This window comes from Telmatherina bonti, assembly GCF_933228915.1.
Source record: "Telmatherina bonti genome assembly, chromosome: 21".
NCBI lineage: Eukaryota > Metazoa > Chordata > Actinopteri > Atheriniformes > Telmatherinidae > Telmatherina > Telmatherina bonti.
Window position 1 is genome coordinate 6,422,850 of NC_136630.1, and position 62,998 is coordinate 6,485,847.

The 62,998-nt window shown below is 39.8% G+C and overlaps 5 protein-coding genes across 6 annotated transcripts; 3 read left to right on the forward strand and 2 right to left on the reverse strand.

The window, feature by feature from the left end:
- Positions 1 to 5,691: 5,691 nt before the first annotated feature.
- Positions 5,692 to 8,271, reverse strand: g6pc1a.2 (glucose-6-phosphatase catalytic subunit 1a, tandem duplicate 2; the record flags this gene model as incomplete). The annotated part of the gene is made up of 5 exons (XM_079261171.1): positions 5,692 to 6,194; positions 6,284 to 6,399; positions 6,745 to 6,865; positions 7,843 to 7,952; positions 8,039 to 8,271. 5 exons carry the CDS (start codon positions 8,269 to 8,271, stop codon positions 5,692 to 5,694), a joined length of 1,083 nt encoding a protein of 360 aa, XP_079117297.1.
- A 988-nt stretch (positions 8,272 to 9,259) lies between these two features.
- On the forward strand, positions 9,260 to 11,938 carry g6pc1a.1 (glucose-6-phosphatase catalytic subunit 1a, tandem duplicate 1; the record flags this gene model as incomplete). The annotated part of the gene is made up of 5 exons (XM_079261172.1): positions 9,260 to 9,480; positions 9,561 to 9,670; positions 10,960 to 11,065; positions 11,155 to 11,270; positions 11,433 to 11,938. Exons 1-5 carry the CDS (start codon positions 9,263 to 9,265, stop codon positions 11,936 to 11,938), a joined length of 1,056 nt encoding a protein of 351 aa, XP_079117298.1. The 5' UTR covers positions 9,260 to 9,262.
- Positions 11,939 to 18,831: 6,893 nt separating this feature from the next.
- On the reverse strand, positions 18,832 to 26,637 carry psme3 (proteasome activator subunit 3). 2 transcript variants are annotated; one of them, XM_079260508.1, is made up of 10 exons: positions 26,502 to 26,637; positions 25,043 to 25,075; positions 24,891 to 24,953; positions 24,488 to 24,592; positions 24,346 to 24,391; positions 24,141 to 24,259; positions 23,785 to 23,921; positions 23,632 to 23,686; positions 19,962 to 20,048; positions 18,832 to 19,879 (listed from the first exon to the last, which is right to left on the reverse strand). In XM_079260508.1, exons 1-10 carry the CDS (start codon positions 26,541 to 26,543, stop codon positions 19,799 to 19,801), a joined length of 768 nt encoding a protein of 255 aa, XP_079116634.1. In that variant the 5' UTR covers positions 26,544 to 26,637; the 3' UTR covers positions 18,832 to 19,798. The 2 variants fall into 2 exon arrangements, with proteins under 2 accessions (XP_079116634.1, XP_079116633.1); XM_079260507.1 differs by having other exon boundaries at positions 24,346 to 24,394.
- Positions 26,638 to 31,812: 5,175 nt separating this feature from the next.
- Positions 31,813 to 48,530, forward strand: nbr1a (NBR1 autophagy cargo receptor a). Its single transcript, XM_079261363.1, has 22 exons — positions 31,813 to 31,994; positions 32,343 to 32,405; positions 32,643 to 32,661; positions 33,689 to 33,711; positions 33,924 to 34,106; positions 34,271 to 34,348; positions 34,438 to 34,661; positions 35,600 to 35,719; positions 35,999 to 36,298; positions 36,670 to 36,829; positions 37,205 to 37,453; positions 40,157 to 40,276; positions 40,576 to 40,651; positions 40,741 to 40,848; positions 40,949 to 41,125; positions 41,213 to 41,371; positions 41,464 to 41,606; positions 43,001 to 43,428; positions 43,503 to 43,588; positions 43,929 to 44,016; positions 45,758 to 45,857; positions 47,054 to 48,530. The coding sequence occupies exons 1-22, from the start codon at positions 31,893 to 31,895 to the stop codon at positions 47,240 to 47,242; spliced, it is 3,195 nt and encodes a 1,064-aa protein (XP_079117489.1). The 5' UTR covers positions 31,813 to 31,892; the 3' UTR covers positions 47,243 to 48,530.
- Positions 48,531 to 51,476: 2,946 nt separating this feature from the next.
- tmem106a (transmembrane protein 106A) lies at positions 51,477 to 60,526 on the forward strand (the record flags this gene model as incomplete). The annotated part of the gene is made up of 7 exons (XM_079261353.1): positions 51,477 to 51,585; positions 51,788 to 51,851; positions 51,962 to 52,115; positions 59,218 to 59,358; positions 59,446 to 59,489; positions 59,572 to 59,625; positions 60,399 to 60,526. The coding sequence occupies 7 exons, from the start codon at positions 51,477 to 51,479 to the stop codon at positions 60,505 to 60,507; spliced, it is 675 nt and encodes a 224-aa protein (XP_079117479.1). The 3' UTR covers positions 60,508 to 60,526.
- Positions 60,527 to 62,998: the final 2,472 nt, after the last annotated feature.

The window sequence follows — 62,998 nt, forward strand, 5'->3', positions numbered from 1 at the left end:
GTGCCAAAAAGTGAAAATAGAGACAGCTTTGCCCTTTAGGGGTCAAAAGCAGAGATCTGGGACACAAATGTTTTTCATAGCTGACTACAAATATTGAATGTTCAGCTTGCACCACTGACTGTGTGTTCTGCAGGCGTGCAGACACGTGACGTGTGGATCTGTCATCCCTGCAAGCCGGCTAAAGGCCACGGCTCTGCTGCACAGTTAATTATTCATAATGCATTGGAATGGAGCCTTTATCTTCAGAGGACGTTACACAACAACAGAACGGAACATGAGGTTTTGTGGAGAGGGGTCAGTTATGTGTTTCTGATGATGTAAATGTACTTCACTTCTTCGTTGGTACACGATGAGCACGATGAGGTTTTACGAGTGTCTGCAATAATGTCCACCAGTTATGTCCTCACTGGGGTAAAGGTGTCTCTTTTGAAAATAAATAATAATGAATAATAATAAAAAATAAAATAAATAATAATTATGTCCTCTCAAAATCCAGTTTGATTATGTTATCGTGTTTACGGACATTGCTAGTCTTGAAATACCTTTGAAGCAGTGTTTTGTTCAGCAGTTTAAAGCAAATACAGCTTATTTTGTTTAATTAATCTCAGTAAAAACATTTTAAACACATCAAAATAATGCAATATCATCAATGAATTTCAGTTTTATAAACAATAAGCTTCCTAAGCAGAAGGACTTTGTGTGCCGTTTTCATTTATTCTTCACAAATTACCAATAAACTTATTTTTATGCATCTTAACAAATCTTAATCTTACAAGTAGCCCTTTTGTATGAATTCAAAAGTGTTCAAATAGACCTTTATTTGCAGAAATGTACTCATTTGCAATTTTCAAGCAGAGGTCTGCAAAAAACTGTTCAAAGGGCGAATCAACTTTGCAGCAAACATTTCCACAAACTGATCTCCCAGAAGGACTTACTGAACAAAACATCATTGTTTTTATCAGTCTGCAGCTAAGGAGTCAAATAATTTAAACAAAACTAGGATTTTTTTCATATTAACAAACTCAATCCAATGAAGCATTTATCTTTTTGTAATTGTTTTGTTGCATTAAAACCCGGAAAAGGACATGTCATTATTCAGCTTAGTGTAGTTCATGCCACAAAACATCAAGAAAAATGTTTAAAAATGAATTGAGAATAAATCCACAAAGAAGTGTGAGAATATGAAGCCAAACTGAGCTCTGGTGTGACTAATTACCTTCACCAGTGTCATAATTGACTCATTGACTACACCTGCCTGCGATCACATAAGCTCTCTACATATAGACCACCAGGCAACGCCAACGAGCCCTAGAGACGGGTGGCGGGGAGGGAAATGCTGAGGATGTGCAGGAGAGGGGCTCGGTTCAAAACTATGAACCGCAGTCAATTTACTCAAGTATTAAGAAGTAAAATAAATGTGACACCAGTATAAACATACAAACAAACACAACTCCCAGACCAGGCAAGATGTTCATCTTAATTATAGAGAAAACCAAAGTAACCTTGAAGCAGCTTCAAAGTTGCACAGCTGCACTGGAAGCATCTGCCCAAAGCTCCACTTCCAGAAGATGTTTCTCAAGGAGTGACTGGAAAAGCCGTCGGTTAAATGATTAAACTGGGAAGAATCTTCTTGGTGACTCCTCAGGTGTAAATAAGAGGACTTTCTGGTCCAGTGAGAGTCAAACGAAACCTTCTGCTTATTAAGGAAATAAAACATGATACAAGCTCAATACCTTTAAGATAACTCTCCCAAGAGTGAAGCACGGTGGTGGCAACATCATGATGTGTGAATGCTTTTCATCAGCAGATCCTTGGAAACTTTAAAAAAAAAAAAAAAATCTTGTTGTGGAAAAAAGTCTGTAAAATGATGGAGTCTGGTTCCGAAGTGAAAAACAAGGAACAGAGTATCACAAATTGCAATTTGGAGAGAGCCGCTGACAAGTCTGAGCTAGCAGAAATCTGAAGAGGCTCTGAATGCAGCTAGACTGAACCATCTTTTAAGGACTCGCATAAAGGACGTCAATTGCACATCATAAATATATGCTAGTCTAAATAGAAGACCATGTTGTTGCTTCTTGGAGTCCAGCTCGACCACTAAAAGTGGTGGAAGAGGGCGATACCAACCAGATCCCAGATGTATGCGCTAGACTAGCATCAATGTTCATCCTGACCTCTTCAGCACAGCATGAGTCATAATGAATATATACTAAAGACTATGAAATATGAGTATCTAGAGCTAAAATATGAAAAAAGTCTTTGGTTTTCCAGAGAACTAAGACAGATTTAGCTTTTTAAAATGACAGGAAGCAGCCAAAGCTGCTCTCCTGTGGTTTAATCCAACAATTCACAGCTCTGCTTCTGACAATTTGATGGCAAATTGGTGTTTGTTCCTGGAGCGTCCTGAGGCTGAGAAGTTGCACTTCATACTTTGTTGCCAGAGCATCACATTACTTTTGTGTTTCACTTTGCAACACGACTGGATACCAACATACTGGCCATTTTACTGGGCAAGTGTGAAAATCTGCCAGAGTTCAATAGCAGAGCTTAAGGAGGAATGTTTAAATGTTTTCCAATGAACTCCGTACAACTGAGGATCTCTGATGACTGCAAGACCGATTTTAATGAGCTGGAGCAGCTTCAAATCTCAGTAAAAAAAAAAAAAAAAAAACACAGGCAGAAAATATTTCCCCTCAGTCCGGTTTTCCATCATATCTTTTTCTAACACTTGACATCTTTGTGGAGTTAGTCTTACGATCGAAATCCCCCCAAAATATGAACTACCAAGATGGATCAATACATTCCCAGTGCAATGTAAGGGATGGACTAATTGATTTAAACATCAATCTGTTGGGTCCAAAGTTGCTTCGCTGAACAGCTTTCAGTGGTTATTTTTCTTATAAACTAATGACAGTGAGCTTCTGGGCAAAGACTAAACGCGGCACTATCAGTTCCACCAGAAATCCCATAATTAAACAAAAGTGAAAGAATCTGGGAGGAGAAACTGCACACGGCACAACAAAAGGGTGATCAGGTTTGATTTGAGGTCCAGAGACAAGGACTATGTGTAACATATCATCTTGTCTCCTATGTTACTATGTGTAACATAGTCCTTGTCTAAACTGGAGAAACGATCGACTGAAAATACATTGTTATTTTTAAGTATAAACATATGCGACATATAAATACATACAACATGTATGTCGAAAGAAACTCAGAAAAATCCTGATTTTCCATTATACAAGTATCCATCCATCCTTCCATCTTCTCCCGCTTATCCGGGGTCGGGTCGCGGGGGCAGCAGCCTAAGCAGGGAAGCCCAAACTTTCTTCTCCCAGCCACATTTGCCAACTCTGCGGGGGGGATCCCGAGGCGTTCCCAGGCCAGCCGAGAGATGTAATCCCTCCAGCGTGTCCTGGGTCTTCCCCGGGGTCTCCTCCCAGAGGGACGTGCCTGGAACGCCTCACCAGGGAGGTCCAGGAGGCATCCTGACCAGATGCCCGAGCCACCTCAACTGGCTCCTTTTGATACGGAGGAGCAGCGGCTCTACTCTGAGCCCCTCCCGGATGACCGAGCTCCTCACCCTATCTCTAAGGGAGAGCCCGGCCACCCTGCAGAGGAAACCCATTTCAGCCGCCTGTATACGAGATCTCCTTCTTTCGATCATGACCCACAGCTCATGACCATAGGTGAGGGTAGGAACGTAGATCAACTGGTAAATCGAGAGCTTCACCTTCTGGCTCAGCTCCTTCTTCACCACGACAGACCGGCAGAGAGTCCGCATTACTGCAGATGCTGCACTGATCTGTCTGTTGATTCTTCCCTCACTCGTGAACAAGACCCTGAGATATTTAAACTCCTCCACTTGAGGCAGGACCTGACTCCCGACCCGGAGAGGGCAATCCACCCTATTCCGGCTTACGTTCAAGATTAATCTAAATTTTATTTATTTATAAAGCAGTTTTCATTAAACAAAGCAACACAAAGGACATTCAGATACCCCTAAAAAAAAATGGCTCGACTAGAAGGCACTGTAAGGAATAGTGTGAACATTTGGACACAACCAAACAGAATGCAAGCATCCACACCTCCTCTCTATTCAATCCAAACAATCGCTCTAACCCCTATTTTCTAAAACATATGAAACATAACAAAGATTATTAAAGCCGCAAGCCTGCCCCCGTACCCCTCCCCCCATATTGATGTGTTAAGGAACGAACAAACATGAATGCTGTCAGTTTTGGTGCAGATCCCATGTATTTCTGTGGAGTTATGAGTATGTTTCCTGGCGAGAAACCTTTTTTCCCTGGGTTTCCACGGTAACGCGGTTTCTCCTAATCAGAAAGATTTTAATATTGTTTGGTCCCCAACTTGTCACGAATCTTCCTGCTGAATTTGGACTCAATCGCATGAATCCTTTCAGACTAGTTTGTTCAAATATGATGTGCATAAAGTGGAAAAAAAAAATTGTGAGAAAAAAATTGGCGTAAACTCCAAAATGAAGGACGCCCTGTTACCATGACAACAGGTGTTTCACTGAGTGCCAAATTTTTGTCCTACGTCAAAGTAGACTTTGCTGACCAAATTCATTTCATGGGTGTCAGGTCATGGGTGGATTTGTGTGTGTGTGTGTGTGTGTGTGTGTGTGTGTTTAGGGGCGCTGTGGAGCCATTGTTGCATTGGAGTGTATGCGGACCATTGTGTATCGCTACATCCGACGGGCTTGAGGTGTGTGCCAAGTTTAACAACTTTTTATGGGGTTTAAGGGGGTTAAATTTGAGCGAGTTGTGCTTATGAGCCGGATAAGAATAAACATTTGGAAAAAAAATAAACATCTGGCTTGATGCTGCTGTGCTCACCCATGACCACGCAGGCGCCACTGCAGGAACCACCCAATCACAGCAGGTCCCCACCACAGCCGTAGGCCTGCAGTGCAGGACCCTCCTTTTCATGTGTTAAAAGAAACTTCTGTGAACTGATTGATGCCAATAAACTTTAAATATTGCATTGTGTATGTCAGTGTATTAAGTTTCTGCAGTAGCATTTTTAATGTGTTAAAAGTGTCAAATTTCAGGGAAACAGGAAACTGAATAATGGCGCCCACCCTTTACTCAAAAATCTGTTCCTTTACATATCCTGCACTTTTATGAAAGTATTCTTCTCATGAAGTTGCTGATGCCGTTCATGCTGTGCATCATCAGTTTACTGTATGAACTGTTGAATGTAACATTAGTTACTCGATAATCCATCAGTAAAAGCAACACGATGGGGGTAAAAGTTCATTCTTGACTAAATGTAACTGAATGGATAAATTGTACCTTGTTAAAATAAGAAGGCAAACTGATGCATTTTCCAGTTTTTTTTTATTAAAAAATATTCCAAACATTTTTCAAAAATATGTTTTCTAGCATTTTTAAAAATACATTATCACAACGTATCACGGATGTGGACCAAACACTCACTGCTTAATCTTTTTTTCCCCAGGACTCTGAAACAATGTATTTTTCTGTAAGTGCCACTGAACATCCTGGACGTATTTCCACTAAATGTCACACAGTTTATTATCCAAAAAGCATAAAATAGTATCAGGAGGTTGTGTGACTGCAAAGAGCACCAGAATAAAGTTTTATTATTAACATTGAGAAAAGTCTCTGCACTTTCAATTCTTTCAGTCTTTAAAATAAGATTTTCTCCTCAGATTCCTTTTTTGTTCTGTTGGCTCAGAGCTCTGTTCACACAGTAGGGGATGATGCTGACGGTGACCAGAGGCACGGTGGCGCTCTTACAGAAGGACAGCAGGTAGAAGAGGGCGGCGGTGTGCGTTGGAGGCTTGAAGGAGTCGAACAGGTGCAGAAGGAGCAGAGAGCTGATGATGCAGCCCACTTTGACCATTGTGCGGCTGCTTCTTTTGGTCTCTGTGTATAGAGGAGAGTGTAGACCCAGACCCAGGCCAAACAGGGTGCCCATGTTGCGCAGAAGGCTGGCGAAGGGGGTGGTGTCCAGGTGGACCCACTCCGCCCTGATGCACCACTTTTGGGCTTTCTCCAGGGTCCACAGCAGGTCCACACCCATCGCTTTGAGAAGGAGGTAGAAGCCAACAGCGAAGGTGGTCAGGAAGAGGGTTGTGTAGAAGTATTTCCTCATGCTGGCGTTGTAGATCCACTGGGTTCTGTTGAAGGCCTCAGCCACAATCATACCTGGAAATATCAGAAAGCTGATGAGCGTTTCACCTTCCCAAAGCAGGCTCGATGCTCAAACATCTGAAACTGAAAGTTTTCCTACAGACCTGTGATAACACCAGCAACGACCTGATGGGGGAAATGAGCTGCAATGAAGACCCTGGAGAGACAAACACACACCTGGACGCCCCAAAATAATGTCCACAGAAGAGCCTTCAGGTACCTGCAGAAACAAGTTTTAACAACTAAATCATCTGATTTCTTCTTTGAATACATTAAGTACTACGTAACGCTCCAGATGTAAGTCAGTCATCCATCGGAACCATTTAATCCAGTATAACCATTAACACGCTTGCTATCAGGAATACTGTAGGAGTTTATTGAACATCAAAACAACCCATGCAGCACCCCCCCTCTGCAACAAATAGCTGTCACAAGTCAATGATCAACTACAGTACAGAACAGATAGTGTGTCCCAGATGATAAGCTCCAGATAGAGGACGGCGTAAACAACGCCGGGAGAGACAAAGTCATGATAAACCTACAAAACGGTTTTTCTCTCACTCACCAGTCTTTGCTTGAAGACTTTTTGAGGCCATGTTTCTTCTTGCTGGTCATGATGGTGAGGATGGAAGTCACCAGGGTGTAGTAGACACCTGCAGCTCCCATAGCATGGCCGGAAGGGCTTCCTGGATAAAAGAGAGAATAGAGAGATCAGACTACGGTTTCTCCAAGTCTAAAACATGCTAAATAAAACATCTCAAAATGAGGAGTTCAGGTTGCAGGTTTGATTGATTGGCATTGTAATTTTCATCCAACTCTGCAATTTTAAAACTGTTTAATATTCAACGAAAAGTGAAGAAGTTATCAGAAATGTTCTGAATCAAATGTATGCGCTAACAAACATTTAATATAATCTATCCAAACTATATAGAGACAGTCCGAGGAGCATGATGTAATAAGATGTATGAGATGCTGTATAATCCTCACAGAAACACGAAATGATGCATATGTCTAAAAAATGACAAAGGGATGCAAAGTTTTCAAAAAGGGACCTTTGACCTTATTAATGATGCCCAAAATACCCATGAAAATGTACAAATTTATCCAAATGAGATGCAAAGGGACCACAGACATTAATCTGAGCACATAGATTACATGCACAATTACCAGTCAAAAAGGTGAAGAAAAATGATAAAACATCTTTTTTTTAAAAAAACAGCAACTGAAGTGTTTTATTGCCTTATTAAGACACTAAATTCAACAAAACAGCACCGAAGAATCTAAACCCTGGTTGCATTTCATTAAAGGGCCTGATTTCCTTCATTTCAGACCATAACTAGAATGTTTTTCACATGAGTTTTTATTTGCACTGATGGCATCATGACTGGAAATCACATCTGCCTGAAATCAGGGTTAGAACCATAAAAAAACACCTGATTCACTTAATGCCAATGACTTTGTTTGGCAGGTTGATTTGCAACTTAATTTCCTAAATAAATAAAACAAAGTAAATGACAAATTAAGTTATGATCCTGATCCAAAATCTAAACCTCCACTGTGTAAACTGCGTGAAGTGACATCACAGCTGAGGCTTTGCAGTATCTCAGGACTGAGCGGACAGCAGTAAGAGCTGTGGCTTGGCATGTGTAGTAGCATCTCTCACCTGGCCCAGTCTCACAGGTCATGGGATACTGGTCAATGTGAGGGCGAACAGCATCTGTATAATGGGCCGTCTCGTGCACCCACCAGTACGGCCTCTCTCCAAACAGAATCCTGAGGAAGACACAACAAACTACGTCAAAATCTTCGAAAATGTACTTTTCTAAAATAAGAAAAATCAATTAATCAGATTAACTCACCATTTAAAAACTAAGTTCAGCCAGTCTCCAATCACTGCCACCCAGATGAGCTTAATGCCCACTGAAGACCGCAAGTGGAACCACAGCGGGAAGAAGATGAAGAAGGTGTTCCTCAGGTCTGCCGCCCAGGACACCCAGAGAAACAAGCCCTGGGCTTCCTTGTAGTTGGTTTGCAGGTACTGGGTGCTGCTCACCCCAAAACCCTGCATGGTGTCCATTATTGCATTAAACATCTTGGCTTGGAGGAGTAAAAAAAGCGGAAAAATATCTTGCCTGGTAATGTGTCAGTTTGGCAAAAAAAAGGACTGCAGCTATCAGTGACACAGCTGGTTGCTTTTTATACCAGGGGGCTCACTACACAAACGCATGCTCATGATGATCTTTGGACCTTTCTCATGTGTAATAAAACACTGAGTTTGGGAGGTTTGTCACACAAACACATTGAAAAGATAGCGGGAAAACAAAACGTCAATCGGTGTCTTTCCTGCCGGGTACGTAGCTCAGAGGACACCGTGTCGTCCCACTGAGTGGCTTTCACAAGTTTAGACATGAATGAATAATTTGTCATTTCTGTAAATGATCTTTTGATCATTTTTGGAAAAACAATATCCCAGAATAAGATCATCGGCTTATTTGTAGATTACATAAAAAGGTCAATCATTAAATGATTTTCTTCAGGTTGAGAAGAAGCAAGAAGCACAGCAGATAGTTGGGGATAAAACTGCAGAACAAATAAAAAACCAGACTGGCAGGTTGCAACTAAAAGCAGAACAAATGCCCTCAATGCCCTTTAGGAGAACTGGCATGGATGTCTGCTCAGAAGACTTCCGGTTATAAGCTGCTTGGAACTGAATTTCAGAAGAATTTAGCAAATAAAATGAGATTCTTTGGAACAAAAAGGTTCAATCTGAGGGGTTTGGATGAATTGAATGCTACTTTATAATTCTAGAATCAAAGTTCTTTTAATGTTTTTGTCGGAGAGGTGACGACAGCTTTCTGTATTGATGGATTTTAACGGAGGGCGTCGGAGGTGTAAAGGTTAGGCTGTCTGCACTTTTCCAAAGACAAACAAATTTGCTATAGCCTTGAGTAAAGTCCAATGGGAATCACACAGAGGCAGGCAGGACAGCCAGAAAGAGCCCAGCAGAAACCGATCCTGCAAAACAGACCCAACGCCGCTGATCCTGCCCATCATCCTCAGACTGGGGTCTGAGTTGTGATACCATGGACCTTCTCCACAGCTGGGGGGTTGAGCTGGCAGTTCATCTGCAGACCAGGTACAGCAGGTACGAGGACTTGTTCAGCCTGGCGTCAACAGTGGCAGATCTACACATCACCTTTTTCTGCCTGTTCCCGATCTGGTTCTACGTGCGGAGGGATACGGGGCTGCGGCTCATCTGGGTGGCAGTCATTGGAGACTGGCTCAACTTGGTGCTGAAATGGTAATCTGGCCCATTTTGTTCAGTCATGTGATGAACTTGTCACACAAAAAAGCTGAAAATTTTTTTTATTTTGTTGGTAGGGTTCTTTTTGGAGAGAGACCTTATTGGTGGGTTCGTGAGACCAGGTTTTATGGAGCAGAAAAGACCCCTTCACTGCAACAGTTCCCCATCACATGTGAGACTGGACCAGGTAGGGTTCAGGACAGGTCTGCCGATCGCCGATGACGTCTGTCTTTTCCTGAAGTGACTGACGATTGATTAGATATATCTGGCACAGTGAACTATTAGTCGGGTTAATATGTAGGAGTCATCAGATAACTGTTTTGTCTGGCTTCCTATGAATGGAGGTGATTTCAACAGTTATGAGTTATAAACTCATGCACCTTTGTCCATTTGTAGGTTTTTATTTTTTTATCTTTGCTTTCGCAATCTGGCGATTTGCACCATTGTTCTTTTACAGAATACAAATGGGCAAACAATTAAAAAAAAAAAAAAAAAAAAAAAATATATATATATATATATATATATATATATATATATATATATATAAATAAATAAATTTAAAAAAATGGGGAGTTTTAACCTTTATTTTAAAACAATATAGAACATTTTGAGTCTTTAATTACATAACAGAAAAGTTAGTTTTAGCTCATTTGTTGCGGCATAAGTATAATGTAAGATAAATTAATGCATATATTTTTTAAAGCATCTGGCATCTGGGAGAACTTGAATGTTTAGACACTGTGCTGTTTCTGTTTGCTGTGAGGTTTCATGCACCAGACCTGAAGTTCAACTTCAGGATAATAACGTCATGTTTCTACAGTCAATCTGCCTCAGAAATCATATTTTAGACACATTCCTAACATCATCATCAAATCAATACCCTACAAGTTAAATCCTTTTGAAAAATAAAATAAAAACTGTATATTTTATTATAATTTAGAACATAAAATAATTTAGTTTTGAACTTTACCTTGACAGTTTTTTCTGTTTAACACAGAAAACACGGTGATGCTAAAATTATTAAAATCCTTCATGAGGAAAAACAAAATAAATGCACTTTTTTTTTTTTTTTTTTTTTTTTTTTTCCCCAGTGGTGAAATCTGTTTGCGTACTACATATTTCCTTTTTGCCTTAAGACCTGTTTGCTTGTTTCTGACATATTGCTGTTAAATGCTTGTGCTTTCATGAAGTAGTTTTTTGTTTAGCTTTCACCTGAAATTACTCACATGGATCACATGGACGTATAACATGTGTAGACATTGATACAAGTATTGCATAGCAATTAGCTTCCCAACACTGACGCAACCCCCTTTCCCCTGGTACAGGTGACTTTTAGGTGTAAATAAAAATATATATACATATTGTTCTCTAGACTTCTTAAAGGTATGATCCACATGCAGAGTAAAAGCTGTGAATGTTTTCCATGGAATACCTCAACCACTCAGAATAGATTCATTTTTATTCTTTTCCATCTAGGAAGTCCTTCGGGTCATGCTATGGGTGCAGCTGGTGTGTGGTATGTGATGGTAACTGCGCTTCTTTCTATTGCAACAGAAAAACAATGCCCTCCTTTCCTTTACAAGTGAGTCTGTGGTAATGCAAAGTATTTCTATAGTAACTTGCTAATGGGAGTCTTGAAGTGTTGTGCACTAACATTTAGTATTGTGTCAGATTGTTACAGATAAGCTTGTGGGCGCTGATGGTCCTGGTGGAACTGGTGGTCTGCATGTCCAGGGTCTACATGGCTGCCCACTTCCCACATCAGGTTATTGCAGGAGTCATTACAGGTTAGTCAATCTAAGAGTGGAGATGTAAAAAAGTTTAGTATTTTGCAAATAGTTATGAGTTTTTAAGAGTTTTTTTTTATGCAATGCTAAATATATGTTAAAATAGTTCAACTTTTTATTAATACATGAGCTGTTTTGACTCCACACTTTGTTTGGTGTTAGGCATACTCGTGGCTGAGATTGTGTCCAAGCAGAAGTGGATTTACAGCGCCAGCATGTTCAGGTACTTCTTCATCACACTCTTCTTGACCTCTTTTGCTGTTGGCTTCTACATCCTGCTCAAAACTCTTGGAGTGGACCTGCTCTGGACCCTGGACAAAGCCCAGAAGTGGTGCATCAGGCCAGAATGGATTCACCTGGACACCACACCATTTGCCAGCCTTCTGCGTAACATGGGCACTCTGTTTGGCCTTGGCCTGGGGCTGCATTCACCACTCTACAGTGATGCCAAGAAGAACACAAGTACTGTTTTCAAGACGGGCTGCACCGTTATTTCTTTGTTCCTGCTTCAGCTGTTGGACAGATGGATATTTTCCTCAGAAAATCATGTGACTTTTTATGCCCTGTCCTTCGGTAAGAGTGCAATCGCTCTCTTAATCCCAACCACAGTGGTTCCCTGGGCGCTCTGCAGGATTTACAAGGAAAAGAGAGATGACAAAAACATGTGAATTAGGTCCCAATTGTAATTTAAAGCCAATTACTTAGTTTAATTTTCTACATCTACTAGCTTTGTTTTGTCGTCTTGTTTTTATGACAAGGATAAAATTTTTATGAAATCTTCTATGAACATAAAGTGTTGCCTGAGCTCCAATTTAAAGCACGCTATACTCTATAATTAAGGGAAATACACAACAGGTTGCCAGGTTGTCTGCTAAAGGTCCACAAAGAACTCCTGTTGCTGTGCAAGGTTCCCATTTAGTTACAGCCAGTATTGGGGACACAAATTAAATCAAATTACTTTTCCTACACCATAATTGTTATGTAATTTATTATGAAGAAAACAGGTCATGTACACATTTGAGTTTTTTGGCAAGCTATGTGTAACATAGTCTTTGTCTAAACTGTAAAAACAATTGACTGAAAATACATTGTTATTTTTAAGTATAAACATATGTGACATATAAATACATACAACATGTATGCCGAAAGAAACTCAGAAAAATCCTGATTTTCCGTTATACAAGTATCCATCCATCCATTCATCCATCTTCACCCGCTTATCCGAGGTCAGGTCGCAGGGGCAGCAGCCTAAGCAGGGAAGCCCAGACTTCCCTTTCCCCAGCCACATTTGCCAACTCTGCGGGGGGATCCCAAGGTGTTCCTAGGCCAGCCGAGAGATATAATCCCTCCAGCGTGCCTGGGTCTTCCTCGGGGTCTCCTCCCAGAGGGACGTGTCTGGAACACCTCACCAGGGAGGCGTCCAGGAGGCATCCTGACCAGATGTCCAAGCGCCCTCAACTGGTTCCTCTTGATAGGGAGGAGCAGCGGCTCTACTCTGATCTCCTCCCGGATGACCGAGCTCCTCACCCTATCTCTAAGGGAGAGCCCGGCCACCCTGTGGAGGAAACCCATTTCAGCCGCCTGTATACGAGATCTCGTTCTTTCGGTCACGACCCACAGCTCATGACCATAGGTGAGGGTAGGAACGTAGATCGACTGGTAAATCGAAAGCTTCGCCTTCTGGCTCAGCTCCTTCTTCACCACGACAGACCGACACAGTCCACATTATTGCAGACGCTGCATCGATCCGTCTGTTGATCTCACGCTCCATCCTTCCCTCACTTGTGAACAAGACCCTGAGATATTTAAAGTCCTCCACTTGAGACAAGACCTGACTCCCGACCCGGAGAGGGCAATCCACCCTATTCCGGTTGAGGACCATGGTCTCAGATTTGGAGGTGCTGATTCTCATCCCAGCCGCTTCACACTCAGCTGCGAATCGCTCAAGTGAGAGCCGGAGATCACGGCCAGATGACGCCAACAGGACCACGTAGTCTGCAAAAAGCAGAGACCCAACCCACAGGCCACAAAACCGGACAACACCTCAGCTGCGCCTAGAAATTCTGTCAATATAAATTATGAACAGAATTGGTGACAAAGGGCAGCCTTGGCGGAGTCCAACCCTCACTGGAAATATATCCGACTTACTTCCAGGAATGCGGGCCAAGTTCTGACACCTGTCGTACAGGGACTGGACAGCTCGTACAAGGGGGTCCTGTAACCCATACTCCCGGGCAAACTCCCATGCCCCCTCCAGGACCCCAAAGAGGGTATAGAGCTGGTCCACTGTTCCACGACCAGGATGAAAACCACACTGCTCCTCCTCAATCCGAGTTTCGACTATCTTACGAACCCTCCTCTCCAGGACCCTTGAATAGACCTTACCAGGGAGGCTGAGGAGTGTGATTTGCCTGTAATTGGAACACACCCTCCGGTCCCCCTTCTTAAAAAGGGGACCACCATCCCAGTCTGCCAGTCCAGCGGCACTGTACCCGATGCCCACGCGATGCTGCAGAGACATGTCAACCAGGACAGCCCCACAGCATCCAGAGCCTTAAGGAAGTCCGGGCAGATCTCATCTACCCCCGGGGCCTTGCCGCCAAGGAACTTTTTAACCACCTCAGCGGCTTCAGCCCCAGAGATAAGAGAGCCCACCCCTGAGTCCCCCAGCTCTGCTTCCTTATTGGAAGACGTGTTGGTAGGATTTAGGAGGTCTTTGAAGTATTCCTTCCACCGGCCCACAACATCCGGAGTTGAGGTCAGTAGCTCCTCATCTCCACTGTATACAGTATTGACAGAGCACTGCTTCGCCCTCCTGAGCCGCTGGATGGTGGACTAGAATCGTCTCAAAGCCGTCCGGAAGTCTTTCTTCATGGCCTTGTCTAACTCTTCCCATGCCCAAGTTTTTGCCTTTTGCTCACCTATCAGCTGCCTCCGGAGTCCTACAGGCCAAGAAGGCCTGATAGGACTCCTTCTTGAGCTTGACAGCATCCCTTACTGCTGGTGTCCACCAACTAGTTCTGGGATTACCACCACGACAGGCACCAACAACCTTATAGCCACAGCTCCGAATGGCCGCCTCAACAATAGAGGCACGGAAAACAGCCCTTTCGGACCTAATGTCCCCCGACTCACATGGTTGAAGCTCTGAAGGTGGGAGTTGAAGCTTACTCTGATGGGGGACTCTGCCAAACATTCCCAGCAGACCCTCTCAACACGTTTGGACCTGCCAGATCTGACCGGCTTCCTCCCCCACCATCTGAGCCAACTCACCACCAAGTGGTGATCAGTTGACAGCTCTGCCCCGTCTTATAGAAGTAGTGGGAGGAGAAAGATTTTCCAAGTTCCGAAGGCCTAAAACATGTATCATTCAGATTACATCAAGAGCATACAAGCTGTTAAAGGATGACGTTGAAGTTACTCTGTTTTGCTCAGAATATTGTAGAAGTAACTAATACTGTACACTGTCAATGTGTAATTTAACTTAGAAGTTTCTTCTTATTTAGGTCAAATGTAGAAAACACTTTTGAAATGCTACTAGCACAACTTTTAAGGTGTTGTGAACAAGCTAAGCTAACAATGAGCTAGTTTGCGCTGGACTGTAAACAGGAAGTAGCAGCTAGCCTAGTTCTGTTGAGTAAAACTTGCTATCAACCAACATGTGTAAAGCTCACTATCAACTTGTACAGTAAAATTGCAATCCTTTCAAATCAAGAAAGAATTTCTTGAGGTGTTGTAAGGGCACCGATTCCCAAAGCTTTCATGTTAGCCCGAAACAAGCAAAGCTAACCATTGGCTATAAAGCAGGCCTGAAAACATTCCCTTCACTAAGCTAAACTTATACAAAGGATATGATGCTAAAAGAAAGTTTGTTTGTTTTGTTTTCTTGCTTCCCAGAGGACTGTTTATCTTGCCATGAATACTTTTTGCTAATGACTGTACTGAAGTCAAATGTCATTCAACCAGCGGCTATCGAACCCCAAACCCCCTTTGGGGTATATGACCTGAGAAACCATTGGTCATTGTCAAACTTTTATATCTCCTCTTTGCTACAATGTTGTCTCTGGAAGCTTAAATTTTACTTTTTTAAAAAATGCATGAATTTTTTTTTTTTTTTTTTTTTTTTTTTTTTTTTTACAATGAAGAGCACTTTGTCCTGCTTTTTGCCTGAAAAGTGCTTTATAAATAAAATTCAGATTTATCTGAATCTTAATATTTTAATCTCCTAACTTTAAGTCACTTTTATTCATAGAAAACTTCATTTTTCTTCCTCAAGAGAAAGTTCAGACAATTTGCTCCAACCTTGCTCAGCATAAAGTTATTCACATGATGTCTCACCTGCTATACTGGATTTTCTACTAAACACTGAGTGGGAAAAAAAATGCTGAAAGTCAATGTAATGTTGCAGATTTGTGTGCTCACCGGCCACCACTCTGGAAGAACAATTTAGCATTTCAGAAGCCTTGTGCAAATGGAAAATCAGCTTTGGTCAATTTTAAATATTGACCTTGCCGGAAAGAATTGTACTTTTCAGTCTTTACACATCACAAGCTCTTAATATTATAAGTATACACTGCATGTTGTGTTTTTTTTAATAACTGAAATGAAAGATTTTTTAAACATACCAGCATGTCTGTTTTTTTCACCAAATAAAACATGTTTTATAATCATTTGCTTTCTATAAAGAATAGTTTGTTTTAGAAGAGCCTTGCAGTCCTGTTACTCTTCTCATAATCTCTTAAACTGAAACTGATTAATTCCCCCTGCAGGAACAACCATTAAATATTAACCAGAGCACGCTCCATTCACTCAGCGGGCCTCCACAGAGAAACTACCTCTCACCACAGCCACACGCTTGTAAAAGAGACATGGAGGGTCAAGGGGCAGAAAGTGATGCATACTACTCATGTTTCCCTTCGTGGTTTATACGTAGTACATTGTTCAGAAACCTATCAGTGGAGCTTTGGATGTGGATAATCAGCAGGATTGAACAGGTCACAATCACACAATGTAGACTCATCTCTGTACTTTGGTTGTTAGATTAGTACTGTGTTTTGTACTGACTTGAATTGTAGATCACTTTAAATATATTCATTTAAATTCAAATTAGCTTTATTTGTAAGCACCACTTTACAAAAGTGTCATCTCAGGGCATTTTATAGACACATGATTTCAAACCAATTCATAATAAAAACCCTAGATAAGAGAGAAACCAGCAGATTGCATCAAATTCTGACTTCCATTCAATTTCCCATCCTGAGCAGCACGAGGCGACATTGGGAAGGAAAAAACTCCCTTTTTAACAGGAAGACAAACTAGTTGGGGTGGAGAGGACAGGAAAGACAGATCAACGTGTTCAGCAGCTTTTATTCAGGAAGACTTGCAGAAAAAGGAGAAAAAGTTAATGATGTCAATACTGACATATTTGTATGTGAAGGAAAGGGAAAAAGGAAGTGCTCAGTGCATCATGGGACGTCCTCATTGCTGCATAACTAATGGATGGTTAGACTATCCCTAACTATGAGAGCGTAACCCGGACATATGGGCCCTATATATGCAGACTCCAACTCAGGAGATGCTCGTCTCCCAGCAGTCTGTGAGCAAAATGTTCTGTTTGGAAAATATGGGACAATAATATCTTATATATGCAGCAATAAATGTAAACATTTGTTTGTCATTGTCAGAATTTAAGATGTTTTGTTACTTATGTAAGTGTCTGAAAAAGGGAAGAAAACCTGCACTCTTAGCATCACAAAATATTCATTCTACTGCACCTCTGGTACTTTGTTAGAAGTGCTAAGAAGACTTTCTTTCAGTTATAACCTTCGATTGATAATACCCTGCATGATTCGAGGGCACAATGAGGGTTTTATGCTGCTGGCTGGGAAAAACAACTCTTTCCTTGCCACGGATACGCAGACGCTGAAAGTCATGAGGAAAAAAATCACTGGAGCAGCACCTCCAAACCAGCACGAAACCGTCCAATGAACACAAACTTAATTTGAAATGTTTAGCAAATATTACCAGTCAACAATGACGATGACATCAGCTACATTTTGTAATCTAAAATCTACAATATAAATGAGCACACAGCATAATGATGACGCGTTGGAGAGAAATGTCATAATCTTTGATGTGATAAAGGTTTGTGAAGTTAAACATTAACTGGGTGCATGCTTGATCTGTTTTCCTAAGAGCTCATTCAACAGATCAGTGCAGATGGTCTCCAGGAGCTGACTGATCAGCATGTTTCAGAAACGTCATTCCCACTCACCGTATGCTGTTGTATCCTGACGTACACGTGGGACCTGCATCACACGATGGGAGGAAATGCTGTGACCCAAACACTAACATTAGACATCTGACTTTAACCGATTTTGAAGGTTAATTGCATCTTTGCTAAGAACACTGGAGCTGAGGAAGCTGAGGGATTACAAGCATGAGGTATATGCAACCTGCTGGTATCAATGAACACAGACGGCTGCGTTTAGGCACATCACGGGAAAGTTCCCAAAATCTGCAAGGCCATTTCTAAAAAGCAGATCCCTCTTTCCAGTATTGATTATGTAGATCACATATAATTACACATGAATACTATTATGCATGTTTAACTAATTGACCAAATATGTAGTCATTCCAGATGTATGATTATTACTAAATGGTTTTTCTCCAATAAAATTGAATCACACATAAATGAAAATAACCTTTTTTCAACCTTTTTTCCAACAGGATTAGCAGCAATACAACAGAACAAACCAATAATATCATGTCAAAAAGGACAAAACTCTGAACAAAGTTGACAAAAATAATTTTCGGTTGAACATGATATATTTTTAAACCATTCATACCAAACTATTATAGCTTATTCTAGATTTTTAAATGTCCTGGAAAAGACCAGTTGACCAGTCAGTGTAAAACCAGAACAGTTGTTCTACACGGTGTAGCTGAACGTTGCCGTGTACACAGGCGTACACAGCAAGTAATTCCCAGCCCTAAATGGACCTGAGACAAGTCATATCTTCCACAGCAAAGAGGGGCTTTAACTTACTTATATTACAGAGTAAACAGACCAATGATAAAACCAATAAACACAAGATTAGTTGTTCATGTTGTTTTCTGGAATCTACTGACTGAATCTGGCTGTTTTTATGCCAAATTCCCACCACCCTCATACTGCCTGTATTTCACACACAGATTAGCAACAGGTAGGACACTGGTTCCCACATGCGACACACTGCAAACCTTTATTTCTGCTCAGGTTCCACTTTTCGTCCCCACTGCGGAGGAAAAACAAAGAAAGTTTATGGTGCAACAACTTCACCTGCTGGACAAAACTCACTGAAGAGCTGGAACAGTTCATATGTTCCAGTTTCCATGTGCATACCCCGTACAGCATACACGTCTAATATGTTGCAAATGTGCAGCCTGTCAGCTGTTGGAAAACTTTTTTAAAAAATATTATTTATGGTATCAAATTAAACAAAAGACCATAAAGTTTGCCCAATTGTCATGTTTTATTTAATTATTAAAGGTTCTCATTAAAATAACTAATGGAGACTCATTAACTTATACTGATGTTTCCTGAAACTCAACCAGACACACAGTTAACTCGGCATTTACTGGTTAGCTCCAGTGGCCTGTACATCCTTCACTATTCTGTATCAACTGTTCTGAAACTGGAGAAGTAAAAAAAAAAAAAAAAAAAGTACATTTGACACAGAAGTAACCAACTCCTTCAGGGCTCCATGTGTATATAGCTTAAGGAAACAACGATGAACATCTAAATATTAGGACCTTTTTTCTGTCAAAACTGGAGTATATGTATAAAATTAACAAAGTTCAATGATTTGTGGAAACATACTGATGCATTTCCAGGTTTCTATAAAAGACTCCACTAACCTGCAGCTGAATTGCTGCTTTAACAATAAACTGTAATGAAATCTGATATTTAATATCTACAGAACAGAAACGTCAAGCCCTTTCCTCCAAAGAAAATCTAAAAATTTCATCAAAAAGTATTTTATTCAACTGACTCAAAGCCGCAACACAAGATGATCCGGAGACTTGTGCATTTTCACAGAAAAACCGTCAAGCCCACAGACGTTCATATCACAGCTACGCAGCATAACAAACAGCCTTCAACGTGCATTTCCTATAAATCACCGTCCTCCAGATGCAGCGGACGTTAAACAGAAAACAAAAGCCACAAAGGAAGAAAGGTCACAAGGGTCTGAGGACAAAATGTTTAATTAAAATTAAAAAATACAGAGCGCTTTATGCCGTCTATGATCTAACCCCCATTTATTGAGAATATTCATCTTTCAATGGTTTAAAACAAAGAAAACATTTTACAATTTAAACAAAAATATGAATAAGTCTTCTATGAAGCTTTGTTTCACACTGGGCTGAGCTGATTGTGTTGTAGAGGGTGAACGTCTACGCCGCAGTTCTGCAGACGAGGGCCGGGTTATTGGAGCTCAACAGGCATGGCGAGGAGAAGGATGGAGGTTGAAATGATTGAACAGACATCAGTACAAGGCGTCCGTATTACTGCTTCGAGGCCTCTTGATCTTCTCGATGTTCTTCAAGATCATGTCATGTAACGTTACCTGGATGAAAAACAGAAATCTCAGTTGCTTCTCCAGCTGGAGGAGGGCGTATTACACACTAAATTAACAGGTTTTAACATACGTATTGGTTTCTGAGCTCCGAAACTATGATCTTCAGACTGATGTACTCCTTCTCATCAATCTCTGTTACTGTGCGCCGATAGTCTTCCTGATTTGGGAATAAAACATGTAGTTATGTATGCAGGAACATCAATAACAGCTTCTCATGCTCAATGTTAACACATCTTATAAATTGGAGTCTGTGCTGCAAAGCAGGTTAAACATATCTGCCAAACATCAGGCATCAAAACCGCCGTCCGTTTGGTGTCAAACAACCAGCTGTGGCTGCACTGGCTGGTCTCTGATGCCACGCGCCCCCGACTGGCGACTAATTCAGTCGATCTTAAAGATCTTACAAGGACTTTTGTTTTGTCACATTCCTCCTTTTAACCTGCTGGGATGCTGCTGGGTAGCAGTGGCTGCAGAAATCAAATCAAAGATTACTTTATTTATCCCTGAGGGGAAATTCAAGGTTCAAGTCAGCTCGTCCAAGGTTAGACATACAGACATTTACATTTGACAAGTTTACAGGACCGACTGATACTTCGGCCCTGCAGCCAATTTTTTAACCGGCGCTGCCTTATAAATGAGGAAAAGATGACATGAGGAAGGATGGGTGTTGAGGGGGAAAAAAAAAAAAAGTATCTTTACACTTCATCTAAAGGGGAAGGATAAAGATGCAACAAAAAAACACACCTCTAAGCATAAGCACAAATTTAGCTAATAGACAACACACAATATGGGAGGGTGGGTGGGGTCTCCCAGACAGCCAATGAGGTCGCAGCCAGCCAAGCAGCGCGCCCATCCAACTCGCCGTCCGTGAGTGGAGGGAAGGGCGAGGTCTGGAGAAGGCGGTGAAAGATAGAAGAGTGTGTCTGTAACAGTGTGTGTGAGTGTGTGTGTTCAGTGAGTGAGTCTGAACTTTCCCCAGTTCATCTGGGCCACCTGATGTAAATGCGGCGTTGAGAGCCGAGTTCAGTTTAAGTTCTGAGAAAGGGAGGGGGGTTAGGAGGCGGACTGAGCGTCAGACAGCATAACATTCCAGGAGACGTGATAACCAGCCTGCCCAAGGCCAGTCAGGGAGCCAGATTCAGATAACAGCTTTGTTTTGGGTCAAGCTAAGCTTCGTTTGGCTCAACTTGAGTCCTTAGTGGTCTCTGTCGGACTCCGAAACAGCCGAATCGGGGTTCAGTTTCCACCAAAACCGAGCAACCGCTTCTCCAAGATGTTTCCCGCTTACAGATGAGCTCCAGAACCGTGAACAGTTCCAGTCACAGTCCAGAGCTGTCACGCATGAGTTCGAGTGCGAGTTGCTCGGCGTAGTCCATCACAGATCTTCCAAAATTTGCGAGACACCAGGAAACCGCACACACCAAACAGCAGAAAACCAGTTATCATGAATCCAATCATGTAGAAATCCTCCACATAAAGAAGCAACAGGCACACGACCTTCATCACGTTTCCAGCAGCATGCATTCCGTCGGGACCTGCGGGCTCTCCTTCGCCCATTCTTTTGGGGAAAAAAGATTTTATAAGTTGCATTGAGAGACCAGCTGACCAGATCCATGATTTAAATTCGGAAGGAAATGGAGCAAGAGGCTCAGATAGATAGATGACAATACAAAGAAGCAGCAGGTCAGAGTGGGAGCGGGAGGGAGAGAAAAAGCGTCCGTCCTCTCAGACAGCAGGAAGAAAAAAAGAAAAAAAACTCATAATAGATGTTACTGCGTCATCAAACAAGTCCAAAACAAGCAGTTTTATGATCAGAAAGTTACGTAATGCCTCTTTAAGTGCCTGTCCAATAGCACTTTGCTTTTGCTTTAACCTGCTTTTTCCTCCGTTCTTTATTAGCAGCCTTGTGTCAAACTACACGTTTTTGTAAAAATGCATGAAAACAGATTCTTTCTGAAAGTTGAGAAAAGAATCTCGTAGGAAAAAAAGTTTACATCAAATGTTTCCACCTAAAAGTTTTAGTCTGAATGTTTCTGGAATATTAGTTTTATTCATGGAAGAGAAACGCATTTATTTTCCAACTATGAGGTAAAACGCTGCCATCTGCTGACAACAACCAGTACCTACATCCTGTTCTATTAGAAAACGATTTCATCCAAGGCGACATAAAGTTTAGTTTGTATTCATCACATTGTGCTGTACAGTACGACTTGGTACTTTACCCTGCATTTCGGTTACTGTTGGATACAAGCTAATCTTAGAGTGGGTCGGATCAGCTGCTCATTACTGCTGTATGTAGGGTGACCAGATCTTCTCACCAAATGTGGGACAAAGACTGAAAATGTGGGACAATGTGAGATTCCACTCTGCCATGACAAAGTTAGAAAAAAAAAATCTTTCTATTCTGCTCTTTGGTAATAAAATGACAATCCAAACATAACATATCTGTGATTATAAAGCCTCCCTCTGAGTAGCGCGTTTTTTGTGCCATTTCACGTCCTATTCCCCGTCATGTGACACGGAAAAACTATTTTGACAAACTCTCTCACAGACTCATCAAACAGGTTTAACCCAGGAGTATCTGCTTTCCCAGTCTTTGTTGTTACAACACTTTCTTTACTTCTTCGCTGCGGTCGTCTCTGTCCTCCATGATCGATTGGTGTATTTTTTATTTCTTTTCATTAGTGGGTGCACCGGTGCATCCTTGATGTGCATTAAGTCCCGCCTCCTAGTTTGATTGACATGAGTGTAACTCAAATCAGCAGGCGGTGTGATGTGACAGCCATCAAATCTTTTGCCACACACAATTAGTAAAAGCCAGTTTTGTTTTGTTTTTTTTTTCTCTTCACAAAAGTGAAGACTGGTCGTAACAATGCGGAACAGCGTCCCGTTTTGTGGGACGTGTGAAAAGTAATAGAAATGCGGGACGATCCCGCACAAAGCGTGACATCTGGCCACCCTAGCTGTGTGTGTGTGTGTATGTGTGTGTGTTTGTAAGGCTGCAACAACACAGATGAGACACACAACGGGGGAAGTGAATTGAATTAATTCTTATATTTCAAGCTGCTAAAACCAAAGCAAGAAATAAAACTGACAAAAATAGCAGGTTATGTCAATGTGTATAAAATTAGAACAGGTGTCGTTTCATCTGCAACACCGGCTGGTTTTAACTCCTCTCCACAACTGAAACCAGTCAGTGATTTTTCTGTAAAAGTTTTAGTTTGGTTTTTGTAAATAAACAGGTTTTAATTGTTCAGGCTCTTTAATTAATCTGAAAAGATGCTATAAATGAAAGATAAACGCTGCAGTTTGGAGGGGGATGCACCGTTAACTCCTACACTACAGGAGAAAACAGCCTGGAAATATCTAATAATTCAGACATTGTCTTTGAAAGTAAACAGAATGATCTTTATTAATCAGGCTTTGTAGAAAAGACTCTACATCCTTATATTTTTATTTTAACAACTATTCTGCCATGTGAAAAGCATGATTTTTATTTAAGGTTTAGTTTCCAGTAAAAATTGCCAGGACGATGCGTTCCAGTAAGAAGCAAACACTGAAAACCCGGAGTTGAATCACAAATGACGTCACTGAGCCACTAATCCTGTTTCCTCGCACAGACCCTCTGATACCGCCGTCTTCACTGAGTTAAAGCAACAAAATAACGTTTCATGACAAAACGACACACTCGAATATGTCAGAAGGTTTTCTCAGCATTATTCTGCTAAACATTTACTCACCACATGTGGATATTTCGCTATTTTAGAAACCAGCTTTGCTCTTGTGATGTAGTATCTGCAGATGAGAAAGAAAGGTGCGACTGGTTTAAACAGAACTAAACACAACTTCGTGCCTTCTACTGCGAAAGCAACACGTTTAAAAGCTCTGCAGACCTCGATATCTGGTCGAGGTACGATGCTGCCTCTCCTTCAACTGTTCGGAGTTCTGCAACTGTTTCCTCCTGGATTGACACACCGAAGTTGTTGCCATCTTCTATCCTGGGGATAAGCAGCTGAACCCACATTTTGACCTGCAGAAAGAAAGAAAAAAAAAAGGTCTGAGAAAGGGGAGCATGCAACATGTCAATGCTGGAAAGCGTGAAATGGGGTAAAGTGGGACATTTGTTCTCGCAACAACTCCCAGGTTGAATTCAAATGTTGTGACTTTAAAACACAATTTCACATCTTATCTATAAGTCTTCAGCAAACCTACGTAGATATGACAACCACTGGCTCCAGAGATGACTTACTGTGTTACATTTCTCTATGAGCGTCCTGATCTCTGGCTTGACCTTTTCAATAAGATCAACAAGGTTTGCATTGCTCTTCATCATCCCACCTGGCATGACGAAGACCTTGGTTCCAGTCACTGGGGACAAAAAGAGGAAACGGAAGTTGCATCTCAGACATATAGCTCAGAATGAGTATTCCTTTGGCCAGTTGCACAGTTCTTACCCATATCCTCCCCACCTCCATCCTCCAGCTTCCTCTTTTTGGCATTCTGCTATGAAACACACACGAGCAGAATTATGTGTATAATTTCCTCTTCACGCTCCACACACAGCAATCTGGTAAGTATCAAGGAAGTCAGACTCACCCCTTCCAGTCCGTCGTGTAGGTTTGGCAGCAAGATGGGGTCTGGTACTGTCAGATTTATCTCTGAGTGGATCTCCTTCAGCTCAGAGATGTTGATGCTCGGATCCTGAAAAACACAAACAAATGCTTTAAGTTGCGACAAACGAGACGAGACCCTTCAAAACTGTCAACTTTAACAGATTCCAGCAAACAAAGTAAGTACACTGACTGTACATTACATTTTACAAGCACTGTTAAGCATTAACAATTTTTATTTGAACGTAGAATATTTAGTTATAGCTGTAATCTGCTCCCAATATTATTGGCACAGTAGATGCAGAGAACTTAGAAACTATAGTCCTTGAGAATGGAATTCTAGTCCCAGTTATTGTTGTGAACAGGAAGGAAATTGACAATAAAAATACCTTGAGAAATTGATCAAGTTCCAGTAACTTCTTTGGGAAAAAATTAGCAACTAGATCCTCTGCCTGGAAGAGAAGCAAAGTTTTAGTGGAGTCTACTATGAAATGGAAAGAGGTGTTTATGGATGTGTGTATGGAAATAATATTCCACTTACTTCTGCTGTGATACGTTCCCTGAAAGCATCTACCTGCAAACAAACATGACAGCTAAAGTCAGACATGAGATCAGATGTAGAAAACCACAGAGCTGCTGTCTGTCAACTGTATTTTCTTTTGGAAGATGGATCTGTATGATGGAAAAATCCCAAATCTCAGTGTCATGGGGAATTATTTACAAAACAATTCAGTCTGTTTACAAGAGGAAGACAACTTACAATGTCAGCCAAAATAACTTAGGAAATAATTAAAAATATGCATCTATTCTACTGACTTAAAAGTATTTATCTAATTACATTTTTGAGCAAATCAGTGTAGTTTCAAGGTTGCCACTTGCTTAGAAGCAAATCTGTAAAGATGTTTCAGAGCCAAACTGACAAAAAACCTTATAAACTAAGGACCTTTTCCATAAGTAACCTTTTCAGAATACCCATTGCTGAGAACAAAATGTGTACTGGAAACCAGTAGGGCTGTGACGATATGCTTTTGTCCCAATTCTATTCAGATTTTATTGGGTGCCGATTCAATTTTAAATTGTGATTCTCAAAATTCTTCAATATTGATGATTTTTGTATTTTAAAAACAATTTTAAAAAAAATAAAAAAATAAAACTTCTCTTTGCTCGTAATTTTTCTAAATTTCAGTGAGGAAAAAACGACACAGTAGCCAGACCATCATTCTGCTGCTATTATGCCCAAGAAGACAAATAAAAAGATCAATGAATCCAATAAAAATGACAAAAATGTCATAGTAGATTAATTTTATTTAACTGAAAAAAAAAAAAAAAAATCGATTTTAAAATTGTGGAACAAAGATTTGATTTTCTCATCCCTAAAAACCAGCGTCTATTATTAACAACCATGGATGTGACTTTCCCCATTTACCCAGTATATCTTGTAAATTTAATGGAAAATATTTTAAAAGTTACGATTTTAGTGTGAATCCTTTTATAGATATGAAGTTTCCACAGACAAATTTCCTCAAGCTAATAATGGTTATGGAATTAAGTTGAACTTGACTTTAAGTGGATTTGCCTGCTATTTATTTGAATAAAGTATCTTTGATTTGATTTATGCAAACGTGACAGATGAGTCTAAATAAAACCTGTAATATGAAATAAATAAGTCGATACTGGTATGATAAAGGTAGCCAACTGGTTCAGGCCCTCTTGTTTTAACTACATGTGGTACACCACTACCTACTCGCTTTAATGATATTGCCTTGTAACACAACAAGTCCACTAGTCCCATTAAAGTTGAACGTCAACACCAACTAGAATCTGAGAAAATTGTTTGACAACTGTGTTATAGCGGGCGGGAAACAAGCCGGTTAACCGCCATTAGCTGCTATCAGACTGGCCTAATCAGAGCCTCCACATCATGCTACAAAATGCGGCTAACATGCTAACAAACAAATGGCTTTAATAACCTCACAGATCTAAAGAGGGATGAATCTCACCTTGGTTTTAATTTCACTATCCACCTTTAGAAGTGAAGACATTTTCTGTGATCAAGTCAGCGAAGAACGATTGTCCCAACAACATTAAATTCTCCAGTAAACGTGTGGCTTCTTCCTTCACAGCCACGCTTGTCATAGACATCTATATACGTAGATCGCCTTGTTGAGCGCTGGAGCATGAACCAGTGTCGCAGCCATATTGGATGGGTCTCCGCCATATTGGATGGGTCTCCGCTTTCGAGCCAACGCAGTTTCCCCACATCAATGTTTTCTATGGAACAACGCTTGTTTATTACACACAAACAAAACACTTTTCTACATAACTGGTTAATAAGTAATGCCAACACAGTGAGTAATCTACTAAATGCTGATTCTTATAGTTAGGATATGAGCATCTCCTGAGTTGGAGTCTGCATGTACGGGACCCAACTGTCCAGGTTCTGCTCTTTGCTCTGATAGTTATGGGTAGTCTAGCCGTCCATTACCTATGTAGCACATGGAATGTTACCTGATGCACTGAGAAGTACCTCGCTCTATTTCTCTAATGTATTAATGTATATGCCAATATTGCCGTCTCTCTGTCTCTCCATTTTTCGCAGGTCTTCCTGAATAAGTGCAGTTGTACAAGTTGATCTGTCTGTCCTGTCGTCTCCACCCCAACCAGTCGAGGCAGATGCTGCCCTCCCTGAGCTGGGTTCTGCTGAGGTTTTCTTCCTGTTAAAGGGGAGTTTTTTTCCTTCCCACTGTCGCCGTGTGGAGCTCAGGATGGAGGATTGGATCCAAGTCATGACTCGATGCAATCAGTTGGTTTCTATTATAGGATATGTATGAATTGGCTTGAAATGATGTGGATGTTGATTCGTGTATGTAAAGTGCCCTGTGACAACATTGTTGTGATGTGGTGCTATTCAAATAAAGTTGAATTGAATTAAATGCAAATAATAAATTTGACTCCTATGAGGTGTTTATGGAAAAATATGATATTGATGCTTCACAAGTAGAGTTTTACATGGTGGCATAATTACCTCGCCAAGGAGGTTATGTTTTTACCGGCTTTATTTGTTTGTCTTTATTTGATGTCTGTACGGTTGCAATAACAGGTAAATATTGAAAGCAGATGGTGTGGAATTATGTTTCACAAGGTTGAATAATAATTCAAAACAAAGACAAATCCAAAGACATTAATAAACAATCAAACATGTTAGTATGAAATTCATTTATACATTTACTTATATTGTAGCTACTTTATGTCTTAGTTAAATAGCATATAAAAAATATTTTAGCATAAAAGCACGTTGTTTTTTAATATTTTACAATGATCGGTATCAAAACAATATATCTGCCCTTTGTAACAAACTTAACTGTGAGAAAAATCAGGGGAAAATTCATGAAATTATTGTTGTGATTGGCCTACATCGTGCCTATAACTTATATGACTTTTTAAATAAGCTTTGAATGACAAGTGTATTTTGTTGTGTCCTTTTTCTTTGTTTCCTCTCTTACAAATAAATATACGTAAGAAATGTATATATTTATATACTTATTCATATATATTTGAAAACCTTATTTTGCAACAGTGGTAGCTCTTGTTTGTTTTGTTTTTGTGTTGTTTTTTTCCCCTCTTTTTTTCCTGCTCATGTTATAATTTTACTGCTCAGTTGCATTATATGTAGCTGGAAAGCTTTACACCTGTTGCAAGCTGTATTATTATACAATTTCTTTCAATAAAATATTTTTTTTTAAAAACTTTGGCTGAAGATCAAAACAAACACAGATGGGAAGTCATAAAAAGCAAAAAAAAAAATTCAATCGGGCCTACACCGTACAAATAAATACACTGGAGGCGCATGGGAGACCCATCCAAGATGGTGGCGCATTGAGACGTCTTTTTTTTTTTTAAGTTCTGCAAAAAAATTTTTTTTGTCTTTTATTAATGATTGCACAACACGTTAGGGTACAAACAGACAATAATAAACAAAGTGACACTATTAGTGGTAGAGAGTTGAGTGAAACGCTACATTTCTCATTAAAAAAAACAAAGAACAAAAACCAGAGGCAAAAATAAAGTTATGAAAAACAGGATAGCACAACTTAAAAGGCATATTAAAACAGCAAGGACATACAAATACAAATATAATTTTTTTTTGTTGCTTTTAGGTTCTTGTGGACCAGACATTGAAGTGATTTAAAGTAACAGGTGAAGCCATTCATAAACCCAGTGAATGATGCAATGCATTTTTTCCATTTACAGGTATGAATGTGATATTTACCCAGCAGGATTATGAGATTAACATCAAAGGGATGTTGTTCATTTTTAAAGAAAGCCAGCTGTGAATGTCTGACCAGAACAAGTTGACAACAGAGCATTCATAAAAAAGGTGGTGAATGGTTTCAGCCTTGGAAAAACAAAAGTTACAGGCATCTACTTCAAATTTAAATCTTTCAAACAGAAAATTATGAAGAAGGTATTTAGCTGATATTTTAAAATGAGATTCTTTGATTCTGGGTGGGATTGGATATGATATATATAGATTGAAAATGCCTTTTTCCTTAAAGAGCCATCAATGTTATCTTTCATGGAGCAGGAGTTTAAGTCTCCAAAAAGCTTCTGTTTAAAGACCAAACTAATGAATTTATTATCACATTTTCAATTTAATAGGTTGACATCACCAATTATTAGGGCAGCCAGAGAAGGAGGATTCAGGGGGAAATGCAATCTCAAAAAAGTGTAATAAAGGGGCCGGGATAGCTTTACAGAATTTGTCATACTTCTTTTTTGAAATAGTAATGTTTTATTTGGCTATAAAGTCATTCAAACATAATTTGTGACCTTTTGAGTCTAGTATGTCATGGACAAAAAGAATCCCTTTTTCGTACCAGTCAGATTTGAAAATAGATTTCATGTTAATGGGGATCGCGATGAGACATCAGCTCGTATAGGCAGCTTGACACTGTGCATGATACTATGTATATATGATGTCTATATATATGATGTCTATGTATATGTCAATGTGTATGATGTCTACATAGACCGGAGATGAAAGATGGACGGAGCCTTCGGCGGTAATAAGTGAAGCCTTTGCGGAAGTGCATAAAACTGCAGTTCCCCCTTCATCCACTAGGGGCTACAAAACAGGGCAAATCCCCATAGACTCCCATGTTAAAAAGACCAACTTCACAGCAGAAATAAACATTATTACAGCCCGGTTCAAAAATCCATTTCCAGTTTAATAGGTCAGGCTTACCTTCATGACAACTGTGGGGGGAGTGAATTTTTTTCTAACTCGCCCGCTTAAAAGAAATTTAATCTTGAAGTTTGACATATTGGGGGGGGGGGTCCTTTTGATTGACAGGTCTCCGATCTCCTGCTTCAAGTCAGAAAAACGTAGAACAACCGCAGTTTTTAGCCGGTTAGCAATGTGACTTAGCTTTAGCCCACTTACCTCTGTTAGCTGGTTAGCTCCGGTTATCTCTGGGTTAGCTCAGTTAGCTCTTAGCTACAGGCAGCATGGAGTTCGCTCGATGTCAATCATCAACCATGACGCTCACAGCCCCCCTCTCAGCACCACCTCTTTGCCCATAATTGTAATTTCCGGGTGAGATGACACACGTGATCCTGCCAAGATGGCGATGGTAGGAACCGCCCACCGAGCTTCAGTTCAGCTCTTCAGAAACCTATGGGTGATGTCACGGAGGCTCCATCCATCTCTATATAAAGTCTATGGATGTCTATGTAAATATATGATGTCTATGTATATATGATGTCTATGTAAATGATGTCTATGCATATAATGTCTATGTATATGATGTCTATGTGTATATGATGTCTATATATAAATATATGATGTCTATATATATGATGCATATGATGTCTTTGTGTATATGTCTATGTATATATGATGTCTATGTATATGATGCATATGATGTCTATGTGCATATGATGTCTATGTATATGATGCATATGATGTCTATGTGTATATGATGTCTATGTATATGATGCATATGATGTCTATGTGCATATGATGTCTATGTATATGATGCATATGATGTATATGTGCATATGATGTCTATGTATATGATGCATATGATGTATATGTGTATATGATGTCTATGTATATGATGCATATGATGTATATGTGTATATGATGTCTATGTATATGATGCATATGATGTATATGTGTATATGATGTCTATGTATATGATGCATATGATGTATATGTGTATATGATGTCTATGTATATGATGCATATGATGTATATGTGTATATGATGTCTATGTATATGATGCATATGATGTATATGTGTATATGATGTCTATGTATATGATGCATATGATGTATATGTGTATATGATGTCTATGTATATGATGCATATGATGTATATGTGTATATGATGTCTATGTATATGATGCATATGATGTATATGTGTATATGATGTCTATGTATATGATGCATATGATGTATATGTGTATATGATGTCTATGTATATGATGCATATGATGTATATGTGTATATGATGTCTATGTATATGATGCATATGATGTATATGTGTATATGATGTCTATGTATATGATGCATATGATGTATATGTGTATATGATGTCTATGTATATGATGCATATGATGTATATGTGTATATGATGTCTATGTATATGATGCATATGATGTATATGTGTATATGATGTCTATGTATATGATGCATATGATGTATATGTGTATATGATGTCTATGTATATGATGCATATGATGTATATGTGTATATGATGTCTATGTATATGATGCATATGATGTATATGTGTATATGATGTCTATGTATATGATGCATATGATGTATATGTGTATATGATGTCTATGTATATGATGCATATGATGTATATGTGTATATGATGTCTATGTATATGATGCATATGATGTATATGTGTATATGATGTCTATGTATATGATGCATATGATGTATATGTGTATATGATGTCTATGTATATGATGCATATGATGTATATGTGTATATGATGTCTATGTATATGATGCATATGATGTATATGTGTATATGATGTCTATGTATATGATGCATATGATGTATATGTGTATACGATGTCTATATATACGATGTCTATATATACGATGTCTATATATACACACACACAATGTCTATGTATACGATGTCTATGTATACGATGTCTATGTATATGATGTCTATCCACACTTGTGCGCTTAAAGATGACGACGTAAAAGGCGACAGGCGCGTTGCTGCAACTGCGCATGCGCATGACGTCACAGTATTATTTCCGACGCAGCTGACGATGTAAACAAGAAAAGACAGTCGAGGGCACAAGGGTTCAAGCAGGCCGCTGTCACCGCAAATGATAGCCCTTAAATACAAATAGACCGGCGGTCATGGGGCTCCCCGTTACTATTAAAGTCAATTTCCGGGGGAATGTGAAGAGATTTTTGGCTCAGGATCTGGACAAACTGGAGTGGGAGTCCGTGGAAGCGTGGGTAAGCTGCTAGCTGAGCGTGTTGGCTAAAAGCTGGCGCAGTTTGGTAAAAAGCAGGCCCAGACATGGCCTAGACACGTAAACAACACAGCAATCAAAAGGTAGTCGATAAAGTTGCGCCAAGCTGTGCACATAAGTGGTCATTTTTAAGATAGCAAGTGCGTCAAAGTCACGACATGGAAAATGGTTTTGGTTTTTATTCACGTTAATTTGTTTGTAAACATACTTCCCGTATGACGGTGTCCTTACTGACGTCCTGCTATGGGTGTGACTGAAATAAATGATTTACTTAGTGTTTGTTTGAGGATTTGACCTCCACTTTTTTTTTTTTTTTTACATTATGTTTCAGATTAAAGCATCATTTGGAATAAACCATTTTCAAGTGAAATACTTTGATGAAGACAATGAAGAGGTAAGAGACTACATAAACAGGTTATAGTCAGGAAGTATTGATTGTTTGCATAAACCACACTAGAAAATATTTTGTTACAAATACAAATGTATATTTCAACACACACAAACCACTTCTTTGTTTGCACTTTAAACGGCTACATTTATTTATGTGTCATAGTTAATGGAGGGACAATAACCATTTTGGTTAATTGCAATCTAATTTATTAATTCTTATGTATTTACCTTTTTCTTTCAGATTTGCATAAACAGCCAAGGTGGGAACTTTATTTACTTGTTAATCTAAGATTGTAATGTGTGCATTGTTGTGTGAAATTCTTGAGCCACTTTTATACTTTTGTACTACTTATACCTTGTAGATGCAGAGATTTAGTTATTTTCCTAAAAGAATGCTGTTATGAGATAAACAGGCTTAAGGTTCAAAGGGTTAATTATAATAATGATCAGTCCAGTACTTCTGTCTGACTGTTGTCAGGGATTTTTCTTTTCCATTAAGTCACTTAACTGTATTTCTTGAATCATATAAGCAGCTGCACTGTAATTCCCAAATAGTTTCCAGCTGAAAACCTGGTTTATGTCAGTGTGGCGCACAGGGTGCTTTTAAATAAGGATACATAACAAGTACAGAACAGACAAGTGTCAGGCTTAAACTCTTTACAGCAGATGAAGGGTTTCTAAAAGTCATGGCCTTTAAAATATAGGGAAGACCCAGCAAAGACCTTCCACAGGACTTATGAATTTGCTTTCATTGTTGTTTTTTTTCCCTGTCTGTAAAGCGTTTTGGGATGGCATTGCTGTGATTTGACGCAATATAAATAAAGTTGAATTGAATTGAATAGTGATGCATCTGGAGCCATCTCCTTTTCACTGAAGCCTCATCAGAATGGTGGACGGCTGTCATGATGTTATTCAGGGATCCAGGGGGGGAATTAGGCTGACTGGGGTGAACTAAAAATTCAGTATTAACAGGTTTGATGGAATGATGATTCCTCCCTGGAGCCCAGACCTCCACATCACTGAAGCGGCGCGGGGTCCTCATGACAGAGCAAGGGCTAGAAAACTATTTCTAAAGACTTTCAACTTTCAGCTTGAGGTTTTAAGTTGTTTAAATTGTACAGACTGTTTTGTTTGTTTGGTTTTTTTTTTTTGCCTCATATTAGTAAATACTAGAATAAATGTGTACACAAATTTTCTTTTTCAAAGAAAAATGTGTGGTCCAAGAATTTTTAGATTCAGAGTACAAGTTCCTGTGCAGTAAAAAGTTTTTTTGTTTGTTTTTTCCAGATGAGTATGAAGAAGCTATCAAGGTACAGTGGCTCTGCCAGATTTCTTTTTAATGACAAAAGTTGATGACTAATAGACTTTATTACAGCTAGATGCTTGCTCCATTGTGTCAGCGTTCTTATCGCTGCACAGTAACAACAGAAAGCGTGTCATAAGTCGGGTCTCATATCAGATGAGTGTGCATGTTTGTGCACATTCTCTTTCCTTTTGGCTCTAACTTTCATCTTCCACGCAGAGTGCAGAGAGGCAGGGCAACCAGTTGCACATGAATGTGTACAAGATGAAAGGACAGGCCTGTGGAGGGCCGCTGAAGACGGAGGTGAAGGAGCTGAAGGGAGATCTCCGGCCTGCTCCTCCTTATCCGTCAAGAGTCAAAACAGTGGACAAAGGCACTCAGGTCACGCCAGAGAGAGAAGCAGTAAGGACACAAATGTTTTCTCTTCCTCTCCAGCATGTTTGGTTTTCCTCTCAAATCATCCACAATTAAAGGAAAACCGTTTTTCTTTATTTAAATCTCAGTTTGCTCCATTTCTGTGTCATATTTTCATTAAACTGATGGCATTGTGGTTTATTTTCATGCAGGTAACAGTTAAAGACAACAAGGGAAACAAACCTGAAGATGAGCCTCCTCCCATGTGGTTTCGATCATACATGGAGAAGGTTGGCTGAGAAAAAAGGCACAGTGTATCTGATTAAAATATGTGTAGCTTCAACACACAACACACTTCTTTTTTCTTTTTTTTATGTAGTTTAAGGATGAAGTTGTAAAGGAGGTGGTGGAACGGATGTGCAGCGACTTTTCCGGCCAGTGTTGCACCCATAAATCCTCTGACAGGCTTCAGGAGGCCACCGGGGCCAGTGGAGGTCCTACGGGTCCCAGACCGGGCCCTTCCACCTCTAATGGGTCGCTCGGCTACACCCCAAACTGCAGCAGCTGCAACAAACTCACCGCGGAAGGAGCCTACAAATGCAGGTAGGCGAGACGCGCGCTAACATCCTGAGGAAAGAGCATGTCCTTTTCTTCTATGGTTGTTTTTAGGGCTGTGACGATACGCTTTTGTCCCGATTCGATTCCGATTTTTTGGGTGCCGATTCGATTTAAATCACGATTCTAACAATTCTTCGATATAGCTGATTTTTGGAGATTAAAAACAACATAAATGTATGAAACTTTTTCTTTTCTTTTTTTGCTTGTCATTTTTCTTCATTTCAATGAGGAAAAAACAACCCAGCAGCCAGACCATCATTCTGCTGCTGTCATGCCCAAGAAGACAAGTAAAAAGATCAATAAAAACTGTAGAAATTACAAAAAATTTACAGTGCATTTATTTTTATTTGAAAAAAAATCTTTTTTTTTTTTTTTTTTTTTTGACAAAAGAATATATTTTAAAGTTGTGAAGAAAAAAAAAAAAAAAATCCCGATTTCCGATTTTTTAATTCAGTTTTCCCACCCCTAGTTGTTTTCTTGAATTTCCCCTCAATCCATCAGTCAAACTTTATTTGTAGAGCACTTTTACATACCTCAACGTAACCAAAGTGCTGTACAGGTAAAATAAAACAAATCAACATTAAAAGCACTAAAATAAAGACAACATAATAGTTAAAAGACAAAATAAGACAGAAAAGACCTGGTGGTTCTGCTCTCCGGAGTTAAAAACCAACATAAGAAGATGAGATTTAAAACCACTTCAAGTCCCAGCAGACCTCACCGAAAGAGGGAGGCTGTTCCAGAGTTTGGGGAAAAGGCTGTGGGTCTACGAGTCGAGTCCTCAGGACTACTAGAAGCATCTGGTCTTCTGATCTAAGAGCTCTAACCGGACAATGATGCCTCGCGGATGAATAAAGTATCTTTGATTTGATTTATGCTGATTTATCGCCCATAGTGATTGATTTTGTCTGTTTTCCTGCCAGTGTCTGTCCATCCTGCATCCTGTGCGAGATGTGTCGACACAGCCACGACCCCAGCCACAGCCTCGTGAGAACCAAGACACCTCTCTCCATCCCCGAGCATGGAATGTCAGGAGAGTTAAGGTAAACCTCCGACACAGAGGATCACTCCATCTACCTCTTGATATAAAGAGATATGTTTGCTTACGACAGCGTTAGCCCTTTTTTCTTCTCACTGAACATGAATTTAAGTCAACACAAAGCTGGATTGTAAAATATTGTAGCTGCTAGATTACTGTAATTAAAGGCTTATGAGTGGGGATGTGCTTTTTGGTTTTTGTTTTAATTAAAAAAAAAAAAAAAAAAAAAAAAAAAACTTTTGATAGTCAACAAATAGGTGTTCCTGATGACATTTCAAACCAGGTTCCCAAGGCGAGGAGACAGGACTGTGCGCAAGGCCGAGCGACAGCGCCTCAAAGCTGAAAGAAGGCAGCTAAAAGCAGAAGTCAAGGAAATCAAGAAGAAACTGAGACTGGAGAAGAGAGGGCTGCAGTGGAGTGGACCCTCTACCTCAGGCAGAGCCAACCTGACTAACATGGCCTCAGCATCCACCCAGGTCCCAGCCCTACCCCCTCCTACCGCCTCAGAAACAGCCTCAGGTCCAGCCACAGTCCAAGGTCCCATCCCAGCCCCGGTCCCCGATCCCCAGGCCTCCAGTCCAGAGTAAGCGCCACCTCGGAAGGGCGTCCGACAGTGCTGGGTGCTTCTAACCCAGCATGGATGCAAAAAAGTCTTTTTTCCAAGAAAAATCAAAATATGCCATCTTTGTAATCTAATCTGTATGAGTGTATCGCTGGCTGTTCTGGGGTGGTGGCAAATGTTGGAACTACCTCAATGTAAAAACTGCTGCTGCTGCTGCTTCGTAGATTTTCTAAGAAAAAAAATGCTTTTGAGCTGCAAAAAAGAAAAAAAAATCTGGGGTCCTGCTTTTTTCTTTTTTTTTTTTTTTTTTTTTATTCATAGAGAGCAAAAGAGATGCGTATTATAAGAAACCAGGGCTTTTTTTCAACAATGCTCTGTACACTTGAAACTAGGGGTCCCGGGGTCTCGCATACGTCCTTGGTGCCCACTATGGCTGCCTTGTTTCTGGATGAAAATCTGCCTGACGGCACCCGTCTGGAACCTGGTACCAAGTTCATCAAATACTGGAAGATGAGGAACTCGGGCACTATCAGCTGGACCTCAGAGACTAAGGTACCCCTCCCCCACTCGTCGAGAGGCCAGGCTCCACTCTCTTTGCCCTCTGCTTCACTTCTACTTTGAGTCTCCACTCAGTTGATTGCCTCCTCTTATCCACTAACACCAGCTAAGATTTCTTTCCCAGGCTTACACCACTAATTCCCTTTTTATGTTTGAGATTATTATGATTTAGTTCAGTTGAATCTGTGTTGTGGTTTTTAAGTTAAGTCTCTGTCTGAGTGTTTGTTTGTGTGAAAGCGCCTCGGGTGAGCGTGTGGATTTGTTTCAGGTGCGTGACTCTGGCTGCATGTTCTTGTCTTTGTGTCTTTTGTCCTTTTTCGCATGCATATTCCTATTTTGTGTTTTGTGTATGTGTGTACGTGCACCCAGCTAGTGTTCATGTGGGGAAACCTCAGCTTGGCGTCAGAAGAGAAGAGGGAGGTGCCGGTACCCTTACTGCTGCCTGGACAAGTGGGAGTGGTTAGTGTGGCCTTTGTCGCTCCTGTGATGGAGGGGACGTACACTTCCCACTGGCGGCTGGCGCACTGCGGGTGTCAGTTTGGCCCGCGTGTCTGGTGCAGCATCGTGGTGGACCCTGGCAGCAGCCGCAATGCGCTCGGGCACCAAAGCAAGCGACTGGCAAGTCTGCTACCCAGTGACACCTTCTACAGCTACAACTTTTTACATGTGCTGTGCACAAGTCCAAGGCCACCCCTCATTTCTTTATCAGGTCTTTCCAAGCAGCCAGACTTTGTTTTAGTCTTGTGCAACGGTCTTGATCAGCTGTTCTCCAGGCTTTCTGAAGGCCTTTCAGTGACCCCGTGATCAGTCCGGATAACTGGAAGTCATCAGACAACAACTGGACTTCTTAGACCCGATATTCGCAAAAGCCTTGCCCACATTTTCCAGCCTGTTATCGAGCACGTCGGAGCACATCGGAGCACGTCGGAGCACATCGTGCAGCTTTCAGAACATCCAGTCCTTGCTGAAATGTGACAGGACTCGCGGTCTTAGCCCGCCTTCCCGGCGCTACGCACCCGCACACATTTTTCTTTTGTTCCGCTCACATTTGAGTCGAGCTTATTATTTAAATATTATTTAAATTATTTAAATATTTATTTAAACGTAGAAAGAAGAAAAAAGAAAATGAAGCCAAAACAAACACACTAAAGTGTCTGTTGAGAAGAATTGGGAAGAAGCCGGTGGGTTTTTATTCCCACCATTTCTCCGTGTTCCAGTGAAATGATCATAGTCACACTATACTATACACCATACTCACACTGATGATTAGGAACCAAAATCTACAATATCATAATGGAAAATATGCAGTAATAATAAGACAGTGGTGATAATGATAACGGTAGTACCAGTATATGATAATGAAAATATTAGCAGTAACAAGAATAACAGAAAAAAATCATCACCATGCTTATCATAGTCCCATGTATTAAATACTGACTGGGTAATATAACATAGACACTGCATCTTTTAACAGAAGTGTTGCTGTTTTGCATTCAAACTCAGATCTAAGATAACTTAATAAATCAGATAAAAGCTTCTAGATGAATAATTAGAGGGAAAAAATAAACGTTTTAATCAGATTTCTCACAACTGACCAGATAACTGTTATTATCTGATAGAGGATGTCAGACTATTCTGTTTACATGATGACTTAAAAAGAATCAGATTTTCTTAAAGCTGGGGTAGGTAATGTTGGAGAGCTAGCAAGATGTGAAAGTGGCGCCCTATCTTGGCTCCGCCCCCTCTGGTTTTGCTTTTTGCATGATCCAAGGCTAAACAACTCCTTATTGGTCAGAGTTTTTACAGATTTACAGTAAACTGAGGGGGGTCTAACTATATTTCTTATTGTTCCTGATTACAAAATGTAAATACTACTATCAGGATGAGGAACCACTTCACCCAGAGTAAAAGGAAGAGAAGTCTCTGAGCGACATTACCTACTCCAGCTTTAATGTGCATGGAAACTGGTTTTCTTTGGACATTAGCTGTTGTTTCTACTCATTTTCAGTCATTTCTTTCTTTTTAAGAAGATTGTGATTTTGTTACGTCATTTAAGCCTCAAAAACCAAAACAAAAGAGAAAATAGCCCTTTAAAAGAAATAGAATAGCATGTTTACACCAACGGAGTGATTGCGTCAGTGCTGTTAGTTGACGGTATTTTTATAATCATATGCGGTGTGTTACCAAAACATTTCTGGAAACTGGATAAGTGAAGGTCAAAAGAAGAAGTTTGTGCCTTAAAGCTACAGCAGATGAACAGCAGCTGAAAATGATGTCTTTTACAGAGCGTAAAACCTGACAGCCTCCAAGAGGTTCAACATCTACTCACAGAAACCTCATCAGAAAAGGTTTCCATGGCAGGTCGACTGTGAAGCTGTGCCAAAATGACACAAGAACTGGACTAAAAATCTGTGGCTGGCGTTCCGGAGAGATACATCCTCCACACAGAACTCAGTTTTAGTAAAGCATCTTGACAAAGAAGTCGTTCAGCATCCAAAGAAGACCTTCAGAAAGTCCTTCAGGAAGCCTGGTGAACCATTCCTGAGAAGACATAACCAGAAAACTTGTCTCATTGGATTCAGGATTGCAGAATAAAGCTGCTCGTACCAAACGTTGACTTTCAAGCTCATTGGAGTTTAAGCTCTGTCCTTGCCTTGATGTTTGCATTATTCAATAAATTACTGCATCTGTTTCTTCATTTCCTGGATATTTATAAAGAAATGAGAAGTGGCCCAAGACTTTTGTACAGAAATTTAGCTCATGTAGTACAATCTTTTTTTTTTTTTTTTTTTTTTACTTCTTTGTTATGAATTTATTATCAAGACATTCTTAAAGAGAGAGAAATCTGAATTTCTTGCTTACAATGTAAAATGTTTTTGCTACTTTTGGCTTTTTTTTCCTTTTTTTTAAAAATCGCACTAAACAGATTTCTAAGATATTACAAGCCTGAATTATTTCAAGCGAGTATTGTAGCAGAAGATGATTGACTTGGATCATCAGGCTGAATCATTTCATCACTGTAGTCGAAGAAGCGCCATCTGCCAGGATGGACATTAACCCGAAAAATAAGCAGATTAAAATAATTCTCATGATCTGGATGTACACTGATTGGTTTTTTGGGGGGAAAAGGTTAATTTTATTTAGTCTTTTGTTACCAGTTCGCTATATGTACATAAGAGTCTTTTTATTGAGAATTGAACTAAACCGGAACAAAGTCCTGAGTTGGATCACCGTCTTACATGCTTTGAGACTAGTTCCAAATGTGAGTAAAAATCCACCAGAGACTAAATTCTAATGATTCAATTCCTATTTATCCTTCAGAAGGAGGAGATGAAGCCAGTGGAGAAGGAGGTAAAACCCAAGGACAGTGCTTTTGCCTTCACTGTTGACCTCCCTCAAGAGGACTACTACTTTCCTTCAGTTGACCTGCTGACTGCCCAGGTGCACATTCATAAAACCCTGACATCCAGCATCCTAGAAAAGTGTTGTCATATTTTGTCCAAAAGTAAACAATTTTATTCCAGATCTGACCTGCAGTTATGGTAGTAATAGCACAGCGAGACAGGACTCAGTCAGTTACACAAATCAGCAATGTGGCACCTTCCCACAAGGCTGTGCTGAAGTGTAATTAATGTGCAGCAACCTGAAAAAATATGTTTTCTGTTTTATTTTAACCCAGTTATGCCACCGGCTCGTCATTTGTTCTCATTCTGAATCAATCTTTGCTGTTTTTCTTTCAGGATCTACTGTCGTTTGAGTTGCTGGACATAAATATTGTGCAAGAACTGGAAAAGGTTCCTAACAACACTCCTGTGGGTGAGTCAAAGTCCATGCTTTAGCTGCATTTTCTCGTTAAAGTTACTGCATTTGTAGATCTGAGCAAATAAACTTTTTTAATTTTTTAGATTTGACACCCTGCATATCCCCCCTTCCCCACGATGCCCCAACATTGGAGAAGTCCATTGCTACGCAGATAAAAGATGCAGAAGCCACGGGAGTCGGGCGACTTTTTGGTGAGATTGGGTGATGGAGTCGAGCGTTTTATCATCTTCATGTTCAGGTGGCGCGTTAAAGTCGCTGCTTATCTTTCTATGTGTGTTGCATTTCCACAAGGAGTGAAACTGAGGCCGCAGAAAGACACGGTGGAGCCTGTAACGCAGGAGGAGGAGAGGGAGGAAGAGATCAGTGGTGCTCAGTTCCTCTGTGAGACGGTCATCCGCTCCCTCACTTTAGAGGAAGCCCCCGACCACAGGCCTCTGCGCAGATCCCTGCACAGCAGCAAACCGCAGGGTGAGGAGCCACCGTGCCTCTCAGCTGCTTCCTTGCTTTACAGAATGCATTCTTTAGCTTTTCTAATCTCCAAACAAACATTTCCAGTTTTTTCCCGCGGTCCCAGCATTTGCTGTGAGAGAGCAGTGGAGGCCGAGAAGATGGAGAAGGTGAATGAAGGTAATGAGGTCAGTGCTGCTGGGAGTTCATCTCCATCTACAAAGACAGGCCTCAATCACATCATCCTGGAAGAGGAGGCAAAAACAGGTTAGCGGACAGCCTTCTGGAACATGCTTGTTGCTTTAACTTGTTTTTGCAGTACTTCATTTGATTGTCTGCCTTTTTATCCGTTTTACTAGTTCTGCTTCTGGAAGCAGAGAAGGAAAACCTGCTGATCAGCTCACATCAGACAAACGAGGACAAAGACGTTTTGCATGTCCTGGAAGACATGAAGGATAATGAGAAAGAGGAGAGTGGACCCAGGGGTGGAGACTGGGATGAGGTGGGTTTTTAACCTTTTGTAAACAATCAGTTATGTAACTTGAGATGACCAAATGGTGCCATATGAGAGGTATAATCATGAGATGAGCTGGGATGATTTACAGGACTGGGACTTTAAAACTCAGCCTTCTGTTTCTTATTTGCAGTGTTAGTCTTCATGTCTTTTACTTTGAAATGCCCTGATTGCTGCACAGCCTGGTTTCAACAGATGCAGACCTCCGTGTTTATGGACACAACTGCTGAGAAATGCAGCCAGTAAGAGCAATTGATTGATAAATTATATGCCTCAAGGCTGCGCCTCTTTGGATCCCTATTCTAACCAACTTGAGGCTGTGATTGGCTAATGAGCTTGACACACTGGGAGCAACAAATGACAGCTACGAACAAAATTCATCGCCACCCAGGTGAAACCAAACACACAGTGTTGCACATTGTGCCCCCGGATTGCTTATCTGAAAGAAATGTGAGTGGTCATGATATTGTAGAGGATTTTGGCATTTTCTCTGCAGTACTTGACAGATGAAAGCATGAAGAATGATGAGTCGGAAGATTTTGCTTGAAATTACAGAAATCTTGCTGTCAAATCTATTTTTACAGAAGTAAGAAACAACCCTGGGTCCATCCTATTTTAAAGACACTGAAACATCCAGGAATATGTCAGCTGATGTCAGATCTCGAGGCCGATCCAGAAATATTCGTGTTTTACTTGACGAGTCAATGAAAGCCTCACTGATTGGTTGTAGAGGCACACAACGGTGACAAAAGTTGAACGTTTTTTTAACTTTCTCTTGTTGCATCGCAAGCCTCCATGTGAACGTCTATGTGGACGAGAGCACATGCATGATATTGCTGGTCTCCTTTACTGAAGGAGGGCAGCAACTTTCGCCTCATTGCACAACCTCCAAAGAATATGACTGAAGAAGAAGAAGCAGCGCGTCTTCACCCACCTCCTGTGTTGAGCCCATAATCCTGTTAACTGAAGTTCTCACAGTTTTGATGGCCATTGAACAGCTACTGCAAACAGTCCTCCCTCTTTCTGATCGGTATATTTAGTAAATAAAGCTTTTTAAAGGGGTAAATTACTCCGACGGCCAAGTTTTGTTTCTTTGTTTGAGGAAACACTCAACTCGGTCACATATCTGCTGATGTTTTACATGGCGGAGACCTTCTGAAGTTCCCCTTAAAAAGCTCCCCAACAATAATAAAGACTGCAAGAATCTGGAATCCTGCGTGACTTGGAAGGTTGTGGTTGTTCTTATCCTTTAATTAAAGTCACTCCGGCCAGTTTTTAATAATGAGAATATCACAGGAGGAATTTTTTTTTTTCCATCTTATCAGAATTTACTTATAAATATGAACAGAGATCAACAGAGTCACACCTTTTTCTCCTCACAGGTCAGCAGTCAGACATCATCGGTCTCCTCCTGTGATGATTACATCATCGTCCTCCCAGACTGCTTTGACACCAGCCGACCTCTGGGGGAGTCCATGTACAGCTCCGCCATGTCGCAGCCGGACGCCAGCACCGTAGCTGCGTTGGCCTCAGCTGATCCAGATGAAGACCGGGAGATGGAGGAGGGCTGCGACTTTGAGCCGTGCAGGGAGGCGCCTCTTAGAGAGAGGGAGGAGGAGATGGAGGCGATTGTTGCAGAGGAGTCAGCAGGCAACACCTGGACTCTGGCCGTCTCTCCCATCCACAGCAGCGTGAACCAGATGCTGTGTGCTTCCCAGACTCTGGATGCTGTGACGCTCACCCCTGAAGTGGTGCCCCCGCCTGTCTCACCTCAACCGCTGCTGCCCCCTCCGACCCTCTACTCACCCAGGTTAGATCAGAACCAGTCCAGATGATTACATTTTAGGTTTTCTAGTTGCAATCACAGTTTTTCATCTATTTCAGGTCTGAGGCACTGTATCTAGCTGAGGATCCCAGTCCTCCAGCCTGTGACCCATATGAGCCACACCAACCTCGGGTTCACCTAAATGGTGAGATTTAGCATCACAGTGACAGAAAATATCAACATAACGAGCTACTGCACGCTTTCCTCATTAGACTCGGAGGCATTTTGCTTCTAGGTCTGAAATCCGCCTCCAGTATGGCCTCGCAATTTACTGTTAGACTCATTGTGTTGACATGACTCAGCAGTTTTGTTCTTTTAGGACTGTTGACTTCATGGATGTGGCAGGGGAAGCACATTTTCTCCTGTCGCTGAAAGACAGGAAATAAGAAGGCACACAGACATGCAGGACTTGTTGCATCAGTAAAACTCCATCTTCCTCTTCTAATATGGGGTTTTTTGTTATTTCCTTTCTATCTGCTTTGCAGTTTCATCTGGATTGTCAAGATCAGCAGGCTCAGCATCCAGTGCCTTTGAGACGTATAATCCCAGACCGAGCAACGCACTGCAGCCGAGGTGTGAAACAGCAGAGTGAAACTTGATTTAAACAAAACCCAAGCTGTAGTTTCTGTGTTGTGCTAAACCCTTTAATGTCTGAGTGTATTTTACAGTTGTATCTAAACAGAATAAATACAGTAGAAAAATATAAAGACTCACTGACAGATGACATGTTTGGGGGTTGCTCAGGTGGTAGAGTCGCTTGTCTTGTGACCTGACGTTCCCCCGCGCTGAGGATCGCTCCCAAGCCTGGATAAATGTTGAGGGTTGCGTCAGGAAGGGCATCCGGTGTAAAAACATGCAATTTGTCCTATGCGATAATTCGCTGTGACGACCCCTTCAGAGGGACAAGCCGAAAGGGAAACATCTGACAGATTATGATTATTTTCGGAAATTTGTCCACTATTGGCCTCCGCACACTCAGTAAATTATATCAAACACCAAGTTGAAGTCTATTTTATACCATTAGATGTCAGTATTTCTTACACACTGTACCTTTAAATATGAAATAAATAATAGTTATTCAAATAAAATAAAAATTAAAGGCCGAATACATTTTTTCTTAAGTAAACACATTAGAAGGAATTTTTTGTTTTGTTTTGTTAGATTTAGTTACCGCAGCTAGATTCAGTTACCCTTAATAAGGGGGGCTGCACCATAGACCTTATATGAAAGATGGACGGAGCCTCTGGCGGTTAAAAGTGAAGCCTGTGCGGAAGTGCATAAGACTGTAGTTCCCCCTTCATCCACTAGGGGCTGCAAAACAGAGCAAATCCCCATAGACTCCCATGTTAAAAAGACCAACTTCACAGCAGAAATAAACATGTTTACAGCCTGGTTCAAACATCCATTTTAGGTTTAATAGGTCAGGTTTACCTTCATGACAACTGTGGAGGGAGTGAATTTTTTTCTAACTCGCCCGTTTAAAAATAATTTAATCTCGAAATTTGGCATATTTAGGGGCGCGTCCTTTTGATTGACAGGTACCCGATCTCCGGCTTCAAGTCAGAAGAACATAGAACGACTGTGGCTTTTAGCCGGTTAACAACGTGACTTAGCTTTAGCCCGCTTACCTCCATTAGCTGGTTAGCTCCTGTTATCTCTGGGTTAGCTCGGTTAGCTCTTAGCTACAGAAAGCTCGGAGTTCGCTCGATGTCAATCATCCACCATGATGCTCGCAGCCCCCCTCTCAGCTCTACCTCTTTGCCCATATATGTATTTTTTGGGCGAGACAACATGCATGCCCCTGCCAAGATGGCGATGGTAGGAACCGCCCACTGAGCTTCAATACAGCTCTTCAGAAACCTACGGGTGACGTCACGGAGGCTATGTCCATCTTTTTCTGTACAGTCTATGAGCTCTATAGTGGCTAGCACTGTGGCCTCACAGCAGTAAGGTTGTTGGTTCGATCCTCGGCTGGGGCAAGGTTTGGTCAGTGGCCTTTCTGTGTGGAGTTTGCATGTTCTCCCCATGTATGCGTGGATTCTCTCTGGGTACTTCCTCCCACCATCCAAAGACATGCATGCAGGTTAACTGGTTACTCTAAATTGCCCCTAGGAGTGAGTGTGAGCGTTAGTGGTGTTTTCTCTGTGTGGCCCTGCAATAGACTGGCGAGCTGTCCAGGGTGCACCCTGCCTTTCGCCCTAAGACTGCTGGGATAGGCTCCAGCTCCCCCCGCGACCCTTCATCAGATTAAGTGGTTAGGATAATTAAGGAATGAACAAGTTAATATGGCTGTTTTATTTTCTTTTTGTACCAGGGGGCAAGGAGGCATAACAGAGGGATTTGTCAAGGGGGCCCTTTCAGTGGCCGCATCAGCTTACAAGGCCCTCTTCACTGGACCAAACTGTTCCATACAGGTGTGTTTTGTGTTATTAACTCCTAAAATGACTCTTATTGCTATTTTTATGGATCACGTCACACCTCTCATATGCAATAGCTTTCCTAGGATTTCTTATCTTTGCTTATCTCAGTGCATTTCTTCGGTCACCGCTTCTTTACCACTGTAAACTTGCCAACAGCAGGAAGACACAAGCCAGTACTGAACTTGGCTTCTGCATTGGGTTTCATTGTCTGATTCTGGACAAATCACTCAAAAAATCCATTATTGCAACACTTACAATGCCACTATATGTCATGATAGTGATAACTTTTGCGTCATCGTAAGGGTTGTTGATAAAAACAGCAGGAAAAACTTCAGCTGGAGGTTCTAAAGTTAGTCCAGCTTCAGTTTGATGAGCATTTATTTATAAAAATGTGAGCAAATTAGCTGTTAAACCAGATATTACGGCATTGTTGTTTAGTAGCATGAAGCTTATAAAACATACCTTCCAGTAGTGCTAATCTAAAGCTACAGCAGGGTTTAAAGTGTGCAGGATCTTCGATGTGGAGATTTTGCATCCAATCCAAAAAAGGGGCAATGGGGTGGGGTGGAGGGACTTGATTTCTACGCTATATGTTGGCGATTGTCATGTTTAGTTTGCAGCTTTGCTCTCAACCAACACTTTATGAACCAATCGGAAGGTAAGCAGACTTTGGAAAATGGTTGGTGGAGAGATGCAGATCCATAAAGATTTAGTATGTCAGCCACCTGCTGACCTGTTAGTTTCGCTCAATCTGAAGTCTGTCAAGCACCAAAATGGAGGAAAATTTTGAGAGTTGTCTGTGAATTCACATAGGTAAATAAACATATCTTTTATGCATCATAAAAGAATCCTGGGGAGGAAAGAATCCAAGTGTCCTTAAAAACAAAAAAAAGGTCACGCTCAGGAGGATTTTTAATCCCCTTTAGTGGTGGCACAGTGTTTATAAAAATAGTGGAATGATCCCGTTTCTAGTTGTTTCACCTGCTCATACTCATGTACTTGTAACTGTTCAGCCTTTTGGGAACAATTTCATTTTAGCTTCATGTTTTCACACTTAAAAACACTGCAGGCTTTAGAAATCAGGGATGGATGAAAGGAAAGCACACTATTTGTTACGTCTGTCACACATAAATGTTATCTATTTCCCATGTTTCACTTTGATCTCTTCCTGTTTTGTCCCTCTGCTCCAGCGAGGCATAGATCCAGCCGCCAGACAAGACCCTTCCATGATGGCCATGCTAATGGAGATGGGCTTCAAAGACCAGCGGCTCAACCAGCAGCTACTGAGAAAGCATGGCTACAGTCTGCTGCATACAGTCAATGAGTTGGTGCAGATGGCCGAAGACGGCCAGAACGATGCTGTAGATGCGCTTCACTGAGGGAGACGGAGGCAGAAAGACGGTGACTTTAAGTGATTAAGATTCATATTCCCGAGTTGATTAAACTTTGAAGCTTAATATAAAGAGAATAGTTAGAGTTTGACCTGCAAAACCCCTTTTTCCAGTTCTTTGGGTTCATTTTGATTTGTTAAAGGATAGATGGTTAAGTGGGATCAACATAACTATCGCCAAATATGAAGCTTGATTGGTAGAAATGAATGGCCACTGATGAAAGGCATCTCTTGCCTTTGCCTTTAATTTAGCATTAGCATTTATCATTCTGATAAAAATTAAAACTATATACATGTAAATTATTATGGATGGTGGTTAACTTCTACCTTGCCTTGTTTACTTTGGCTATAGAGCTTTATGTTAGTCACAAGAAGCAGGAGCTGTAGTATTGGCAGGAAAAGTGCATCCAGCTCTTCATCTCTGTGTTTGTCTGGCCGTTGTAGCTGTTTCCTCAGTGCTAAAGAAAAAATTATTGTTCTTGACAGGTCTTGGCTTGATTTTAGAGCTGGTTGAATGTCCTAAAAAAGAAAGAGAAGCCAGCTCTTGTGTACAGTGGTGTGGTTGAATCTAAATGGATATCCCGGGGTGTAAGGATGAGATGCAGTAATAAGATATTTAAGACTTTCTTGGTTATTGTAGTGAAATCTGCCTAACAATGCAATCTATTTCTGTATCAGAGTACTCTTATTTTAGACGTTGACATGTGGAATGTATACTAAACTGTCCGAACGGATCACTGTTCAGACTCTGATGTTTTCTACAGCTTTTTAGGAGGCATGACGGGTAGAGGCTTTAGAAATGAGTCATGTCCTTTTGTGATCTTAGCACAGTGACAGTGGAAAAAGGTCGCCCTTTGCATCCTCTTATCAACCCTGCTTGCCTACATTTTCACAAGTCCACATTCCAACACCAAGTAAACCCCAGCAGTTATCATTAAAAACCAATAAAATCCAAGATGTCTCCAACAACACATTCCTTAGACTCATCGTGGAACCAAGTATATTTTATTTGATTGCATTACCTTTATGAGAGATGATTATCGGTTTACTGAAACATACGTGTCATGTTAATTGACATTGTGTTGTGTGTCTGGATTTAAGTTCATGTGTATAAATTTGTGTGTGATTTCAGGTTTTCAGAACCATAATTTTCTTACTTTTATGATTGTTCATGGTTTAAAGAAACATGCTCTACAGAATAATTCTGAATATATCTACATTGCTTGTCAAATTATTCTTCTGCACAGAGTGTATACTTTAAAACCCCTTTCTGTCAACCCGCCAATAAACTGTTTGCACATCTCCTTTTTGCCTCTTTAACCTTCTTCTGTTAATGTGGGTGAAACTGCACGACACACACTAGGTTGCTTATAGATTCTGTGCTAGATTAACTATATAATGTCCTACTGAGGTCAAAGTGTGCTGGTAATGACACTTTTCAGTCAAAAGATGTAGTGCCTTAAAGCTGGATTTTAAAGGCAGACTTCAGGGCCCCAGTTGGGCCTCCCTAGCACTAACTTATTTTTCATTTTATGATTTATCTTTGAAATAACTTGTTCTGCTGTAAAAGATGACTTTTCTCAAATGTCTGGTGTTAAAATCTCATATGGAAGGTATTAGTTTTTCTTTGTGGAGCACCACTGTCACTAAGGGATAAGTTTTACATGAGGAAATTTGCTGTATGACAAGGTGTTCAGACAGAAAGAATTGATAACACTTATGTCTACATGTTGATGCCACAGCTACTACAGTGTTATGTAACAAAAACAATGGAGAGAAATTAGCAAATGTAAAAACCTATTTTATATTTCTATTTCAGTCGAGCAGAAGATCTGATTTAAGCACAAAAAGCTCCATTGGTTAGTGGCCTAAATTATGACTTTTAAATCACTGTTACATAAGGTGGGCAGACTGTTTAGCTTAGCACAATGTTAAAAATGGAGAAACAGGCTACACTTACATTTAGGCTCATAGTTAATATGAATATAGTTATATTATGGTTTTAAGTATGTTAGAAAATTACATATGTCGCTTGACAAGGTTTAAACTGGTATATCTAAATTACTCGTTTATTTGATTTTCTTTTTTATTTTTTTTAATTTTTATAAATTTGGCTAGTTAAATGTAGCCTGTTAGCTTAGTTAGTACAAACATTTGGAAAGAGGGAACCTGGTTACATAAGACCAATATTAATTAAATTACAGAATTTTACATTCAATTTAGTATCAGATTATCAATTTACCCTTTAGATTTGAGTGTAAAGAATTTTTTTAAAAATTGTGTTATGGTCAATAAAATTATAGTTTAGCTGGCTTTAGATTTATAATTGTATTTCAATATTGGCAAATATTTCTTATGCACAACATAATTGCAAAGCAAAGTTTGAAAAGAATAAAATATATATTCTCAAGGGTTTCAGTACGTTAAGAAAAAGCAGTTAACACTGCTTCAGACCGGACCACCTGCAAAACCATCTTAGCCAAATTATATGATTATGGCTGGGAAAAAAAAGTGCATTATATATTTTTACTTTAAAAATATTATTTATTACCGTATTTATAATGGTTAATTTATCAATTCATAAAGCAAATGACTTTAAATGAATGATTAATTGGCGGGCCTTTTTGGTACTTAGCAGTGGATTTTAGCTAGCTGTACAACTTTATTAGCTTTTAACATAGGCTGAATTGTACATTTACAGTCTTTCCTTAGGATTAAAAAAAGAGTTTATAAGATAAGAACATTTACATCTGAAAGGAGACTTTTCTTTTATTGTCTGTGTCTTTAAAGAAACCTTCAATAACTGCTTAAATCCGTGTCAACAGAAATTTCTTTTCTCCCTTCACGATTCCAACCGCTAGGGGGCAGTAAACAAACCTCAAGGAAGGTTTTACTTCTATTTCCTCTTATTTCAATTTTCTCTGACCTACATTTAAGATTATTAAAGTTTTAAAAGAAATTACACATTTCTTGTATTTACACAACATATGTTTGGGTCTGTTCTAGTTTAATTAATTTTCATGCTTTTTGATACATAAAGAAGACAAGTTGGTGAAAAACAGCCCATGTGATCGGCTGTTGTGAAAGGCGACCGTCACCTAAAAAGAGAAGGAAGTCTTCCTCCCATCGCATTACAGGAGATATGACGCAGCAAACACTGTTTCAATGTACTGTTTTTAAAATTAAATAAAAAAAGAAGCCATTTTATATGTTCGTTTTGGATCATTTTTGGAGTTTAAGCTGAAGTGGAGCTGTGAAGGTAAGTGTGCAGGAAAGAAAACGCAACGCCTGTCTGCATTCAGGCTGCTGGGGTTCACTGCTCTGAAACGTAAAGGGAATATAATGAAATGAAAGCCTTTAAAACATTTTGTAGGTATAGAAACTTTATGGGTGGTCGTTTCTCTTGAAAATGAAACTTGGAGTAAGTTTTATATACAAACTTAAAATAAAAAAACATGTCATAGTAAATTCAGAAACAAAAACTTAATTTTTCTACCCATTATGTGACAACAATGGCCATTGTTTTGTCCTTAACTTTAAATGTAACTTAAACATATTCATTTTCTTTATGTAGAAGGTTTAGCAGTATTAATTTCAGCATAATAACCAGCTTATAACTTGATAGAAAATTAAACAACCTGTGGCTGTACAACCAAACAAACTAAACCAGTTAATCTTCCTTGTAACATGCTGTCCAAATCAGCTCCTGTCTCTTTAAGCTGAATGGTTGCAAGAAAGCGATCAAAACAAATTTACTTCCAATGCTTTGTGTGTGTGTGTGTGTGTGTGTGTTTTTTTTTTTTTTCAAATAAGTAATGAGTTCATATTGACGCTTTTAGATTTCCCATCATCTTTGGTTTGCATTAATCAGGCTTGTTGTTCTGTGGACGTCATTGCAAACTCAGTAATAAGCCTACTCATGTTTGTTTTATCCAGCACAGTAGTAGATAAGAGAAATAGTCTGATAATATAAGGACATGATCTTGTGTTGTTTCTACTACACTGTGGACTCTGCTCACATCCTATCACATGCTGCAAGAATGAACTTTCATTGGTCTGTAAAAGATTTGTGAGGAAACCTGGTGTAATTCATGTCAAGAGACGGATCTGATGCAGCTGTTGTGCTGTCTTTGAGCCAGACGTTTGTCTTACAGGAAAGTGACACGATGAGTAAGGAGCACTGCGACAGCAGTGCCGCGATGGATCCTGACCTCATAAGTAAGATGGAGAAGTTTAAGACGCTGAAGCAGTTTCCACCGTATGGAAGCATTAATGGAAACTCTTCAGGGGACACCTGCCCGACGTGTCGAGGCACTGGACGAATTCCCAGAGGTTAGTTTAACGCCCCCAAAAGACATGTGTTATTCATTTATTTTTCTTTGTTTTGATTGGGACTGAAGATACTGCATTCCTCACGCTTCATGTTTCATTTCTGATTTAGGGGAAGTGAGTCATTCTAAATGTTTGAGATGTTTTTGCGTGACTTTCACATAATTTTTGGGGCTTTTCTTCCTATCTTTTTGCTATTTTTCAGGCCATGAAGACCAGTTAGTTGCTGTGATCCCGTGCAATGATGTTAGGTTGAAACCCAGACACACGTAAGTAACCCGAGTATACCTGTGTGTCCGCATGTGTGTGTGTGTGTGTGTTATAGTTTTGCTGCTGTTTTTTAACATGAGCAATGCTCCATTCCTGCTTTGTGTTTCAGGAAGATGTACGTGTTCATCTCCATGGTTCTGTGTCTCTTGGTTTGCTGCCTGATTCTGTTTTTTTTATTCCCTCGGAGTGTCACCCTCACGCCGGTGTCGGTCCTGTCAGTCATGGTCTACTTCACCCCAGACACCGTTGAAATGGATGTCACAGTAAGTAACAGCAGTTTTAGCTGCTGTTGGAGCTTTAGCTTATCTCTGCTGTGGAATGCAGAGACATCAATCTGAACAGAGATCTGCTTTGTGGTGGCATGAAACTCCTAAAAGTTTCATTCTACAAAGCATTTTACATTTGTTTTTTGCCTCGTAATGCTCCAGTCTTACAATTTGGAAGTGGATGACTGGTTTAGACTGTATATGAAAGATGGAACGACTCTTCGTGATGTCTACCGTAGGTTTTTGATGAGCTGAATTGAAGCTCATTGGGTCGTTCTCATCGTTGCCATCTTGGCATTGTCATAGGTAGGGCTGGGTAATATGGCCGAAAAATAAAATCTCCGATTTTTTTTAAACCAAATCCGATTTCCGATTTTAATTGATTTTCCCCCATACTGTAAAGAAAAAAAAAAAAAATTAGAAGTGTCAAAAATAATTCTTTTTCAAATATGCTTTATTGCAGTAAGTCTAGGAGTTTACCTGAATTTAAAGTGCAACTAAACAAGCTGTTAAACAAGATTGTAAAAAGAGATGGCAGGCGCTGCCACTGTAAACTTTATAAGAAACAACACGTTTGCACTTTCCACTGAGATAGTTTTTAACTTTTGATCATACATTTAAGAATAGGCCTCATTTCACTTGTGTAACTTTATTCTAAAATAAAAAAAATAAATAAATAAAAGTGCCTCCTCTTGAAAGAAAACTAGTGATTCCGTTTAGAGTATTTTGACATTAAATAACCAAAACAATTTCCCACATTGACAATGAGGTAATAAAAATGCATGTTTCTTTACACTTAACATGTTTTGACAATAAAGTACGGAAGCCCAAAAGGTGATGGCGGGTTTTAATAAAAATAAAATCTTCATAAACAGCAAATTCGAAATTAATCGATTAAATCGATTAATCGCCCAGTCCTAGTTATGGGTGCTGTGTTTCCTGGGAAATACAAATACAAAAATGGGCAAAGAGGTGGAGCTAAGAGGGGGACTGTCAACGTTGGGGTGGATGATTGACATCTATCAATCTCTTAACCTGCTGGTAGCTAAGAGCTAACGGCGCTAACCAGCTTAACCAACTTAAGCTAAGTCACGCTGTTAGCAGGCTAAAAATGATGGTTGTGCTTCACTCTGCATTCTTGCAACTTTATATTGGTTACCTGTCAATCACATTGACACGCCCCTGTTTATTAGGACTGTGATGATATGCTTTCATCCTGATTCAATACTATTACAATTTTTTGCTTTATTTGATTTAAATTGCGATTTTCACGATTCTTCAATATTGCTAATTTTGTAGACAAAAAACTAAAACAAAAAATGTAGAAAACTTTTTTTGCTAGTCATTTTTCTTAATTTCAATTAGGGAAAAAATATGTAGTAGCCAGACCAACACTCTGCTGTTATAATACCCAAGAGAAAAAGTCAAAAGTTTAATAAAAGCAATAAAAATTAATTTTATAAGGGATTATTTGTATATATTTGAAGGAAAAAAAAGTTTTGTGAAGTAAAAAATCCCAATATTAAATTTTTTTTTAACAATATTTCCCCACCCTTTCTAATTATGGTGAATTTCAAGATAAAATTGGTTATAAATGAATGCGTAAAAAAAAAATTCACTCTCACCTCAGTTGTCATCTATCAAATATAAAAAAAATTTGGACCAGAGTGTAAACTATATTTCTGCTGTAAACATGTTTATTTCTGCTGTGAAGTTGGTCTTTTTAACATGTCTATGGGGATTTGCTGTTTTGGAGCCCCTAGTGGATGAAGGGAGAACTGTAATTTCGGTCATTTTCAGCTTAATTTTTAACCACCGGAGGTTGCCACTTGGTTGAAACATAGACGAAAAAGTATCCTTCTCTCGTCTTTTATAGGACAGAAAGATAACATAACGGAGCTCATGGGGACATCCTCTTTTGTCTCAATATCAAAACGTTTATGTATAGATAAAACATTTTGTTTAAAGAGGACCAAACAGCACTAGTGTGGCCACGTTACAGAGGCAGCCCACTTCACGAGAGATTTCATAGGGAGCGTCTACAAGTGTCCATCGAAGGTTCCAGCAATTTTTGTTCTGAACCTTAGTAAAAGTTCCCGAGGACAAGATGGAAAGTAATTTAATGCTCCACCAGCATTCGCTAACCTTTAGCAAACCTTCCCCAAACTTTGGTGTTGCTTACCAGCCTTTCTCTTTGCCGCGTTCCACCACATTTCCCAGTGTATTTAGCACTGAACTAAACTAAGCTAGGCTAGCATTTCCTAGCCTAGTTTTAAGCCTAGCTTAATTTAATGTATTTTGGCTGGAATTACCTTGTTTCATATGTAGAATGCTAATCTTAGCATGGCTGCTAAACAGTTTTGCATGTCAACGTTGTTTCTTAAAACGAATCACATTAAAGCGCATGTTAAGACAAGACAAGTTGATTTAAATGGCACATTTTATATACAATTTGGTGTTTTTAGTACTTTACAAAAAACATGAACACAAATAAAACCAGACTTTGCTCCTAGTTTGGCTAGTTGCTTGATTTTAAAGATGCAGGGCCTTAAAGTCAGACACATTCCTTGTATGTCTTTAAAATTTCCTGGTTTGTGGTTTGTTACTATTATTTAGTTTCTTTATAGGTTTCTGTTTTTTTCTATTTCTTAGGGTTTTGGTTCAGGTTTAGTACAAGTGTTGCTCCCATGTGCTCCACAGTTTTTACTCCCTACGACCCTGCCCACACCTGGTCCTCTGCTATTTACCACACCTGCCCCTTGTTTGGCATTAGTCCCTCTGCATATATTCTGCCCTTTCCCTTTGTTCTTTGCCTCATTGCGGTTGTGTTTGCCATGGTTGTCATGCTTTTTTATAGTTGCTCAGTTTTGAGTTCTGTGTGGTGTTGGTGATATGAAGCTTTTTGGCCAGTTTGTTCACAAAAGGGTTAATTTCTCAAGGTTTCATGTGCACACAAACCCCTGTAGTAGTGGTTTTTTTTAATTCACTGATATTGGTACTGAAATATAGTACTGAGTTTGATATTAATAAGCAAGGGTACTTGGCAATGGCATTTTGGTGTCTGGAAAGTCACAAAAAGGACCAGCCACCTTTACTTATTTTCAGCAGGCACTGCATTGGACAGCCCCTCCCCTACAGCAGCAACCTGGTGGACCCATTGTTGCCAGTTTAATGACTTTGTCACAATATTTTCCAAGTTTTCAGACCCCTCTAGTGACTCCTTTTTAAATAAAGATCTAGTTACTTTTTTGGTATTATTAGAGATTGACATAAACGCACAATCGTTTACTCTTCTCAATGGCTACGGTTACATGATTTTTTTAATTCAGAATTAATAATTCGGTATTAAATAATTCGGAATTAATGTATTCTCCTACGAGTTTACATGAAGATAATTCTGAATAAAGGTTTATATGAAACACGTCCTTACTTAATTCCTCTTAAGAATGGCGGGTTGGGATTGGACAGAGGGTGCACGCGACGTATACCAGAAATAAACAAAGTTGGCTCCCTGCTTCTCGTCTTTTCAGTTGTAACTTGTAAAAACTACATATTAAGTAACAGTTTCACCGCTACTTTTATTATAGTTTTGAAGTAGCAGCTCAACACGAGCATACTACTTCACTTTTTGCAGCAACTGAGAAGGAGAAGAAAGATAGACCACCGAACATGGGAGGTAAAACAAGGTGCGTCATCGGGACAGGACAAGGTAACGAGCATGCTCAGAACGCCCGGAATTAACTTAGAGCGGAATGAAGGTTTACATGACGGGAATGAAATAGCTCGGAATTAAAATGCGAATCAACCAGCCACTTACATCGGAATTAAGTTTAATTCCGAGTAGAAATTCGCATTAGGAATGAAGTGTTCACATGGTCGTTTTTCATCAGTTTAAGGGCTTGCTGTTATTGGAGACTTTTGGAGACCAACGTGAAAGCAGGTATCTCTTATTTATTTTCAATAATCAGCATCGCTGTACATTACCCTCCCGCATGCAAAAGCAGTTAGAAGAGGCTTTGCCCTTGTACACAACAGTCCCAGCTCCCAGATGATCAGGAACCAGACCAGAAAGCTGCTCGTGATCCTGTCCGGGCTTACCGCCAGATATTAATGTCTACTAATGAAGAGTGCAAACAAAAACATAAAAAAAATGATAACTTCTGTAGTATGTTTTAGAAACCAAACTAAACTTTATTAAACTGAAAGAAAAAGAAACAGAAAATGTTAACCAGAAAGTTTTACACATATTCAGGGTTTCAAAACATCAGTGTTGCCTCCCACAACATTATTCCTCTCCATGGCATCTTTCGGTAAATCTATGTATGATTTTACAAATTAGGCAGTGGTTATAGCCATTGTTGTAGCAGAAATCCCCCGTCCTGCCAGCATGTCTGTTTTGGACATAGACTGTATACAAAAGACAGACGGAGCCTCCGTGACGTCACCTGTAGGTTTCTGATGAGCTGAATAGAAGTTCGCTAAGCGGTTCCTACCATCGCCATCGTGGTAGCGTCATGCGTGTAGTCTGGCAAAATACGAAACTGGACAAAGAGGTGGAGCTTAGAGGAGGGCTGTGAGTGTGGGGGTGGATGATTGACATCTGACTTGCCTTTAGCTAAGAGCTAACAGGAACTAAACAGCTAACGAAGGTAGACTGGATAACGTTAAATCACACAGTTGTGCTATTCTCTTCTTTCCTACAGCGGGATATTGGATACCTGCCAATCAAAAGGACACGTTCCTAATTATGCCGAATTTTAAGATGAAATTGCCGCCCCCCCTCCCCCACAGTTGTCATGATGTTAAACCTGACCTATTACACATAAAATGTATTTTGTACCATGCAGTAAACATGTTTATTTCTGCTGTGAGGTTCATCTTTTTAACATGGGAGTTTACGGGGGATATGCTCTGTTTTGGAGCCCCTAGGGGATGAATGGGGAACTGCAAGTTTTGCCACTTTCACATAGGCTTCACTTGTAGCCACCAGATTGTTTATTGTTTATTTGAGTTTGCACTTTAAAAGTAACAGTAGAAAATTCATAGGGGAAAAAAGAAAGAGGAAAGGTTCAAATGATAGACAATATGCGTCAAATAATAATATAAATTACAGTGCTGGGGAGGGTGGAAACCCTATAAGGACTTATCGAGAACCTCACCATAATCTAAATACAAAAATGAATTAATAAATAATTAAACCAGATAAAAGAAATACATACAACGAAGCATTGAAAAAAACAACCACAAAACAAACAAGCATTAAATTAAAAAATATTACAAATAAAATAAATATAACAGTAGAGCACAATTTATGTTTTTCAAATTCTTTTTGTACACTGAAAAAAAAGGTGATATGTCTAACAAAGTGATGTTAGATGTTGCTGCTTTGTTTTGGCTCATCATTCAGGACCCACAGAAACGGCACAGTCACGAAACACGTCTTTTTACGTCTTTGGCAACAAATGTTTGGATTAAAAAAGATGCCTTTGGCATGATAAGTTAATCACTACATCTAGTTTAAAAAAAATGATCTTAACTAGTTTATTTGTTCTATTGTTAACTTCATCTGCTCTCAAGTATTGTGAAGAAAAGGACATTGACTGGTTGTTGAAGTTTTTCTTTTTTTTTTTTTTTAGCTTTGTGTAATTTACCATACCATATTTATTTCTAAAGCACTTTAAAAACAAACAGCTGACCAAAGTGCTGCACAGAAATAGCAAGTGAACAAAAACAGCTTAAGAAAATAAAATAACAATAAAATGGTAAAGTAAGAGATACATGAAAAAGAACAGTTAAAAATAAAAAGCAAGGACACAGATGACAACTCAGTCTTGCTAAAATGCCAAAGAATACATTTACACAACAATGCTAATACAGCTTTTAAAATGATATCATTTTTCGATGTTTGTCTTGTAGTTATTAAAGGGGAAATTGAATGCACCTTAAACCCAATCTGAAACAGTTCTCTGATGTATTAATTAAAATTTGGAGTCCTGCTTTTGGCAACGTCATCTATAGTTTGAGTGCAGCTGCTTCTCTCTCACCCCCTGACGGCACTGATCAGGTGATGCTTTGTTCCAGGCAGATTCTTTTTCCTCTGATTCTGGGAGTTTATGTAGAGAAGCCTCTTCCATCCGGCTGGCTGCAGCTCCTACTGCTTCCTGTCGGGCTGAAGACGGCGGGGCGAGCAGACCCCACACAGACATGTTGAGGACCAGCAGTGGGAAGAACCTAATAGTTTATGACATCATAAAAATGGAGAATTTCAAACGAGCTGTTGAGACGCTTCATTTCAAAGTCTCTTAACATCTAATTCGTCCTGTGCTTGTTTCTTTTTGTCTGTTTGTGACTTAAAACGCCACACAAGACAATTGTAGGCACTTAGAAAAGTGACTTTTGTTTGAAATTTCCCCTTTAATACATTTGTTTTGTCTTGTTAGTGTTGTTGTTTTTGTGATGTTCTGGCTTTGGTTTAGAAATCAAACCTGAAGGTGACCGTGCAGCTGATGTTCGGGGACGTTATTTAAGCAAAGACATTTGGGGGGGGGGTTCTGTTTTCGGTTGTATCTTATTTAGCAGCACTTTCTGATTTAAAGTAAAGTCTTTTAAAGTTCAGCCGCCTTCCTTCCCTTCTCATGGTTCAGGATTTTGGTCCTCATCCACGGTTCATGGTTCCTCATCTCCTTGTAAATGGATTGCAACAGGCTGTGCAAACATGGCCAGACACTGATTGGTTTGCATTTGGTTACACATGCTTCATGTTTGACCTCCTTACCGCTCCATTTGGGTGCCGATGGGACACATTTTAATACTCTAAATACATAAATGTTCTCATTTTATAGTTGATTAAAGGATATTGTAAAAATCGAATCATTACATTACTTTAAATATTTAAGTCTGTGTTCTTTCCACTGCTGTACACAGGCCATATTTTTTATTGTATGGGTCAGAATTATGCACAAAAGATGTCAGAGTTGCATCACATGACAGGCTGCTGCCAGTCGCCACCATTATACGATGGTCAAAGTACCACAAGGCTGTTTAATGATGGAAAAGTGTCGCTTGTGCTGACATGCTGCATTTCTTTTTATTTTTTTAGAATCTCATCAACATCACCAACGAAAACTTTGTCCCAGTTCAGATTGTCGACTTCACCATGCAGGGTATCGTTGCTGAAACGGTTGTGGGGAAGACTAAGCTCTCCAACATGACGGCCATCCAGCCCCGATCGCAGAAAACAGTGAGTCCCCCCCCCCTCCAGGACCGATAAAACGGATCAAAGTCACGTCTGATACCGTGCTTTTCTCACCTCCATTGTTCTCTGCAGAACACGGTCCAAATCAGCCTCTCCATCTCTGAGAGCGGATTAAAGTAAGAAATAAGCTTTATTTTACAGACATGCGTGGAGTAAAAATCAAACGTGCGTCTGTTAACAGATGTTCACCTCTTTCAGCTCCTACTGCAAGTCGACAACGATCAAGATTCACACGTTGTTTCTGCAGCTGCAGTAAGTGATGTTCGCAGCAATGCAAACCACAACCACCACCAAGCTTTACATTTTCCTCTTTACATCTGTAAATCCCCTCCTCACAGAACATAAAGAAAGCCATGTTTTGTTTATAGAATTCACTCCAACTGGAGATTCAGCCTGTTAAAATACACATTCATGCTTTTCAACAACTTCTTCTTTTTATTTTAACATCAGTTGTGGTTTCCTTTGCAGACCTGCTCACATCAGCTCAACATGCAAGAAGTTGCTGATAAATTACATTCATTCATTCATTCATTCATTATCCTGACTGCTTAGTCTGTTGAAGGGAAGATGGAGCCTATCCAGAGGCAGGGTACAACCCGGACAGCTCGCCAGTCCATCTCAGGATAAATGACATTTTTAGAGGCATTTCAGAAGAAAACATCTTGTCCTAAACTGTCCGGCCTTCCATGCAGTCAGCTGGAAGTGGCCATGAATTTAGTTGTTTCAGGTTGCAAAGTAAAACCTCCTTCTGAAGGAGTAGTTCTGGTTTTTCTTCATCCTGAGCTACTGGTTTTAAAGTAAGCCACTAGTCTAGCTCGAGTTACCTGATTAGTGTTTGGTGTCACGTTTGCATGCAGCAGCTATGTTTCAGTTGACAAGTGCATTTTTTCTAAACATTAGAAAACCAAAACAAGGAAGTAGAGGACGGTAAAATGTTCTGGAGGCAACCACACATTCTCTGTTGCAACACAGCCACTCGATTCGTCTAAAACCACTGATCTGTGCATGTTTTCCTTCTTCCACAGAATGACGATGAATATTTCTTATCTGTCTCACACGGAGCAGCTGTCTCTCGACACCTTTGAGTACATCGACTGCGGCACCAATTCAACCATCCCGCATCCTGTGAGATGATGACATTTTAACTTAACCCACCAACGTTGGAGCCCGTCTTCATCCCCCTAATATGTAAATAACAAACACTGTTTTAATGCATCAGATTTTAATCAATCACTACAATAAATGAAGAGTATTGATGTTTCACATGTACTTACTGTACAGTACTCTGCAAAAGTCTCGGTCCACCTCTAATTTCTTTGTATTTTGCATTCGAGGACCAGACTCTGTTTTAGGCGTTTAAAATGATCTTGAGCGACAAATTCTCCAGGTTTTCTGAAGGTCTCTGAAATTGTCCCTGTTACCGACCATTTTCAGTCGAGTCTGTCTTAATTTTTGGTTGTTAAACCACTAAAAAGTTACAAATAAATTATATAAACCAAAGAAAAAGGCCCCTAACTGAAGAGGTTTTCCAGGATCGTGTCAACACATGTCAGCCTGAGACGAAGACATGGCGCTGTGTTTCATTTGTTTAGTTGCATCGATGAAAAGTACCGAAGATAAGTTTCACAGGCATTCAATTATTTTTTGTTTTAATTTGTGTGTGTGTGTGTGTGTGTCTGTGTGTGTGTGTGTGTATCACCAGTTTTATTCTAAATGGACGATTAGTTGGAAACTAAAATGTAAAACATTTGGAGAAGTTGGACAAAAGAAATGAGATTGACAGTATCTGAAAGTCCTTCAGAAGACAGAAGGTAGGGGTGGGAAATTGAATCGAAAAAATTCAAATATTGGGATTTTTTTGCATCACAATATTAAAATGTTTTTTTTTTTTCAAATAAGTACAAAAAAATCTATTGTAAAATTTGTCTTTTTTTTTTGTTTTTGTTGATATTTTTACTTGTCTTCTTGGGCATTATGGCAGCAGAATGACGGTCTAGCTACTGTGTTGCTTTTTTCTAATTGAAATCAAGAAAAATGACAAAAAGTTTTGTACATTTTTTTTGTTTGTTTTTAAGTCTACAAAAATCAGCAATATCAAAGAATCGTGAGATTCGTAATAAATGGTAAATATCCCTAAAAAAAAAATATTTCTTCTATTACATTTTGTTGAAGGGATATATAAAGACCTCATATTCAAAAATGGAACTTTTCTGACCATTACTTCAAGGGTCTGAAAGGGTTAAAAGCAGCCAACATGAAAAAGTCCTTGTGGGAACCTGGAGAACTCCTTGAACCGCCTGGAATAAAGAAAGCTGGTGATGAAGCTGCTCAGACCAAATATTGACTTTAATGGTAGTTTAAGGTGTAAAAAATCAGTTTTTTGCTGGATATACTGCATATTTTCTGTTGGCACATCTAAAACGTTGCACTTGTTTCTTTTGCTTGTTAGTTTGTTTTTAGAAGGGACTTTTGCACAGTTCAGCAGCTCCCACCAAAGATGTTTTCGATCCTTTCTCCACTTGTAAATATATATTATGAACTACAAGCTCTTACATTTTGTGGCCTTTTTTAATTTGAAATCTTTGTGTAATAGAGTTGACCTCTGATAATCTTGTTATTTGCACTTTATTAAAAATACTACAGCTGAAACTATTGTTGTTTATGCAGTTGTTATTTAACAAATAACTCCCACTGTTTCTTTTTTCTTGTAATTTTATTTTTTGTTGTAACACCACACAGAGAAATGGTGTTTTAAGTGTCGTTTCCAGAAGTGCGTGATGAGATGACTGCTGTTTATTCACATATGATTCATATTACACAAGTTATTTTAGTTTTATTTGTTTGGGGGAGCATGTGAAAGGAAAATAGAATAGTTACTGATCATGTAGTCTTCTAAAAATGTTCCAGGTGTTTTTAATAGAGGAACTAAATGAGCGTTATACATTGATCCCCAAAGAAAAAGAGGCACCTTATCCCTGCAAAACAGAAGGGTAGCAAAGGTCAAGGCGAGGGACTGGCACTTGATTTTAAAAGAATATCAAGTCGCTAAATATTTAAAAGAAGTACACGGTACTTGGACTTGTATGTAAACATGGAGTTATGTACATGAAACACACTGTATGTAAAATAAATCATCGAGGAAAAAAGGATTACAAACTATTCCTGCACATTTTCCCATTCATTTTAACATCCACAAGGTGGCGCCAACATGACAAAAAAGTTTCCCAGTGGTAAAAGAAACAAATAATTCTATAAGTATTAAGCAGAAATGATCACTTAATGTTTTTAATCTATTGTAATGGTTGCTCACCTTTGTATTCAGGTGAGCTGATTACATCTGGCCCTCCGCCGGTGTTGGTGCCCATAAGCAGCTGCTGTGAGTAGGGCAGGATAAACTGATTTCTTGTTTGCACTCAGTGCTGGAAACAGGGGGACACTTGTGAAAGCTTGCTGTTTAATGCTCTGAAACGCTGGCTGGACTGGTAGGTCGCCCTGGCTTTTGACTTTACCTACTGCAGGTGGCTATGTTTCTTAAAATCTACATGGTGATGGGTAATGGCAGTCCATTCTGACGCCCCTCTGACACACTGCTGCCCTGTGTCATTCCACAGATCCACATGCTGCT

What these genes read in the sequence shown, in the direction of transcription:
- nbr1a (XM_079261363.1), top strand. Translation starts at nt 31,893, where the DNA reads ATGGGGCTCCCCGTTACTATTAAAGTCAATTTCCGGGGGAATGTGAAG. An exon ending in GAAGGAGCCTACAAATGCAG is followed by an intron (nt 34,662 to 35,599) that starts GTAGGCGAGACG and finishes TTTTCCTGCCAG; the next exon opens with TGTCTGTCCATCCTGCATCC. An exon ending in TCCTAACAACACTCCTGTGG is followed by an intron (nt 40,652 to 40,740) that starts GTGAGTCAAAGT and finishes TTAATTTTTTAG; the next exon opens with ATTTGACACCCTGCATATCC.
- psme3 (XM_079260507.1), bottom strand. Translation starts at nt 26,543, where the DNA reads ATGTCTTCACTTCTAAAGGTGGATAGTGAAATTAAAACCAAG. An exon ending in GGGAACGTATCACAGCAGAA is followed by an intron (nt 24,954 to 25,042) that starts GTAAGTGGAATA and finishes CTTCTCTTCCAG; the next exon opens with GCAGAGGATCTAGTTGCTAA. An exon ending in TAGCGAAATATCCACATGTG is followed by an intron (nt 20,049 to 23,631) that starts GTGAGTAAATGT and finishes TTCCCAAATCAG; the next exon opens with GAAGACTATCGGCGCACAGT.